The sequence below is a fragment of the Amblyomma maculatum genome, chromosome 11, assembly GCF_055883805.1.
Source record: "Amblyomma maculatum isolate TAMU_Amacu chromosome 11, ASM5588380v1, whole genome shotgun sequence".
Taxonomy (NCBI): domain Eukaryota; kingdom Metazoa; phylum Arthropoda; class Arachnida; order Ixodida; family Ixodidae; genus Amblyomma; species Amblyomma maculatum.
Genome location: NC_139354.1, coordinates 46,243,015 through 46,303,962, shown reverse-complemented (window position 1 = coordinate 46,303,962; position 60,948 = coordinate 46,243,015). Strand labels below are relative to the sequence as shown.

Below are 60,948 nucleotides of genomic sequence, written 5' to 3'. Positions count from 1 at the left end.
ACTTTATCTCACTACAAATTAAACAAGCGTGTGCTTAGCAAAATACCTTGGTGATCTTTTATTGATAATGTTTTATTGATTTTTAGGCTTCCGACATCTGGCTGCAAGTTAGTGGATTAAATGCCAATCGGTATTGTTCCTCCACATTCTTCTCCTATATGTTATTTTACCAAGGTAAACTTCTTAGGACCGTTTCTATACGTTATAATGCTAATCCCCTTTTCATGTCTATGTGGTACCTGACAAATGTTTTCACTGAATGTCTTCAGGATATGGTCTCTACTGACACGGATTTAGCAAAAAAATGTCTAGTTGGACGAACTTTCTTACGTTACACCTACTATGATGTTCGTAGCACTTAGTCTTGCAAAACATAATGTTTATGATTTTTCGTCTCATAAAATGTATTCCCGCATTATTACTGGATATAATGCGGGTCTCCGATTGTATTTAAGAACGCATTCAAAACCTTTTTACGATCAGAGAACATGTGGTTAGACAAAACCGCAGCTCTTGCCTTGCGGCTTCCCAGTTCCGCTTGACTTCAATTAGGTAGTAAATTCCACATTTTCAAAATGATTTTCAACCTCGGGTCTAAATTCAAACAATTCATTTTGTTCGAACAACGCAGGCCGTCACTGTAGCATTATCGTTGATGTTGCATGGAATGCCTGCTAGTCAGGGCTCAGTTTTGTATTGCCATATCGTCCGCCCATTGCTTTTTGAAGCTGTGAGTGCGAAAAATCATTCACGCTCGCTAGCTAAACCCGGTAAATGCTGGCCAAATGTTTGAGGTCATTTTATCACCTGCAGTTAAAGTTATAGGTGGGTCTCCACTCAGCGACCGAGGCTCAATGCCTTGTACAGGTCATTACCAACGCAGGTTGGTATGACCTGTACAAGGTTGGTATGGTACAGGTTGGTATGACCTGTACAATATGGCTGTGTTCCGGGCATTGTTCCTAACAATTTTCTCAACGCGGGGATTTTCCAATGCGCATATCCCTGTTATTAGTCTTCTCGGTAGGAGCACTCAATAAGTGCCAGTGAACAAACTAGGAATACTATAATCAAAGCTTTACCTTTTCGATATGCCTCAAAGCCACCAAGGCATTTCAGCTCGATAGGCCATATCCAAACTGGTGACTTTCTCGTGTCTATTGGAGATGCCGACAGCTACTAAGCACTTAGATGTCAGTGCAGCATTTACTCTCTTTCGGCCTTTTCCCCGAGAGAGCTATAAACACTATAGAGCACACATTAGAAACAAGTCTCTCTCTCTGTCTGGACCGCCTCGTGCCAGATGGAAACGATGTTCTTCTGGCTTCTTGTTGGCTGCACCCTAACTCGTAATTATTTGTTTAAATTGTATGCTTTATTTGTGGAGGCTATAATGAATGTCTAGCTTCTATAACCGAAAGTATTTATGAAAACGGACATATCTTGGTGAAGCAAAAAGAATCATGAGTGAATTTGACCTTTTGTTAATTATGTTCGCAATAGCTTGAGCGGAGACAGGAGGACGCGAAATAATACATGACCTCAAAGGAGCATATATTTAGGGCTACCGCATAATTTCCCGTTGGGTTCTTTTCAGTGTCTTCTCTAGACGTTTCACTGTATTCATTATTCTGGATATATCTATCTTCATAGACAACTATATTTTCTCTTTCGTGGTTTCGCTTGAGCGTGAGTCTAGTTTTGCGCGGCTGTACGTACTACCGGCTTTTTGTGTTTCTTTCTGCCACTCTCTTTCCATCCGCATACCAGTATTGCAAACGAAAGCAGCTTTGGATGCGTGCACTTACTACTTTGACAAAACTAAAAGCTATGGGCATCTAACTTATTTAAATGATTTCGCTGTTTGTACGGAACGAAAAGTTATTTTAAAATTTTGTCAGCAGAAATAATTCATTGTTGCTGAGGTATTCAAACACTACTTTCCATTTTCAGCACCTTCCACCATGTTATTTCTGTTTCCTTCCATTGGCAGCCAGTGCGTCTTTGCTGAATATAGCGTTACTGTTTACCCAGAAGTTTACGAAGAGCGACAAAACAAATATCAAAAGCTTCTCGTCATTCATGACGGTTACTCGTTAAATTTGAAGAGAGCTTCGGTGCTCGCAGATACCGTTCTACTCAGAGATACAACGAACGATGGCATCGTTGATAAATACGTGAGTGGAAGCTACATATTTCAATTAGTGTGAAAAAAGTCTTAGATGATATTGCTCACTGCGTTTCAAATATTGCCGTCGATGATGAAAATAAAAGAAATAACGGGGCTTTTCAGCCTCAGTGCGCCATATATTTAACCGGAAGTCTTGATATCTTCCAGCAAAGCGTTGATATCATACAAACGCCGGTAGGAAGTACTGCTCAACAGCTTTAACTGCTAATAAGTTCGGGCTGAATTCTCCTACGATTTCCTAAACATCGACCGAATAAACTTCATAATTGCCAACATCTAATCATCACCACCTGTACCACACTTCTGCAGATCTGTTCGAGGCATCGTGACTACGTTCACCGAAACGAGAAACATCTCATCGCAGGCGTTATCAATATTAACCTTTTTCACACCGGAGCCTTAGAAAGCCTCAAATCCCCTACGCGGTTAAAAACTTGTGATTGTGAATCCCTGTTTACGTTCCTTCACGCTGTGTTGGTGGCGGCGGAAGTTCCTTAATTTGCAATATGTGCTCTCCAACGTAATAATTCCACCAGGTACAGTTATTCTGGACGCAGATATAACTAGCCACTATTCAGTTTTCAGCGCATAATCCCAAACCAGCATCCTACGCTATTCCGTATTTCGAAGTTGTGCTAAAGAAAAGTTCATTAATGACGTTACTACCGCAGATTGGTTTCCGATGAACCCAACAAACGTTCAACAAGAAGCCCCTTTGCGTTTCTTAAAATTCCTGATATCTTTAATTCGTGCTCATGCCGAGAAATGTGAATGCAATGACGTTATCGTGTATGCGCGTACAAAGTAGTTTAAAAACAAAAACATAACAACCGTTTAATATCATGTTGCGTGCACACTGCAAAATGTTGTGCAACTGCCTATCAATGCAACTGAAGAATGCGAAAAGTTCTTGCTTCGAACAGCGAATTCTTGAGTGTGGTAACCGCACTAAATGTAAATGTAAAGTATCTCATGTTTAAACAAAGATACGCAGCAAGCACCGACTACAAGCTGAATTCATGACAATGTTGTTTATTCTAATCTTCAAGAGATTGCTCGTGCTTTGTGAAATTACTTTTCTATCACATTACGATTTTAGGCAATGGCTGATTGGCAATGGCTGCTTCGCAACAATCACAACAGCCTACAAGATGACGTTGCCTTCACAAATAGGAAGTTCCAGGTTTACTCGGGCTCTCAACAAATTCTCCTCTCGTTCGTGTTCCGGAGCATAAGCGCCGGGCATTGCCCACTCCGGCAATATTCCTAAAGAACCCGGAAGCATTTACACACGTTGAACGTAATGAATAATTTTTAAAAAATTGCGGAGTATTTGCCGAGCTTTAAACTGAAGCTTTCTTTACTGTGTTGTGATGTAGACATATTTTTCAAAAGAGAAATAATTGTAACCTTTCGACTTAAGTACAAATCTAAAATGCGATCAGCCTGCATGTACGCGAAATTTCCCAGTGCAGCTAATGTAGAACGCAATACTGCCAAAGAATAGCACTTCCGTAAAGCAGACCAAAATGAGCTTTTAAACATGACTTTTTTGGTTTTCAAGGTGAGTGGAGCTCATTACGAGAGACATTCATATACTGATGAAATCAGCCTGGCCTCACTCTTCGTTACACCTCATTCGGAAGGCCACTACCAAATAGTACGTATTATATAATGATGTTTCATTTCTTTATCAGTTGTGAGCTATGATACCTAGACTAAAAATTATTCGTTCACACATAGATTGGCGTCCTAAATTCTACACATCGAATTGAGCCCCTTATATACAGTGGAAGGTCATCAGAAGGAAGGATCCTTCACCGAATATCAAGGATTGGCAAGGAAGATGGATTTTATGCTGCCGCGAAAAGTGCCAGTGAGTTTCTTACGGGTAATTTTCAATTCCTAGGTGAAGTAAAATGATGATACGCACAGTGTTCAGCTGCACACTTAGAACGAATCATGAATTACGACCATCTGAGTGAAAATGAGAAATTATGATTTGCTTTTTAATGCCATTCGAGGGACAGTAATTTCTAACACTCTGACTAGCGCGAATGTTCTGGAAATTTGAAGGATGTCAGGAAAGAGACATTTGTCGCCGTAGGTAACATGACATAGCAGAAACACCACAAGCTACTAAAATATCTATAAAAGAAATCTTTGAAACGTTAAATATTAAATCCAGCATATTGAAAACACGATTGAAGGCATAAATGTGTGCGTAAATAAAGGGTATTGCGTACATTCAAACATGGACGAGGGGTGTACATTGCAAGCTCAGTTTATCCTTATTTACCCAGTCACCCAGCAACGTACCCTCTTTATATATACGCACATCATCTCTCAGCCGGCTCGCAGGCAATCTTGCCCTACACGTGCTTAGTGCGTGTAGCACGTGTAGGGCAAGATTTGAGATGACAAAGATTCTAGGCAGGAGTACCAATGTGAAAGCCCGGCTTGTCTTAGAGGCGTTCCATGTCAAAAAACTATCTGATCGCTGCGTAAGTGATGCTTCATTGCAGATCTATGATGCTGAAGTTTCATGTCTTGATTCGTTTGTGTAAAATTGCGGTGTTTGTGATGTGTGTGCCTGCTCTACCTTTACGCATGCTCCGCTTTTATGTATATATGCTGTTGTTGCTTCACCGCATTAAACAGTTGGTAGTTGCCCTCATGAACTGTTGTATGTGTTTTTTACTGTGTTCTGTCTAAGTTGTTGCGCATTTCTCTTATATATTATGCAGAACCAACTAGCCCGACAACACGCTCTTCTGAAATAAGAGAATGTTGCGGTATACAACAGAAAACAAAAGAGTAGAATGAGGAAAGAAAGAAAGAAGGGAAGAAATGATGGAAGAAAGAAATAAACAGAAAAGATAACACAGGACAACGTCCTGGTTTCCGGTAAAGAATTTTGCCGTATATGAGTTGAATGTAGGTGCAACTATGCCAATGACGCTTACAGAGTATTAGGAAAGTTTTTCAGCGCCGCTACCGACGCTTGAAGTAATCTGGAGCTCGTGGATTCCGTTCTTGTTGACTGTAGGTAGACATTATGACCTTTCTTTGACTGAATTCAGCGGCAAAATGAAGCAGGCTGTGTCTCATCAATTTACAGTTGTGATAAAGGATGTAGAAGTTATACTTGATGAGTTTCTAAAATATTCTGATCGGATTATCGTTTACTTCCTTGTAGAGCCTATCCATCTCATTTCCGAGCCTATCTGATACCTCTCGACATCTCACTATATTCCCTCTAATTATGATAACAGTTCGCATATCTTTTAATATCTGTTTGAATGTTTTTATAGCGCTGGCTAGATAAACCTTCTGATGCTCAGCATCCATTAAGGAAGTCATTACATGGTGAAATAGGTATTGATGTTTATAAGCCTGAAACACATATTGAAGTACCTTCGCGATGCACATGTCAAGGTGTTTGTCAAACGCGCGTAGTAATGTTCAGTGTATGCCAGTTTTAAATGCAGTGTTATTTTTTTTACTTGTGCTCACGTATTGAACGCTCTTTGATTCCTTTAGGAAATAAACTTGAAGAACGAATAAGCGCCAAGTCGAGTCGTACGTAGATTTCAGCTTCTTTCTTATTTGCATGAAATTGACAAGGAGCGAAATGATGAGAACATTTGCTTTTTTACAGAAGCAGGGACTTTACCAAAAAATTTTACAGTGGAACTATACTTCGTCAGTGATTCAGAGCACACCAAGAAGTTTGAAAACAGCGCTGCTCGTATCCAATACGTGATACTGTTTATGCTTTCGGCAAGTACAAAATGCCATTATTGATGTATATTAAAGTCTGATTCTTGAGCGTGCACATTAGTGGGCTCTAGCGAAATCGCGCTGTAGTCTACGCGATGTCATGTAATATGCCTTCTCACTGTACCTTTGTCCGTGTTTTGAAATCCTACAATACATTTGATCACTCAGAAATCTATGGTCGTGAAATCTATTCTATTCCAAGGGCAAATTTTTCAATCTATTGCCTTTTAAGGAGAATGTCTTCTCGTTCGTATTCCCAGTGGTGAGGCACGAAAAATTTTCAAAAATTATTTTTTACGTAAACTTTGCTCAGTCTGTAAAATTTCTTCAGAAATGGCCAAAGGGTGCCGTTGTTGTACCACGCAACGTTGTATGCAACTGGTTTGGATGACATTCGGTGTGCGTCGACTATGCTGGTCTATCGCGCTGACGACTATGCCTCTTCATTTCTATTATCCCTCTGCATGAATTTGCCTCAATTTAGAGCTGCAGCTGTGTGCTCGAGAGCTATTTGCATGCTAATAGCGCCTAAAATATTTTTTGCTTCTTTATTTGCGTATCACTATTATTCGAACTACAAGTGTATATTGAGAACGTGGCTCTCTGTACATCGCTGATACAGCCTTTGTGGACCACGTGTACGTTTTTTAGTATTTAAAGCAAGTTAGTTCAAACTCCCTGCAACATAGCTATAATTAAAGCAATGAGCATATATTCAAAAAGTTAAGAGGCTTGAATATAGCACCTCGACATCTATCGCGCTAATCTAAAGGAAGAGATTCACGAAAAGATCTTAACTGCTCTTGTTTCTGTCACTGAAGGCAAAGAAGTAAAGAGCTATTTTGAATATTCTTTTAAAGCATTATCTCTCGTGCTAATGTTTCTTAAGATCGCGTTTATCCGCAATATGTGAACAATGGCACCATGCAACGGCGCAAATTCATCGCGTAAAGAAACAACGCGTATCACGTGACCGCCATCGTAACAAAACTGTGAGAAAATATTTGTGGAACAACATTGCCGTGGCTGCGTCTTTAACCCGGATCAGGCCGAACAACTGAGCTTCCTTTGTCCAGGCACGAAAACACTGCGTTGTCGCTTTTTTTTTTTTTTTTGCAGCCCATCATGCCTCGTGTAAAGCTGCAAAACACTCTCGCGCTGTGCGGCAAGAACGATCGTCTTCATCAATTTCCAACTGCAAAACACTCTCGAGCTTTGCTGTGAACATTATCTTCACGAAGCTTCATTTGCGCCGCTCTGTAAATACGCCATCTGGGCGAGTGTGGGTGAGACCGTTACTCAAGCGTAGTTTCGGTCGAATCCGCATCTCAGCGTGAAAATAAAAAGAGCGGCGTAGCATAGAGGAAGCCAATCTTGCTAAAGACAGAGACCGCAGCCGTTGCAGACAGGTTACCGATACCATCTCGTCGTTGCCGAGAAGCTAACCAAGCGCGGAATCGAACCAAGAGTTAAGGGACGGTAGCGAATGCGGTGCTACTCGATGGCTAAAGCTCTTGACTTGGTTCCTAGATAGTTGACTTTCTACATTTTTGTTTGTTTTCACCTCTACGGAGACCCTCTGCGTAACCTGCAGCTGTGGCCTTTTTCTCTTATCTTGCTCGTCGAAGGAATCAACTTGAGGCCAGCATTTCAACACATACATTTTCTTTTCTGTCATTAAGAACATTCCTATGCAGTAATCGAATATCCGCTATTTTTAGTAATTGGCAGAAAATATATCGTCTGAGATGAGTAAATCATCACAAAACACTATAAACGGGGTTAAGAGATGGTTACAAAATGAGCGTCATTCTCTTTAAAGGATGATAGATGTCAACTTTTGTCGGAGTAAGTTTTTGGAAGTTTTTAAAAAAAACGTCCGTATACTTTCATACTCCAATAATCACCTGCGACAGCGAAAAATATACAGTACATTTTATCTTAGTGTTTTTCTTTCAAAAGCTGAATGTAGACGCCGAGGCAAAAATTTAGCATACACTCACAGCCTTACTGCGACAAAATAGCTGCTTTCTTATACAATTTAGCCCTGGCCATTAGACCGATATGCTTAACGCGGAAGAGAATCGACGTAACGGAAAAAAAGTTAGATCACTGCAGAATCTGCATTGGAGTAATGCGAAAACACTGAGGCTGCTGTTGGTTGCTTCTGCTTGCTTCTAAGCCTAATTCACTTCGTTTACCCATTTTAGTCTTTCGTACTTTCAAATTGCCAGCCAATCTCTTCCTATGCCCTTTTTCGGCTCTAATTCCAGTTGCGTGACGTCACATCTTTGACGTCTCCACTACGGTAGCCCTTTCTCTCTTTTCGCTTTCACTCCAACCTTCCTCCCTTGTCTCACGGCGTGAGTCAGGTGTCCACAGAACAATTGTGACAGATACTGCGCCTTTCCTTTCATGTGAACCAATTATTCGAATTAATTACCTAATTACCTTTAGGCATAAATATTTTTCGGATACAACTTTACGTCACCCTCTATCGATTGCGACCACTCATTAACCTGTACCACTTCTCAATTACTCACAACTGCTGCAGACACGATTTTGCGGAGACGTTCTGCACACACGTTCTGCAGACACGGTCTGCGGACACAGTATGCAGACACGGTGTGCGGACGCGGTGTGCGGACAGAAATCTGGGAACATAGCGAAGTAATGCTTTCGCATTAAAACTACTGAATATGGCTTGTCGCGCGTTTCCTCAGTTCAGTTCAGTCGTTCAGTCGTGTCCGACTCTTCGTGACCCTATGGACCATGTCACGCCAAGCTTTCCGGTCTCTCAATATCTTCCTAACATCACATAACTTCATCTGCAGTGCTTCGAGGATGCCATCTAACCATCGCGTTCGCTGCCTACCCCTTCTCCGGCGACCCTCAACCTTTCCCAACATCAAATCTTTCTCCAACGGCTCCTCTCTTCTCATCAGATGACCAAAGTAGCTGAGCTTTAACTTTAGAATTTGACCCTCCAATGAGCAGTCAGGGTTTATGGTCGACAATATCGACTGATTTGATCTTCTGGCAGTCCAAGGAACTCTCAAGAGTCTACGCTAGCACCACAATTCAAACGCGTCAATTCTTCGGCGGTCAGCCTTTTTCACAGTCCAACTCTCGCATCCATACATCACAACTGGAAAGACCATGACGTTTCTATAGCCATCTTCAAAAATCGGTGCTGATTAGGAGCTTTCAAAAAAGCCGCATATATATAACATAAACCACCAACGAACTAGCCGATGCTGTAGTACTACAGCAACAGGTATACCCCCTTGAACGTAATAGGTATACTCGTCAAAGACTGTGGGGTCTCAAATTACTAGCCCATTGCGGCGAATACGTTAGAATCTGCGTCAACATACCACTGTATTGCTAGTCGCTGCTTGCTCATAGACGTAGGTAGCAAGTCAAACTGGAAATAAAATCGCGGGCGTCCGGCAAGAAGGACTCTGCTTCCCCAAGCTCCGTGTTTGAATCCGCTTAATATTTTGAATAGAACTGCTAGCTATGATTTGCGCCAGCCATCTGTCTCCGCCTGAATTGTAAACAAACGCATGAAAGGTTGTGCATGAAAACGAACCACAATGTGGGTTTGTAAGGCATGGATGTCTGCAGGTAGCGGCGATGTTGTTTCCGTGTAACAGATCGGTGATTAAGTTTTGCCCCGTTCGAGATAAATTTTCGTTTATTACTGTTTTTTTCCTTCTGCTCACAATTTTCGAAGCCCTTTTTTCACAGGTGAGTCTCCAACTGCAACAGTTAAAACCTCCTGGCTCTATTATGTTAAAAGAAATTCAAGGTACTTCTCGAGTAAGTATGACAATGTAGTTCTAAGAGAGTGTTGTCGCATTTACTTCTCATTTAGATGCACTTTACTGCCTGACATCGAGATTTCAGCTTTTTTGCTATGTTCTGCAATGCTTTCACTGATGAGCAAGGGAGACATCTTTTTGCACAAGAAATCCTAGCAGGCTGACGTACAACATACGAAAAAAAAAAATGCCACGAATGTCGATTCACGTTGAATATGCTCTAACAAACCTAAACAACCAAGTTTGTTTAAAAGCAAGCTTCCTGTTTCTGATAATTCTGAAACCCTTAAATATTTTCAATCTTTTTTCTCCAGCAGTTTGATTTTTAGATAATAGCGCATCTTTTAGAATTCAGCAAAATAGAGGCCACAAAAAGCGCAAAGCCAAATATTTCAATTGTACCACCAACGTTTCCATTGCCCAGACACATAAATGTTCATATTTCAATATAATGACGCCTTAAATAAATTAGCAGTCTATTAATCAAGTATTCTCATTCTCAGAGCGAGCAACCGTACATAGTCCTTACTGACGACAATAAAATCCTAGCCCATGATACCCTAAAGGAATTGCCAAAGCATACCTGGCGTATAGCCGCATTCAGACGGTCCGACGCCCTCTACATTGCGACAAGGTGAGTAGAAATAGGCAGAAGATATATGCAGGTAATAAGACATAACCAATACGATAGTGATTTTAAAGACGGTTCTGCTGAGAGCAGCAACTACATTTTCTGCACTAAAGCTCAGGACGCCCTAAACCTCGCGCCAGCAGGCTTCAATGTTCTTTTCAACAGGCGCGTGCTCTTCAAAAGATTAATTTGGAATACCTGTAGGAAATGGGGCGGCCATTAAATGCAGGTTTTTAAACGATCAATATACTGATTTTATTGATTAATAGCAACGTTAAATGGCTGGCTATTGCTATTAGAACGATTATAAGGCTAGGAAATGAATAGGAAGTGATTCAGAACTTGAAATAGAAAAACCAGATATCTATTTTTTATTTTTCAACTCGTCCAATTTACCTGTTTAATGTGCTGCTCAGCAATCTGAAACTCTGTGCATTGCTCCAGTATTTTATTTTTATTTAGAGAAGTTAACAGATTATTCGGCTGCCAAAGGCTGAAAAACAAACTTTAGGTGATTTAGCGCACACACTGCCCTGATTCACAGTTGGTGAATGCAAACCTGTTTATATACTCTGATTATTCATGGCGTAGCTAATAACTGCTGCTACGTGAAATGTCGATAAGTTTCTTTGCGATTTAATGGATAAGAATGACAGGAGGCCACACGGCACAGCGAAAAGGGAAACACAGTACAACGTGGAACCTGTATGACACCTAAGAGCTTGTTCGTATAGGAGTCTTCCGTCACGGCTTATCAATCTGCGCTTCCAATAATGTCCTTACACACCATTAACCACTCATTAAAAGAGGCAAATTGCGTGTTGTTGGTGATGTTCATATAACGTGTTATAGCTCAGATAACCATGTCGCATTTAAACTGTCCGACATCGCTTCCATGATGAATACCATCGCATCTCTGAAGGCCTTGAGCTTTTCTATTACTCTCACGTATTCTCGCCTTGACCCATTAACGCTCTATCATTCATGATGCCATCCTTCAATGCTTTAATATATTAGATCAAGTGATGCAAAACGTGCTAATTTCCAAATGTCTGCATCAGATTTAGATGGATAATGTAACAAGGAATGTAGAACACTTTATCTTGAAGTCATTCAACTGTCAGTGGATCTAGAAGCTCCAATATTTGTCATGCTTTCATTTTCTATCGGAAACAGTTCACTGAGGCATTCCACGAACATACCACCTGTAACTGCGTCTCAATGTATCGGACGCATGACACCAAGGGTGGGGCCCGCCCCACTCTTGGTGTATGTATGGCGGGGAGACTGTGGACTAGAATACGTAGTGTGCAGGACGGAGGCATCCACGTGTCATCAAAACTGTGGCCTGTTTCGGGCTAATTAAAAGACAAAGGAAAGCTGGCCAAGTTGGTTTCGACTCTCATTAGCGCAAAGAACAAGGACACATCAATGAATAGACAACACGAGCGTTGACTTTCAATTAAAATTTTACTACACATTTTCGCACATTGATGCCCCTTCTGCAAAGACAAAGAGAAATACCTAACTGGTACGGGTTCAAATCTTCCTATTCATTGTCGCGAAGAAAATCAGATGTGCGACCCACTGTTGGATTGCGCTTCAGTAATTTTTATACACAGAGACCAGACTGTAAGAGAGATTGTGGAGGATTACCATATTGCTAATGGTGGTTGTTCTTGCGTAAGCTAGCCACCGTTATCACTTGACAACCGTGAATTGGGGTTTTTGGAGGGTGTGTGTGTGTGCAAACATACGTAATAATTTGTGTTGATGAGATAGCTGTTTTACCTTTTTTCAAGGCAGAAGGGGTATAAATGTGTGCAAATGTGCATTAACAATTTCGTTCAACGTCAGCGCTCGTGCTGTCTTTTCTTTGTTGTGTGCTCGTTTTTTTGCGTAATTTTAATACGAGCTTCAAAAGACTGTGATCATATTGCCGCCAGAGAACTATGAATGACAATGCTCTCTAAGTGTTTCTGTGTTGCGCTCAAAATACTGTCAGAATACTGGCTGGGCATCCATAAAGAAATCTTTTGCTATTTTTTAACCTGGGCACGCGCCAAAACATAAGTTATCGATTATAATTTCAGGATAACTAAGCAACGCTATAGCAACGCATTCAAATGTGTTTAAGAGTGACCTACAGGTGCGCTGCCGCTTTGTTCACTATTTGCGAGAAAAGGCGCACTAAAGAAAATCCCTCAGGGCAGCTACACGGCATATTCTGGTTCACTGTAGCAGAGACATGGCCATGAAAATGGCACATGGAAGGGAAAGGGGTACCAGCTCCAATGACTGTCGCTATCGTCGCCAAGCCGAACACCGAAACTTCGTGCGCCGGCAAAGGCATACAAAATTAAATGTACCAGTGGACGTTCTTCTGAACATGATGGTGACAGGCGTAGAAGGCAATCCAAGCGTCGTCCCCGCTTGCTACTGAATTCTTTGAGAGGTTACACGCATACGGGAAATCGACGAACGCGTGCTGGTTGAGCAGTACGCTGAAGCCTGCGTTAGAGCATCACCGTGCTTAATGTGAAACAGTGTGATCTGTTCCAATGAGCATAAAATACGCGAAGACACATTTGGCCACGTGCGCTCTATCTGCGAGAGGCCGAGGTTAAATGTAATTCTGTGCCCCCTAACAGAATTTTTATAGAAGATACAGTCGGCGATTGCTTGCTCCAGGAAATACTTAGCGCGCACTAAAAAGAATAAACTATCTCACTAATAAAAATGAAGCCACCCACTCGCGCCTACTCCCTCCCTACAATATGGATGTAAGTAACTTGCCATCAATTATTAGTTTTATCTAGAAATTATCAGGCGACGAGTTTCATTGTTGTGCGCAAGTGTGTGAGAGAGAGAATAATTGTTTATCTGAACGTTCTTGAACAATGTATTCCTGAAACTGGTATTAGAATCGTTCTTTAAGCAGGAATTAATTCCACTCCTCTTAGTGAAAATTTAAATGGGCAACATACCAACCTCAAAGTCAATAACAGGCTCGAAGTGGAATGGCTAAAGGGGTGGGTGCAAGACATTTGGATTTTCTTTGGCACTGGATTGTTTTATTTACCAGTTGGCTTCAGAAGATACATTTTTGCTTCTGAACGGGCGCTCGAGTGCTGAAAAAAGAAACGTTTACCTGAGGAAGCCGTAGGGGCCCTTTCTCAACGGTAACCTATATGGTATTGCTCGGAGTATTATGCTCGCTGAGCCATGGTATTTCACTGTGAAGCATAGTAGCCGAACTAATTATTCATAATATTTTGAACCGTAATGAGGGAAAAGCACGCAATGAAGGAGGACATGCACTTTTAGCACTGTGGTTGAGCAGCTCGGTGGTTCAAACCACACTCATCGCGGCATCGCAGACGCCGTAGTGGAAGCCTCACAAAATTTCGAGCGCCTGGGGTTCTTAAACGCGTACTAATATCGCATAGAACACGTGCGCCTTCATTTCAATAAGCGAAAAAAAGGGGTCATCTTCTTTGTGTTCTTCCCAGTGACCTCACTGAAACGGGTGAATAATATAGTCAAAATATTTCGGTGCAGGCTTAATCACTTCTTGGGCCACAGCAGTGATGACCGCGAGGTACCCGCATAGAATTCAGCATCTGCTATCAATTTGCGAAGGGGCTGGTACTGGTGGACTATGCTTTACAGTGTGTGCAACAGTTGCGCGTCCAACTTTACTTTGTGCGGGCGTCGAATACGCGACAGGTATGAGCGACTGACTCATCAAAGCTCTTTTTATAAAATGATGTTGTAGGCTCAGCGATAAATTCATTTTGTAGCGCATAATTCGCAAACACATCGTGTGGGAAGTGATAAAGGAGTGAGTAAAGTACTCCTGTGGTGGCCTCCAGGTTATTTTTAACTAGGTAACCTTCGGAAAGGAAATACACATATCGCAATCGCGTGCCAATTACCCTCAAAACTTCCCAGCCACAACACGTAGACAATCGTTGGCGTACGATGTTCTTTTCCATACCTGCGTGAGCATATAACAATATTTAAAGTAGGAATTAATACTAGCAGTCAAAGGACACGGGATTCATGAAAATTCTGCATTAAAATCCGCAACGCAGGAGCTAGAATACGCTCTCTACTTATAGTTGTTGTTTCATTTTTGTTTTTAAAACAACCCGCCAGTTACTTATTATTTATCTTGAGGTGTTTATTTTAAGCCGTTTTGCATTGTCTGATTCATTTTAAGTACAATCGCTCTTTAAAGCACTACTTCCAGCCAAGTTCTTTCTTCTTTATTGCCGCCTAGTCATCTGCATACATAAAGCTGACCTTGGAAACTGGACAGCCTTTAAGGTCCTTTTTGCGGCTTTTTTGCAGGACATTAGTCGAAAAAAAAACGAGGCGGGAGAAAAGACGAAAATTGGTGACGTGATACGTTATTTAAAGAATGGTGCATCAATGAACGAAGGAGCACAGCGAGAGTTTTGGGTGAATCTAGAAGGCTAAGCATATCGTCACTATTTCGGTGCGATGTTTAATTTTTTTTTCAGCTCAGACACCGACGGTGCAAACGCAGGAGAAAACAAGCATTTAGGTGCTATTTACATAGAAATGCAACATCTTTTTCTGCCGGGCAAAATGTATTGTTAATAAAAACAGCGCAAACAGGAAAACGGTGGACATTATAAAAGGATAAAGTGACTTTTTGACTAGCATATGAACACAGAGATTTTTCATGTGAAAGGGCTTCGTTTTTGTCACAATAGTGTTTTGAGGGCCTTAAAGTAATGGCTGAGACTGAGTTGTGTGTCAGCGCTTTTCCTGTAGCTTCCTTTGATCTCTTCCTTTCTCTGTTTGCGCTGTTTTTATTAAAAATTTGGTGTTTAGCAACTCGCCCAACTAAGTATCTTGCTACGGGGAAGTGCTAATTTACTCAGATTAAGCAACATAATCATTTTCGGAGAAAATTAGATTGTACGCATAAACCAGATTGTACGTGGAGCGCTCACCGGCACAACCCAGTGCACACGTGTATTATATACTTCAGTTGCACAGACTTGCCATCGCCACTGCAAATAAATGATACCGTGTCTTTGGTGTGCAGTGTCGAGGTCCCTGACCACTGTGCCAGTGAGGTGGTTGGCACAAAAAAATTATTTTGACTAAGTGAATGCAAACTGCGTGAAAAGCCTGCGAAGGCCTCAAGAGATTCGAAAAGTTCTTCCGCCAGTTTCTAGATATACAGCAAGCTCACGTGGCAACACGTAAATCAACGTAATGAGCCATTTGAAAAACACTGGTGATGTTCCTATAATAACTGGAGATCGCTCCAGCATGTCGTGCATTGCGTGAACCCGCTTTATTCTTCCTTGACTTTGCATAATTTATGGCTGTAGCGCCGACATAGCGGTCGAAGAAGGCTGCCCAGTGCGCTCTCAAAAGCTACTAAAAACATGTAATTGTGACAGAGGCTCCTCAACATTCGAGTACATCTACCGGCATTTATAACTCGCCCTAAACCGCATGACGCCTTTTCCCCTGTACACTTTATCCTTGCATCGACTCTTTACTATGCCAATTTTCACATCTAAATTTTCAGTCAAATTTTAAAAATTACTGCTTGAGTTTCGTTTTCGAAAATGTCATGCCAGCTCTAATCCTGTGCTTGCCGTAATATCTACATGCATGGTGTCCAAGCTAACTTTACCAAAGGTATAAGAAAACAACATTTGAGGTAGGCCAGAAAAACCACTTGTATACACTTCCAGCCACCGGGTGCATCACCGGCATATTTTATTTTGCAATGAACAAATAAGTAATTAAGATAATTTTAGTAATTGTATTATTTCCTTTAGAGGATAAATGCAATATAAAAAGTTTAAGAACACCTTTTGAAACCCCCATTCCTTTTATTTCGAATAAAGACAGCCTCACCTGTATCTTTTTTCCACGCGCTAAAAAGCCGTGAAATGCAAAACCTCTCACGTGAATAACGCAATCGGGGGTCACGATTGTGGTGCTTTGAATCGTGGTTCAAGTGAACGAAATTAGCTGCGGACGTGAGACAACAGCCCAGTTCCACTGGTAGGGTGATATGTTGGCGTTAGTTGCAGCGTGCGCTGTAAGCTCGCTGGAATTTGCACTGTCGCGTGCCCCGACTGCCAGAAACGGATGAATAAACCATCGCAGACTTATCGGCCTGCTGCTGCTGCTGCTGGCCATGAAGCCACGGCTGCAGCTAATTTCACGCGCTCAAAGCACGCTTGAAATCATCAGCGAATGCGCCAGACACGTGATATATTTTTGTATTTCGTGGGCTTTCATTGAAGCTTGGAAGAAAAGATGCGCGCGATGATTTGTTTATCTTAAATAAATGAAATGGAGGTTTCAAAAGCTGCTCTCTACCTTTCGCAATTTGCATTATTGTCTAAAGGTACTAGTTATTAAATTATAAAAATTAGCCTAATTACTAAGTAGTTAAATGCAAAATAGAAATTGCTTTTGATGCACCAGATTGCTGGCAGCTGTACACAAGTGGTTTCTTTGGCCTAGCTAAAATGTTTTCTTTTTTAACCTTTCGCTAAAGTTAGCTTGAACACCCTGTATATGGACGATGTAGGTAATAGTAATATCGGTGATGTAGAGGTTCTCGTGCAAAAGCCTCGTTATTTACTCTTCATGCCAAAATTAATTTCGCAACCAAGGACGCTTGGGCTACTTCGATGGCAATAGACATATTATCCGTTGACATAAATGATAGAATAATTATTAGCGTTCACTTCAGTGGCAGCTATGCAACGACGAAGAAACGCTCCTATAGCTTTCGGAGTGCACAGGTGCATAGCTATGATTCGAGGACAACGCCATGGAACATGTAGCAAATAATTTATTCCTTATTAAAAATTTCTCGATCTTGGCAAACATCTCTAAACATTTTGGCGGAGCAGTAATTGTTCAACATGCACGGAAAAAAAGAGCGATAATTCACGCCGTGCAGCAAATTACGAGCACTATAAAAATTAAGCCACATTCCGCTGTTTTGCGATGCATTCAGAGCTTCTGTTTCTGTATACTTCCAGTCGAGATGCTGCATATCATCACAATGGGAGCATATCGTCGGCGCTACTAGGTATGAAAAAATGTTTATTTATAGAGGACAATGATCGCATACACAGTGTAATTTCCACACCTTTCGCACACACCTTCTTCTATATCAGATCAAATATTTAAGACTATATATAGGTGTATTCTTTTCACAATTTGCAAATACAAGGGCGAGTCAGATAAAAGGACACTTGCTCCTTGAAGTGGCACCAGAACTTCCCTCCTCCCATAAATCTCATTTTCCGGTTCTCATACAGCTCATTGCTTCAGGACATCGAAAATAGATAAATGCGATATCGCCAACATCAAGTTACTAAACCGGTCAAGCCTACCAGCACATTCTTCAAAAGCGCGCCCAGAATGGTAGCGAACTTTTCGCATTCTTCTGGTAGAGGTTCACTGCTGCGTATTGACCATTTCCAAAAGCGAGCTGTGCCGCAAAATACCTTCATTGAAGCACAGATCACGTTTCCTGTTTTTTGCTATTGTTGGAAAATGTAAACTGTATACATAAAGATCCAATGCTGCTATTTTGTATAGAATAACAGGTCCACTTACTGAGCCTGGCCATTTTATACTAATCAAAATGTAAAATATGACAGCACTGCTGAGGCCGGTCAAGGTAAAGACCTATAGGCACAAAAATTGGCCGAAATCATTAACCTTATTCTAAAAGCTCAGACACTTCCTGAGAGAACATCTGCTTAACAGGACAAAATATCTGACTGAGAACAGAATTGAGGCTCCATTCTGTAGTTATACCTTATTTCCTGAAAGACATGCTGTAAGGAAGAAGACCAGGCGACCGCGAGCCGGCACGAGACGCGAGCACCAGTTGTTCGAGCCAGCTCCTACCTGCAAGCCTCTACCAAGCGCTAGCAAACTAGCTCGCCTTGCAATAAAGCTCGTTACAATACATTTTGTATGGGGCATGATGAGCATGGAAGGTATTGAGCCAAAACTTCCAAAAATGACTTAACAAACCAAGGACATCTGCTTTTGAAACTTGCCTGCAGGAATGGCGAGTTTGAATTTTGCACTAGATAATTCATTCGCAGTAGTTACTGAGGGAATAAATCTCTGCTTTTTTAGTGCGGATTTCGAATGCGCAATGGAATATAATTGTGATCAAATAAGCTGCCACATGCTACGAACCTAATAAAAAACTCCATGTTCGAAGCTTGGATATACACTAACTTCACTGAGCTTAGCATATTCAATGCATCCACGTGAAATGAAGGGTGATCTAATTTACAGACTATTGTCAATCAACTAATACGACGAATGCGGCATGGTGTGTTGGCCAGTGAGCCAACTCCGAGGTGATAAAGTAAGTCCAAGACACGCGCTCGGAAATTCGATCTATTTTTTCTGGTGGTGGGATTTATAAGCTAAGATATATAATATGGGGTTGGACGCCCTGGAGGGCTTCGTTAGATAGGACTACCTGGTTTTCAATAGCATGTGCTGCTGTCTTGAAATACATTAGCTCCGTAGCGGTCCAGCTCTATCGAAACTAAACATGCGCCTGCAGAGTCGCGTTTGCGAAGTCAGGCTATATAACCTATCATCCTGACTACAGAGGCACCACAGAGGGCCCTGCACGCATGGTATGAATCGGGTTTTGCAAGGCATTGGCCCATATAATGCCATACAATCAGATATAGTATGAGACATCTCACTGCTGGCGCCAATTGCGCTTAGAGTATTCTAAACGTATAGCTTGAAATAGGTCTATTCAATGTAAGTTCATATTTTAAATGACAATTCGCTCCCCTTTATTTTTCATGTGCCAGTAAGCACCTCTGAGACTAATATAAAATGTTTTTCAAATAATTATTTCCATTGCTCTACAATATTGCCTACAGCATCTTTCACTGATGGTAAATCTCCGCACAAGTACTTGAGCTGACTGGTGTCTTTTCCAGCTCTTGCTATAAAAAGTTCGATGTTTTGAGAACGCACTTCTGATATACTAGAAATAGAAACTTCTTGTTGATTTCGAGTACTTTCTCACAGTGCGCTCTTTGTATTTTTTTTTTCAATGTAAACACTCGTGACATTGCTCTGACCCTGCACACTTTTCGCATTGTTATTCGATGTTTCCCCTTGAAATAAATTACAACTATTCGCAATATGTCTAGGTAAGCATGTCTAACCATAGGTTTTGCTCTTTAGAATTGGGTATGTTGGCTAGATGCCTGGAGGAAGACGACGTTACTTATCGGTTTCAGGATAATGAGTACGCTTGAGACGAACATGAAGAGCTCTTGCCGTCGTCCGATTTTCGAAAGCGAAAAAATCAGGCAGCGACGCAAATGGAACTTGAGTTGTCACAGAACCGGATAATATACAGCAGCATAGCCGGAAGAAATACATGTTAAATTACTGAAAAACAATATTTCCATACTTGGAATAAGTCTGCTGTATCTGTCTAATCACTCATTGGCCCGTGGAGTGTATCCTGCAAAAGTTAACGTAACAAGGTTTGTACCAGATTTTAATGAAGGTGAAACCCATCTGTAGACCAAACTTTAGACCAATTCACTGCGAAATGCAGTAACACAGTGTTTGTGGCGATACATTTGTGTGCATATAGTGTCATTTTAACAAGTAGAATGTCATTTGTCTTAGCAAACATGGTTTAATGCCACCAAGTGTTAAAAAATACAGCAGCTCTTGTTCTGTCAGAATATATAAATGCTACACTACTAAATACCACACTAGCCCGAATTGTATACTTAAATATATTGAAACAGTTTTGTGCCGTAAAACGGACACTATGGTTCTGGAAGCTGCAAAGTTGTGGTCTAAAAGGGAAGATTCAAGAATTAAAAGTTACTTTTCAGAGCGACAATTTCTCACAATAAATATTCCAGTCTCAACGTTAACAAGCATTATATTAGAAGGCCTTGCAATTCTCTGTTCTTGGACCGCTGTTTTTTTTTAACAATAACCTTTCATGAGGGCTGAATAATTCCCGAGCAATAACTACGGTGATGACACATTACTTCTCCCTAGTCAATAATTGTGAGGAGCTAAGCTGTGCAATAAAAATGAAGAGGGCAAATGTTTTGATGGTCTGTAATTAGTAGACTCTCTCTTAACGCTGTTAAAGCCACCTCTAGCGTAAATAATTTAGGAAGAAGTTTGATAAATTATGATAATTTTGCACTAACCGTGAACAATATAAATCAGGATGTCTCAGTGCAAATATCTCGAGGTCTTTTTTAATGATAGCACAAATTTAAAAGGCCTGCTCTAAATTATCATATGGCTATTATGTAATGAACAGGGCTAAGGAATGTTTTGATATTCCGTCTTTACGCATTATGTGTGTTGCTTTAATGCTCAGTCAACTCTGCTTGTGTCAAGAATCATGAGACGGATTTATAAAACCTACTTAGATTCGATTTTTTCGCCTTCAGAGGTGTGTTATTATTATAATAAATTATTCAAGCATCACCCATCCCAGCATGCCGCTTTTTCAGCAACTTCGCATATTGCCTCTCTCAATGGCCTTTAAATTTGGTTGGTTGGTTTGTGGGGTTCAACGTCCCAATGCGACTCAGGGTATGAGAGACGCCGTAATGGAGGGCTCCGGATATTTCGACCACCTGGACTTCTTTACAGTGCACTGGCATTGCACAGTACACGGCCACATTGCTTTTCGCCTCCATCGAAAAGCGGCCACCAAGGACGGGATTCGATCCCGCGTTTTTGGGAACAGTAGTCGAGCGCCGTAACCACTGCGCCACACCGACGGGCAACCATTTTAAACTGCTGTATAAATAACTTATATAATAAACAGATTTACCAATGACTTGCCTCATGTATTGTGCAGACTTCGAATGAATCGAACAAGAGCGGCCACAAGCAACGTAGTTATTTACCACCCTCTCGTATTGCGCATGGCTCAGCGAACAAGAGTAAATGTCACCCATGTATAGAACGAAGTGCCGAATGATATAAAACAACACAATAATCTTCCACTATCATTAAAACATATCTATCACGCGTCTCTTAGAACGTGGTCAACCCCGACGGGGTGGCGCAGTGGTTACGGCGCTCGACTACTGCTCCCAAGGATGCGGGATCGAATCCCGGCATCGGCGGCCGCTTTTCGATGGAGGCGAATAGCAAAGGCGCCCGTGTGCTGTGCGATGTCAGTGCACCGGTAAAGAACCCCAGGTGGTCGAAATTTCCGGAGTCCTCCCCTACGGCGTCTCCATAGCTTGAGTTGCTTTGAGACCTTAAACCCAACAAACCAAACTAGAACGTGATCATGACGTTATTTGTTTGCATGTACCTAAAATATCTAGTTGTATTGTGACTGATACTGCTATCAATCAACTTCTTAACATTTACCAAGATACTTTGTTGGCCGAGTTGGTACTTATTCATTATTGAGTCAGCGCATGTACTGTGGCTTTCTTGTTTCTTGTCCCTTGTTTTCGTGTTCGCGCTGTTTATATCAATAATTCTTAACATTTATATAGCTCAAACGTCTTTTGTTTTTATCTGATAAGAAAATTGCTGCCGCTATTTATGTGCACATATCGGCCATCGGGCCAACCAATTTTGTGTTATGAGTGTACTCTGATCTAGCTGAATGAATCGAAGGAACATTCTAAACTAAGAACAGTTTAAGCGTACGTTCAAAAGCTGGCTTGGCGTTGCGCTTTCTGATTCTGCTACCTTTCGCATGCAAAAAATGACTTCACTGCCGTCATTCCTTGCATTATATTGCATTGTTTTGTTTTCTGTCACATAATCTGGTTCATGGCTGTGCACATTCGTAGGGCTGGCATATGTGAAAGGTGCTTGTAGCGATGATAGGAAGTTCGCCATCGGAGAAGACAACGTTAAGGGCGGATTGTTTTCCGGTGTGCATACTGCAACCCATGAATTAGGACATTTGTGAGTACCACCCTCACCTGCTCTCCTACTGTGAAGAAAACTCATCCGAGTTTATAAATTTCTGAAATGATTTGAAGCCCCCACTCTTGGCGTGCCACTGACGTAGTTCTCGAAAGCAATGATAGGGGAGTCTGCCTGCTTACTCTCAATGCCTAAGGGCCGTATGTGATTTTACCTATACATATGTTGTATATATATATATATTGATACGTTGCGTGTTCAGAGGCAGTGGAAGGAAGAAGAAGAGGTATAGAAGAGCGAAGGCACGCGGGCTGAGTAACTAACTGTACCCTGAGCGCCGTTACGTGACGTCCCCATAGGGCTCCTAACCTCAATTCGAGGCACGACAGCAGCGCCACATAGGTGCGAAGAGAAATTGCCTGGGGCCGGGCGGCAGCGGAGTCTCGGAGTGCAGCTGGCGCGGTAACACCTTGAGCATTACAAAACGTGCGCCGGCCGTAATATTCAAAGAATCCCAATCACACATCTCACCTCGTCTTCGCAAAAAGCAGGAAGCCATTTCTTTTGTGTTGGGCACTGTCATAACAGTCTGCGCAACAAAACCGTGATCCGCCGGTGAGATTTTACCGCTTCCCTGGCAAGTGGTATGAGTAGCACGAATCTTGGGCCCAGTGTTGGTACGGTGTTGGCAATGTCCAGGCCAATGTACGACTAGTCGTTACCGACGTTGTTGTATAATATATATATATATTGTAGTGTGGTAATCTTCATCGATATAACCACTGACATGCGTCGCGTGCTGCCGCTCTCAAGGACGAAGAAGTTGTTCGCTGCCTTGCTCTTTCGCCACGCCTGACGCTTCGCTGCGAGTCTCCCCTGAGCGGCTGGAATCATCTGGGTTCACCGAATAAACACACCCCTACAATTGGTGCAGGTGCTGCTGGGTACGTTCCCGTCCACCCTGGAACTAAGAAGCCGCACGTTACCCTCTGCTTCCAGCATGCCGGATGACACTGCCACGACATCGTCGCCCCTCCCAACCACCGTGCTGTGTTCTGGAGCTCTACGGCAGCGTGATCCGTGCTTCTTCAGTGGCACAGCCGACCAGGACGTCGACGATTGGTTGGCGGCATATGAGCGCGTCAGTAGCTACAACAGATGGGACGACGCTATCAAGCTAAGCAATGTAATCTTTTATCTGACTGACGTGGCGAACCTCTGGTTTCGCAACCATGAGGCAGACCTGCCATCTTGGTCTGCATTTAAAAAGAATTTTGCAGAAGTGTTCGGCCGCCCTGCAGTTCGCAAGCTCCGGGCAGAACAACGCTTGCGTGAGCGCACTCAGCAAGTCGATGAGTCGTTCACTAGTTATATAGAGGACATCGTGGACCTATGCAAGCGTGTCGATCCGCTAATGACTGAAGCGGATAAGATCGAGAACATCATGAAAGGCATCTCTGACGACGCGTGCCAAATGCTCTGGGTAAAAAATCCTGCCACGGTGAGTGACGTGATCAAGCTTTGCCAGAGCTACGACGTGCTTCGTAAGAAGCGCGCTTCTACCCGGCGGTCCGGTGTTAGAGACGACGCCATCTCTACACTTGCGCTGGGCGGTTCTACCCCATCAGAGGACAGCCCTTTACTTCAGCAAATCAAAGCCTTCGTTCGAGAAGAGGTCGCCCGCCAGCTATCGCTGGTCCCTCAGTTACAGGATAGTGGCCGCCTTGTTCCTGACATGGCTCCGTCTTTGGCCCCTACCATACGGCGTGCCGTTCAAGATCACATCGCTGACGTTCTTCCTCCCAGCTCCATGCTCCCGCCCAGCCCTGTGCTGCCGCCCAGCCCCGTGCCAGCGCAAGTAACGGCACCACTGACTTACGCCCAAGTTGCGGCCAGGCCGCTCATGCCATCAGCATCTCTTTCCTACCAAGCCGCTCCTTCCAACCTTCCTTCGCCTTTGCCTGGGTCTGCATTCCATGTCCCTATTCCAAGGGTACGCCAACGCCCTACGAACCCTTGGCGTACCGCGGACAACCGACCAATCTGCTACTCTTGCGGGCTGCCGGGCCATGTCGCACGCCTTTGCCGCCAACGCCTTCCACCTTCTCGACCTGAACTATGGAACTACTCCTACAATACAGACCAGCCCTCGCCGAGAAATCCGCCCAGTTCCGAATTTGTATCTCGTGACAATCAAACGTACACAGCTCGCCGATCACCTTCCCCTCGTCGCCGTTCCCCGTCCCCACTCCGACGTTCTACCGGCACCGTTGAGGGAAACTAACAGTCGCAGTTCCCGGGGCAAGAACTGCGCTTGGTTCGAACTCTTCAAGTCCTCGGTGTTCTCCCACTAACGTAATTCAAGTGTTTGTCGACGGCGTCGCAGTACTCGCTCTAGTCGACACGGGCGCTGCCGTATCAGTCATCAGTGAAGCTCTTTGCCGTCGTCTTCGTAAGGTGACCACCACACTTTCCGACTTTTCGCTTCGCACCGCCTCATCACAGCGCATTCATCCCTCAGCGGCGTGCACGGCCCGTGTTCTCATCGAAGACGTCTTATACACCATCGAGTTTATTGTACTGTCTCGCTGCTCACACGACATCATCCTGGGCTACGATTTCCTTTCCACTCATCATGCCGTTATTGACTGCGCCCGCGCGGAAGTTTCCTTTTTACCTCTTTGTGATACCGTCTTGTGTGACGTCCCTACCCGGCCTGCAAAACTCCTCGTCGCCAGTGACACAGACATTCCTCCATTTTCTGCTGCCCTCGTTCCACTCTCCTGTGAAAGCGTTATTAGTTCGACTGTCTTCTTCACACCTTCCGACGCCGCTTCACGCCATCCCTGCCTCCTGCTTCCATTTGCGGTCCTCAAGTTCGAAGATGGCCTTAGTGCAATGTACATCTCAAATCCATTTTCGTGCCCGTCCGTCCTGCTACGCGGCGAGTGTCTCGGTCGTATTGAAGAACTTGATCCCGCGCTTGTAAATACTCTTCCTGCAACGCCTACTTCATTAGACGTTAATGTGCTCAGCTCTTGCGATACAGCGACCGCTTCGACACCACCCGATGTTCTTCAACAAGCTATTGACGCAGATCTCCCACCCGCACAACGCGATCAACTCGCTGCCCTTCTACAGAACTTCACTTCTGCCTTCGACCTTCCTCACACTGCTCTGGGTCGCACGTCTGTCGTTACGCACGCAATCGACACTGGTACAAACGCACCTTTACGACAGCGTCCTTATCGCGTGTCGGCCTCTGAGCGCCAAGTCATTGCTGACAACGTGGACGACATGCTTCGCCGGGGCGTCATACAGCCATCTAACAGTCCATGGGCTTCTCCGGTTGTTTTGGTCACCAAGAAAGATGGTTCCATCCGGTTTTGCGTCGATTACCGTAGGCTTAACAAAATCACGCGCAAAGATGTCTATCCTTTGCCGCGAATCGACGACGCCTTGGACTGTTTACAGGGAGCCGAGTATTTCTCCTCTTTGGATTTGCGCTCCGGCTACTGGCAGGTACCGATGGCTGATAATGACCGCTCGAAAACTGCCTTTATAACACCGGATGGATTATACGAGTTCAACGTTATGCCCTTTGGCCTCTGCAATGCCCCGGCTACTTTCGAGTGCCTGATGGACACTGTTCTTCGTGGACTCAAGTGGCAGACCTGTCTTTGTTATCTGGACGACATCGTAGTTTTTTCTGCCGACTTTTCTTCTCACCTTCTCCGCCTAAAGGATGTCCTCACGTGTCTCGCCGGCGCTGGGCTTCAGTTGAATTTGAAGAAGTGCCACTTTGCCGCTCGAAAACTCACAATTTTAGGCCACGTAGTTTCTAAGGACGGCATTCTTCCCGACCCCACCAAACTTCGCGCAGTTGCAGAGTTCCCGAAGCCAACCTCCCTGAAGCAGCTTCGGAGCTTTATCGGCCTCTGCTCCTACTTTCGACGTTTCATCTTGAACTTCGCCTCTATCATCGCTCCTCTGACCCAGCTCCTTGCCGGCAGCTCCGACCTTTCCGCCTGGACTCCAGCCTGCGATAAAGCCTTTGACACTTTACGCCGCCTTTTGGTTTCGCCGCCCATTCTACGCCACTTTGATCCGGCTGCGCCTACGGAGATCCACACTGATGCCAGCGGTATTGGGCTTGGTGCCGTCCTTACCCAACGTAAGCCTGGTTACAGCGAGTATGTTGTGGCATACGCCAGCCGAACATTGACAAAGGCAGAATCTAATTATTCAGTCACAGAAAGGGAATGTTTGGCCATTATTTGGGCTATCGGAAAATTTCGTCCTTATGTGTATGGTCGACCGTTTTACGTTGTGACCGATCACCACGCTTTGTGCTGGCTTGCCTCTCTGAAAGACCCATCCGGTCGCCTTGCTCGCTGGGCTCTTCGTCTCCAGGAGTTTGACATTCATGTCATTTATCGATCAGGCCTGAAGCATACGGACGCGGATGCTCTTTCCCGCTCGCCATTGCCTAGAGATAATTCGTCTGACCACGTCTGTGCCTACGATATGTCGACTCTTACAACTATCGACATGGCTACCGAGCAGCGGAATGACCCCTGGATCAATGCACTTTTGAATTTTCTCTCAAGTCCTACTCCTGGTCATTCCTCCAAAGCGCTCGTCCGCCAAGCACACCACTTCTCCATTCGTGACGGTCTTCTCTATCGCCGCAATTATTTGCTTGATGGACGGAAGTGGCTTCTAGTCATCCCGCGTCATCTCCGCGCCGACATTTGTGCTGCGTACCATGGTGACCCACAATGTGCTCACGGTGGCGTATTGAAAACCTACACACGCCTACGTCTGCGATTTTACTGGCGTGGAATGTACCGCTTCGTAAGACATTTCGTGCGCGCTTGCGAATCTTGTCAACGCCGAAAAACTCCTCAGAAGTCCTCTGTTTCGTTGCAGCCGTTACCCTGCCCTGCTCGTCCGTTTGACCGCGTTGGCATAGATCTCTATGGCCCTCTTCCGACTACTCCTGCTGGAAACCGGTGGATTATTGTGGCAGTAGACCATCTGACTCGCTACACTGAAACATCACCGTTACCCTCTGCCTCTGCAAGAGACGTTGCTTTGTTCATTCTCAACAACTTGATTCTTCGCCACGGGACTCCGAAGGAACTGCTCAGTGACCGCGGACGCGTTTTCTTGTGCGACGCTCTCGAGGCCCTACTGAAAGAATGTCGCATCATTCATCGCACCGCTACTTCTTACCACCCTCAGACGAATGGCCTGACAGAACGCTTCAACCGTACTCTGAGTGACATGCTGGCCATGTACGTCAACGACGCTCATTCCAACTGGGACCACGTTCTTCCCTTCGTAACCTACGCGTACAACACTGCGATACAGACCACCACTGGATTCTCTCCCTTTTTTCTTCTTTACGGGCGCGAGCCAACCTGCACAATGGACGCGCTTTTTCCCTACCGCCCTGATGTTTCTGAATCGACGCCACTCTCGGACGCCGCCCAGTATGCAGAAGAATGCCGTCAGCTCGCTCGTTCGCTCACAAAGGAAAATCAATGGCAACAAAAACACCATCGTGACACTGGTGAGGCGCCTTCATATGCGCCCAACTCCCTGGTGTGGCTCTGGGTTCCTGCCACAACCGCCGGCCTGTCAAAGAAGCTTCTTGCTCGGTATCACGGTCCATACCGAGTCCTTCAAAAAACATCTCCTGTGAACTACGTAGTTGAGCCCGTTACGCCATCTGCGGACTTGCGTCGCCGTGGACGCGAAATAGTTCATGTGGACCGAATCAAGCCCTACTACGATCCGTCTGTCCTTTCGGCACCATGAGTCGCCAGGATGGCTCCTTCTCTGCCCGGGGGGAAACTGTAGTGTGGTAATCTTCATCGATATAACCACTGACATGCGTCGCGTGCTGCCGCTCTCAAGGACGAAGAAGTTGTTCGCTGCCTTGCTCTTTCGCCACGCCTGACGCTTCGCTGCGAGTCTCCCCTGAGCGGCTGGAATCATCTGGGTTCACCGAATAAACACACCCCTACAATATATATATATATATATATATATATATATATATATATATATATATATATATATATATATATATATATATATATATATATAGGATGCGAGAACATTTAACGTACTTGGCCGCTTAAAAAATTATAGAGCGAAGGGTACGCTTCATTTAAAGAAACATTTTATTAGACTCGACGTTTCGACCAGAGGCTGGCCTTCATCAGGGGTGTGAATGCAAGCAATGAGAGTAGGTTTTAAATGCAAAGAGTGGAAAGAGAGACAGGTGCGCAGAGTACAATGGCATTGTGGGGTAAAAAGCAGGTGCAGGCGGGGAGTGGAAGAAAGTGCAGGTGGGAAAAAAAAAAAAGACGGCACATGGAAGGAAGCACAGAATACAGTAATAGGTATGACCCCAGGCGACAAAAGCAGGAATTGTGTGACCTTCATTGTGTGTATGGTGGGGGAGGCTGACATTTCTTTGGGCCACCTGCAGTAAGCTTGACTTGGCCATTTTGGGTGTGTTTGAGGAAGGAATTTACGGGGTAACTGAACTTTGAAGTGGAGAAAGAATACCAGGGCTCTCATTAATACCGGCATGCAGAGCATTAAATTTAAATATAAAGTACGATTCTCGCTGTTCCCGTTCGCGGTTGCTATGGAAGCCGCTCTGGAGCAGGAAAACTTTAAGTTTGTCGAATTTGTGACTTTTCTGTTGCAGGTGTTTGGACAGGGGAAGGTGGGGGAGAGATTTGCTGTGTGCGCGATGGTTGTTGAAACGAATTCGGAAGGGGTTCTCGGTCTGCCCTATGTATTGCATTTGACACTCGCCACACTCGAGCATATATACCACGTTCCTGGAGTCACAATTCAAATTTCCGCGGATGGAGTGTTTAAAATCAGAGTGTGTGCTCTGTGCCGTGGTCGTTGTTTGCATGTGTTTGCAAACTTGACACCTATTTTTTTCCGCACGGCATACAACCCACAATATCTGCTTTATCGATAGTAGAGTGTACTACATAATTTTGTAAATTTTTTGGTCGTCTGTATGTAACCCGCGGAACCACAGAAAAAATTTTGGAGAGGCGATCACTTTGTTCGATGATGTTAAAGTGTTTTTTTAGTATTTTGTTGATGTTCGGAAGGTTGTTTGCGAAAGTTAAGACCAGGTTTGAGCGGTGTTCATTTTGTGCTGCCGGCCGGTCTTCCCCAAATGTTTCATTGCGATCAATTAATCCCGCTTTTTGGATGACATCATCATTAATAGTTGGCGGATACTGCTGGTGTTTCAGAACCTCCCGCATACGGTTGGAATTTTCCTCGAAATCTTTTGAGCGTGAGCAGATTCGTTTGAATCTTATTGCCTGAGAGTATGGAATTGATGTTTTGCAGTGGCGCGGGTGGCAGCTTTTAAAATGAAGGTATTGTTGTCTGTCCGTGGGTTTTCTGTAGACATTGGTGATTAGTGCCCCGTCTTCAAATTGAATTAATACGTCCAGGAAGTTAATTTGAGTGGAGGAGTAGGTATGTGTGAATGAGATGTTGGGATGTATGTTGTTAAATGAGGTAATGAATTGGATGAGTTCATGCTCGTTTTCTGTCCATATGATAAATATATCATCTAGGAAGCGTTTATAAAAAGCTGGTTTTTTTGGGTACGAGCGTAGGAAGTCAGATTCAATGTGATCCATGAATATGTTAGCATAGTTTGGCGCCATTTTCGTTCCCATGGCTGTACCACTGATTTGTAGGTAATACGAGTTGTTGAATTCGAAGGAATTGAGTTTTAGAACCAGATTAGCGAGTGATGCGATGGCGGTTGGGCTAGGGGAGTTTGGGGCTTTGTGTTTTTCATATGATGTGATCAGAGCTTGGATCCCGTCCTCGTGCGGAATGTTCGTGTAAAGGGACACCACGTCAAGGGTCACTAAAAGGGCTCCTTTGGGGACAGTAAATTTAGATAACTCTTTCAGGAAGTGATTAGTGTCGCGTATGTAAGATGTATGTTTGGGAGGGATATGTTTGATGAGGGAATCGATGTAGTTAGATATTGGTTCTGTGAGGGTGCCAATGCCGGATGCGATTGGTCGACCGGGATGATTTTCTTTGTGCACTTTCGGGAGCGTGTAGAAACGCCCTGGGGACGGATCTATTGCCTCTAGTGCCTTTCTTACTCGTGGTAGTATTTCCCCTTTCTCGGTGAGTTGCTTTAGAGTTTGTGTTATAATTTCCTGGTGTTCGGCAGTGGGATCTGATGGGAGTAATTCATAAAAATTTGAGTTGTGGAGTTGGCGATATCCCTCGTTAATGTAATCGTCTTTGTTTAAAATTACTATACCCCCTCCTTTATCGGCAGGTTTGATGACGATTTCCGTTCGCTGCCTAAGGCATGTTAAGGCGTTACGTTCTTTTTTTGAAATGTTAGAGGGTCCGGGCCTGTAGGTCTCGAAAGCGCGAAGGATGTCCCGCTGTACAGCTTTTATGTACAAATCCAGATGTTTTTCCCACCCAGATCTAGGGGTCCACTGTTCCTGAGACCGGGGAAGTGAGGCAGAATTACTGTTAGGTTTTTCGAAAAAATATTCCTGTAGTCTTAGGGTTCGTGAAAAATTGTCTAGATCCTTAAGTAATTTGTATTCGTCATATATATATATATATATATATATATATATATATATATATATATATATATATATATATATATATATATATATATATGAAGGAAAGAAGCCAACAGTCGGCATCGGCACGTTGTTTTTTCTTCTACTTTGAGTCTAATTATCTTCCCCTTAACAGATTACATTACTAATTTCTGTGATTATCCAAGTTAAAAAAAAGAAAGACAAAGTATCATCCCCAACGCTTTTCTTGGCCTCGCCGACTGTTGGCTTCTTTCCTTCAGGTATTATAACGAGCACCCTCATTTCCCCTTGATTGATCTGCTTGTAGCTTACGGGGGTCTCGGTTCTGGCAGTCTTGAAGCCATAGGTAGCGTAAGAGGGTTCTAGCACAGCTTTCGCCCTTGCTCTTGATCACGTTCTACGTGACGCAGGCGGTAACAAAGGACGTCCCACGTCCGCCGCTATGGCTGAGGGTGGCGCTGGTGAACATTCTCAAGGTTCGTATACAGACAACATAAATACCCAAGAAAGTAGCAGGGGGGACAGCGGCCGATGTAGCTCAGTTGGAAGAGCACCGGACGCGTTATTCGGAGGTCGTGGGTTCGGATCCCACCATCGGCACGTTGTTTTTTCTTCTACTTTGAGTCTAACTATCTTCCCCTTAACAGATTACATTACTAATTTCTGTAATTATCCAAGTAAAAAAAAAAAAGACAAAGTATCATCCCCAACGCTTTCCTTGGCCTCGCCGACTGTTGGCTTCTTTCCTTCATGTATTATAACGAGCACCCTCATTTCCCCTTGATTGATCTGCTTATATATATATATATATATATATATATATATATATATATATATATATATATATATATATATATATATATATATATATATATATATATATATATATAGATATATACATATATATGCGCGAAGCATGGATAGTTGCAGTTCGCAGAATAAAGTAAATGTCTCATTTGCTGTAGTGCCAGTTTAATTCGCATGTAGTAGCAGTACTAGTAATCGCAGTCATGCCTCAGACTCATTTGAAAACTAGCTTCCTTAGACCAAGGCTTGCATGCCCTAACTAAAGCTGACTCGCTTGCTGCTTTTCACGTGTTACAAGGCAGCGCGCCTTTGCCTTCAATGTGAAATGAATTTGACAGTGCCACATGCAATTAGCACGGAGGGATTTGATCTAATTTGTTTTGACCCATTCCGAATTACCAACACAAGAACACGAAACACAAATAGACTACCGGTACGCTTCCGGCGCTTGATTGCATCGCTTCTCGTGTTTTTCACTATACGTTTCAATTTACTGACACTTGGCGACAGATTTCGGCTGTAGTTAGAGTTCGTAACAGAGACCAGCGATTTCAGCGGGGTCAGCTGAATTACATAGGTACGTGCTTGCAGCCGCTTTTAATGACATCTTAATAACAGCAATCCTTTATTATTAATTTTTTAGGCTTTTTTGATAAGCTTCTTTTTTTTTAGGGCTGCTGTGATATCCTTGATTTAAGGCTTATTTTGTTACAGATTTATAAAGCTAATATGCTTTTATGTATTATGCCACGGTCACAGTTACCACGTGAAAGGTACCTCAATTTGTGACATTTAATGTGGACTCTAAACGAATTAAATGCGCTTAGAAATTCCAACAGTTTCCCACTAGAAGTGCGAATACCTTTAAGCGTCAAAAATGATGACAAATTGTCTACTTTCCTCGACATGCACGTTTTAGGTGATGTCGCTCACATTTGAAGCTTACTTCGTTTCCACAGAAACATCACTGTCTTGTAGAACCTGTTCCACATTGTACACGTTAGGAAGTCGTCTTTCCCCTTTTCTAAGATTTTTACACCAAACATATTCCTCAAGTTTTCATATTTTTCAAAATCTCACTTTGGCCTGTACATTTCGAAATAAGGCGCCCCTGCCGCCTGCCTCCCGCGTTATGAAGATCCCGCCGAAGAGGGGCTGATTTCTTGCTCGTGAAGCGCCGCCTGACCCAGGTCGGGAATCTTATACTCAGGAAATAAGTTAGTTTTGCCGATCCCTACTTCGCAAAAATTGGTGGCAGGTGGTCGGTATCGTTCCTGGATCCATCAGTCGTTCGAACGAGCCGACTACTGGCCAAGCTACCGCCACTAAGACCACCCAAGGAGGAAGTGAGCAGTTTTCGGGGACGTCTGGTACGAGTCAACATCTACGGGACTGCCCTGAACATATAAGGTACTGGCCGCATCAACGCGAGCCGCATACGGTTTCTGGAATGTCGGAGGAAGATGTCGAAGAGTGGCTTACGCGTTACGGACGAGCAAGCATGTAAAACTGCTAAGACTCGACCATGCGACTGGCCAATATCGCTCTATTTTTTGCGAGCACTGCATCCTTGTGGTTTCAGAACCACATAGCTGTTCTAATCACTTGGGACAGTTTCAAGAGAAACTCAAAAATTGCTTCGGGGACTCCTTTTTGCGCAAGAAAAAGGCCGCCCGAACACTTGTTCAATGAGTCTAGCGGCCAGGTGAGACAAGCACATTGTGCATAGAAATGCTAAAGCTTTGCAGCACGGGTCACCGTTCCATGACAGAAAAGGATAAAGTTGGCCACCTTCTGAAAGGAAATCGTGACGATGTCTACAATTTCAATATTACGAAAGAAAACCTCGCCTCTTTGTACGGCATCGTCCCTAATTGCAGGACGTTTGATGTGTCAAAGACTCGGCGTATCGCTCCCAACTTCGGTCGTCTTTCCAACTTCGCACCCGCTGCCAGTGTCGAAGGTTACAATGGTGATGGCATGGCGTCCTTCATCCGGCAAATCGTCTACGATTTTGCCGCGAAATTCTAGCATACTAACAACCAGACTGTCTGCGATGAATGCTGGAATTAAATTTTGTCATACTACTGCATCTAAACGCCGCTTTTAAAACGAAAGCTTCACTACACCAGGTAGTTTGAGCCGCCGGGTATGCACGGTTTTCACATTGAGGGAGATTTAGAGGTTACACTTATCTGTTAGGCCTGGTTGTCGCCATATGAATTTAGGGCACCATTACGGAAGCCACCGATTCGCCCGTTACCACGGCCAAGGTCAACGTCAAATAAGGTCACGTGACCTGGTCCGTGACCACTGTCAAGGTCAAGGTCCAGGTCATGCGACCTGGTAGTCGCGTTGTGACTTTGAAGTATAGTCAAGAAGGCCACCAAGAGGCCCGTGAACACTGTCAAGGTCAGTGGGACATGAGGTGTTATCAGTGTGATGAGAATGTAGAAGGCGTAGAGGGGTGATAAGTGTATAAATAAGAGCCCCCGTGTTTTTGCTTGGTTACAACAGTGCGCTAGATGGAGGAGACTCGAAGGCACGTTGGAATGAGGCCCTGAATAGGCTGCGCTCAGAAGAGATCCATGAAGAACGGGCTGTACGTTTGGGGAAACGCACAATATGTTCAAGTTAAGCTTGGCAGTGGGCATAGCCATGTATATACACGAAGTATTCGCTTCCGTTCAGGCGTAAACAAAAATGAACCACCAGCTAATGTTTTTTTTGAATTAGCAACCTCCTGAGCCGAACTAAACTACAATCGGTTGCGACGTAGTACCGGTAGCGATGTGGCAGATACCACCTACAGGTCGTGTTTTCAAGGCACTGCGTGGAAGACCAATTACTTGAGCTGCGAAGTTACCACCCTTCGAACGAGTTAGCTGTTCCCGCGCCTCGCCGCGCTGCATCCCTGCAATAACTTCCCGGTCGACCAACTCATTGTACGGGCCCGATGTGTTAATGTTGTTGTCGTTGTGGGCATATTCCCGGTTCTGCCAGCGTCGGGAGAAACATGGCCAACATCCACGTCCCTATACAAGTCCCTGTGATCAATCTTTCGTGGCATTGCACGACTACCAGTCCTGGAACTCACCTCTTTCCCGGCCACTGCGACAATTAACATCTCAAGGAACACTCCGAATTAACCCACTCGCTTCCGATCACAGTTCCGCACCGCCTATTAAGCGACGCCGTTCACCGTCGCCCAGCTGCCGCTCTCTATCGCCACTTCCGGAAGTGGCGATACAGCTTGCAATGTACAGCCGTGCTGACTTGCATAATACTGGCCAGTAGAATTGATGCCGAGTTCGGTAGTATGTACAGGCGAAGTCCAAAACGACCGAATGCAATATCGTGCATGGCGTGGAGGACAGCGCCATGATGGATTGCAGAGACGATCATAAGCAGGCGGGCGCCCTCAACTGAAGAGTTCTTAAAAAGCAATCCTTCATGAATAATGAACGTATTTCTATGTGCAGACAAGCGGGCTTGGTGGAAGAATTGTCGAAGAGCAGGATCTGTCCACTGTTCTTGCTTAATTGTATCTATACAAGGAAGCTCTACGGAGAGGGGAGATTGACAGTCATCGAGGTCGTCATTGCTGCTTGCTCTATTGTGTCGAGAGAAGCGGTACAAATACTCCGCGTATGCGTGTCGGCGGCCGCTTTCTCAGGACAGTGAATTCGTATTCCTCCAGGCCCAATGCCAACGACCGAGTGAAAAGGATGGATTGCGAAGGCCAACAAGCCAAAACAAGGAGTGGTTATCCGGGACGATGTTGAAATGACGTCCATATATATAGATATGGTTGAAACTTCTGGACAGCAGAGAACTACCGGGCACTCTAAATCCGTTACTGTGTAGTTCCCTTCCGATTTGGTCACAGTACGGCTTGGATACGCAACAACATGGTAGAGGACGCTATGAAGTTCAATAACAAACACACCGTCGCCGATGCCGCCGGCAGCCGTGTGAACTTGGAGGCATGGTTTTCACCTTGAGCGATTTAGAGATAAAACTTCTGGGTCACTCCTGGTGGTCGCCATATGACTTTGGGGCATAGTCACGAGGCCATCTAGTGGCCCGTGACCACTGTCATGGTCAAGGTCGCACGACTTTGTGGTCGCCATGTGACTTTGGGGCATAGCCGCATATCCCAGCAAGTGGCCCGTGACCACTGTTAAGGTCAAGGTCACCTGAGCTGACATCTGGTATGCACAGTTTTTACCGTGTAGGAGATTTCGAGGTCAAACTTCTGTGTTAAGTCTCGTGGTCGTCATGTGTTCGGGGCACTGTCTAGTAGGCCACCAATTGACCCGTGACTACTGTCAAGGTGAAGGCCAAAGTCACGTAACCTGATGTGACTTTAAGGCATAGTCATGCAGGCCACCGAGTGAACCGGGAACACTGTCAAAGAAACGGTCATGTGAAGTGACTTCAGTGCGACGTGAAAGCATAGGGCGCTGGAGGGACTACAGTGTACAAATAGGAGCCCCCGGGCTCCTGCCGAGGTTACAAATGGAGGAGGACGAACACGCTGCTACAATAGCGCTTGGGAAAGTGAAGAAGGCACGTCAGAATGTGGCCTTGAAAAGTTGGCGTGCCAAAAAGACCAATGAAGAACCGGCTTTACGTTTGGAGAAACGCACAAGGTGTTTATTGCAATGAGCGTAGCCATGTACATGATGCTTTCGCTTCCCTTCAGTGTTAACCAAAGTTAAACCACCAAGTAATGTTTTGAATCACAAAATATCGCAATGTCTGCATTTTTCCATTTTCTTTTAGTATTGAAGAATATATTTCGGACAGTTTCATTTTTCGTCATTATTCATTGTAAATGTTTGTTTTCATTGTCCTTGCCCTTTGTCCACAGTGTTCATTTTGCAGGTACTTTACGGCTGTTAACAATTTTCAGGTCCACAAATTGAATTTTAGCTTCAGAAAAGGCAAGCAATGCATATCGCACCTACCTACAACTGTCCTCACCTGTTTCTATGTACTTCATTCAGTTCCATACATCACAGTTTTCTTTAATCCGGCCCTCAGTTTCTGAAGTAAATGAGAACAGGTCAAGCGTATCTAACACCATTTTTTTTTTAATCGCTTTAATCCAAAATGCATGAAAATGTTGTAGAGTGCAGTGTGGTTCCTATGTTTTCACGTTTTTGTGCCCTATGTTGAGCCTGCCACTTGCAGTTACTGATCTCATTGCACTACGTATGTCGCAGATTGGGAGCCCACCACGACGGTTATAAGGAGTCAATAAAATGCGAGGCTAAGTATGGTTACGCAATGAACCCCTACGCTGGTGGCATTCGCAGCTACCTCTTTTCAAAATGCAGTGAAATTGCTATTAGAGACTTTATAAGGTAAGATTTTTGTCGATAATATTAGGTGATCAGTGATTCTCGTTGATGGCTAGTTAATATTTGCTCTACTCCCCGCTTTTAAATACAGCTGCTGTTAACAATTCTGATATAGCCTACGGTGGTGTCCAAATAATTTTATCTAGATTATTTCCAAGGGAAATATATGCGTTTGAAATTCATCCTAGAGCTGTCGCTTAAGTATGACCTAAGAGAATGAATGTCCACTATGTAGTCACGAGAACATTTTTCCTGACGCAGTCTTGTAGAAAGCAATCCTTATTTTGACTAGAAATATGAACTTGAAGTATATATATTATTAATAATAGTAATTGGTTCACAGGGAGGGAAAGGCGAAGTATCTCTCACACTTGTTGCTTTGGACACCTGAACCGCGCAGTAAGGGAAGGAAGGAAGGTGGGAATGAAAGCGGATAGAGAGAACGAGGAGCCGTAGTGGAGGGCTACGGAGTAATTTCGACCACATTGGGATCTTTAACGTGCGTTGAAATCGCACAGCACACGAACGCATCTTCGTTTCGCCTCCATCGAAACACAGCCGCCATGGTCGGGATCGAAGCTGGGTACTACGGCACAGTAATCGGGCGTCTTACCACTGCACCAACCCGGAGGGGCGAAATATTTAGGCAATGCTGACATTCTGCACAGAAGTATACTGTGGAAATCGCATTGCTGTGTCATCAAAGATACTAACAGCACCCAAGAGTGCAAGCTCAGCAATGGCAGCTGAAATTACAACGCGAATTTTCGAAACAATGAGAGTTTCTTTGGTATGCAGGAAACAGCTGGCCAACAGCTTGCTTGATCCCTGTAGGGGGTTTAACATTTTTTAGCATAACACTAGGCATTTAGTGTATACTTACGAGGGCAAGAAAATGCTATAAGCTCTATCAACCAAAGATTATACCATAATCACATTCCGCTTATATGTGTTGCCAGTACGGGTCTTCTAACGCTCCTGCAAACATCTTATTTGGTTCTCAGCACAAGTATTCAACGGACACTGATGAATGTTTTGAATAGACTCTACAATCCACTGGATGCGTTTGTCACTACGTTTAAGAAAATCTCGTGTTTCTGTCAACTTCGATGATAACCACCCGCTTGACGGCTTTCGCGAATCGGCGCAATACGTACAGATTTAATAACATATTACTGTTCTTCCCTTTGTTCAAATCGTAACCTCTGCGTGTTATCCGCTAATGATACAGATCACTACAAAGAAAACAGTAGCCTACTTTGAAATGTATTGTTGAGATACAGAAACCGTCTGCTGCTTCGCCCGGTATAGCGCGCACAATTTTTTTTTTGTTTTCGACCATATGAAAAAAATGCCAGAAAAGGAAAGGAGAGGAATGGCAAAAATACAACAAATTCCCTTTCGCAAATTTTTTCAAAGCAAAGCTCCACGGCACCAAAACTGTAACGAGTTAGGAGCTAGAAAAATTTGATTCAGGCCGGTTTTCTGTATACCATGTTTTTTTATTAACGCAGAAAGCAGTATCAGCCCTCCACTAGAGCTAAACAGCGTTAAGTGTGCTGTTCCCAAGATGCACCATTACATTATTCGCACAGACCGCTTGAATACCAAGCACGTCAACGGTGGTATATTTGGAACATAGCAGATATTCTGTATGTCTGCAACATTAATCAAGTTTCTGGCGTTAAGAGACAGCCACCACCGTGGAGACAGCTTCCGGAGAAATCTTTATGTACTGTTTTTATCTGCGTGACCCCCATTTTCTCCTAAGTCATTCGTTAGTATTGCTGCAGGCAAACATGTTCATGTAAGAGGTGTGCGATACAACCTGTGTTCCACATTTAGCTTCCCCGTCTTACTCTTCGCTAGCATGTCCTCGTGACTGCCGAAGAGACAGTTATTCTGATGTAATTCCTTCCTCAAAGCACTTTATTTAATAATACTGAAATGTTTAGAAGGGCATACATTACGTTTTTTATTTACTTGTACTAGGAATTACGCGTGAAAAAATAGGGACAAAGTGATGGATAAGCGTAATAAGCTTTAAAGCCTACTGGTCTGGAAGAGACTTGATTTAATGATCTTCGGCGTCGCAGAAGCAGCTGGAGAGAGAAAGACGAGCCGTCAGCCACGCACTTTAAGAATAAACCGAAGACGCAGCCACACCCACAATGCTAATCGGGAAATGCACAATACTATAGGATGGGCTACATCTAATGGTGTGATTTGGGTACAATGGGGAATGGCGCTGAATGGTACAATGGTGCTATTTAGGTCATCAACATTGAAACTGCCATCCTCTGCTTTTGATAAACGTTTGGTTCTGTTATGAACAATTCTGTGCAGGTCGAAACAGGGTAACTGTCTGAAGGAGGTCATAAGCTTTTCCTGGAAACAATACTTACCACAGGATCATATGCCGCAGCGAGGTGGGGCCTGGAATGGAACTAAGTACTGCGAACTATACTTCCCTAATCGCAATGCGTCGTATGTTCCGGTTAGTGCTCTATTTTTGTAATATTTACTACCTCTCTATAGTTACATGGAATTGGTACACCCACAGTAGGGAATATTTGTACGGCAGCAAATAAGTCACCCAGGGACAATAACCATGTTTTTGCATGCTGGTTTACTACGGAAGTCGAGCCATGAACCTGCCCGGTTATAAGTGCATGAATCGGTATCTGTATTCGCGATTGGAGCCGAGAGGTATCATTTTTCCCCCGTAATAACATCAACGCTTTTTGCTACACCAATAATATGTAACCGTATATTCTATGCCAATATAGAGATAGTGCCGAAACATCTGAACCCCTTCCGTACAAGTGTCAGGCAGTTGACGCAAAAAAGGCCAGGGAGTAACCAGCTTGGAGATTAGCTCAAGAAAAACATTGGACCTGCTCTTCCTTTTTATCTTTCGATCGCCATGCGTCCTGCGGTATCGTCAAGTCAGAAAATATATGTAAATGGCTAGACTGGTCTGCAGTCATAATTAATAGAACTGATTGTGAGTTTGCATGCTAAATATTGGGAAGCAGTACACGATTTAAGTATCGCCTAAATATAGCATGAAGCGGTGATTTCGCAGAATAATAATTGAACATAGAGCATGTCATTGACCGTTTCGTCTAGAACGGGATCTTTAGAACGGAACCATATCTGGAGCGCAGCTGCTCTTGAGCACTGTATTATGCACGATCTTCCTTCATGTGGCGAAAGCATATATCCCTCGATTTCAGTAATTTCAACAGTTCTCAAAAGCATGGCGTGCGCTCTACTAATCTTTAAGGTGCATAACAACGCTGACACTGGTGCTAGACTTCGTAGAAATCATGTGCGACCTCGGGGGTCATTCAGAACTTGACCTGTCACTCCAGTGCAATACCGCTCACAGTGAACAATATGTAATATGAGAGGCACAATGCTGTCTCAAATAGAGAGCCCTGCAAGCTGTACTTGATCAGTAGACCAGATTCTCACAATACATTGATGCTGCTGTTAAATTGGGCCAACTGGCAGATATGCGCACGCTCGCCTCAAGTAACCCACCTGCATAGTCGAGGTCTGCGCTAAAAGAATACTTGCACTCGCCCGCAAACCCTTCGAGCTGTCGTGGCTTATAAAGAGAATAAGAGGGCGTGTCTTCCTGCAGTGCCTGTAGCAAAATTAAAGTAGCTTGACTTATGAAAATGACAGTAATTATGTGATAAGGATGTATTGCGAAAATGTATAAAAATTATACCACTTTACGAAAAAACATATTCCATAAGCGTTGTAGTACTCACATATATATGCCGATGTTTTCGTTATTTCGCATGAGTCAGATATCCCTATTTTTCAGACAAACGGAGAGGACAACTGCAGCTTTCGTTGTTCTATCCCCATGAAAACAAATCGCTGGGAGAAGGCACTCGTAATGGCTCCAGACGGGTCCCCTTGTCACAAGACGGATTCAAAAGGGGTAAGGCATATTCGTCTTCTCAAGTGCCAATGAGTGTCAAATGTCGCAATCGCCGACGCGCCCTAAGTTGTACACAGCACCGCCCCCTTGCTATCCGAATACTGCAGAAGCACTCAACAGCATTATATTGCTTCTCTAAATTAAATGAACTTTAAGCAACAAAGTTATAAATGAATCATTGGAGCGAGTGAGTGGATCTAATTAGCTTGACAGCTATATGCTTAAGAGAGCAATGTACTTGGCCTTTTATGAAAACGTTAAGCTTACTAGCATAAAAAAGTGTCCATAAAATGCATAAAGACGTGGCCGACATGAGTTGCAGTGAGAATAAATTATTTTTCTCTGGCTTTTTCCGGTGCAGTTTTGTGCTTACTTAGCGCTCGACTGCAACGTTCCGGCAATCACCATGCGCGCAAATGATCATTATATGGCTTCTGCTCTTCTGTAAATGTGTAAAATTTTATTACACTTTCACTTAAGGTTGATAAAGGGCAGTAAGTCACTAAGCAAAGCTGCATTGAAAATTTTAATTTTGTGAGTGCTTTAGTTCTGGCCTTAACTTTGGCAATGTATTTCAAGACATTCTTTAAGGTACTGCAACAAAGAAGTCATTTATAATGAAAATTTCTTTTCTTATCAGTGACGTTACTAGAGTGCGTCAACAGAGTTCGCCAAAAAGTGTGTTGCAGAGGTGTCATCAGAACAAGTTTCGCATGTCTGTACCAGATGACACTAAGAGAAAAAACCGCTGCAACAAGGTTTCGAAACCACGCCAGGGATCCCGCACGAAACTTTTGATCGGCTCACTGTTGTAGACACACTAAAAAAATGAATTTAGCTTAAACATTTTATTTCCTTCCTCTTCTTGTTCCTATCAAATCAAACATTATGGTTACGAAGCGTTTTTTTACTGCATCTATTACTGACATATGTATTAAATATATGTAGAGAACTAGCTCTACATGGAAGTAAGATGCATGGTATAAGAATGTACAATCGTAGTCGTTCTTCAAAATTCATAAACTTGCGCGGACAATGTCTGACCTTCGTTTCTTTACTGCTCACGCATTTCCACTCTTCTCCTCACTGGTCCGCATGCTTTTTTGCTGCCGCACGTTGCCCATGCATCCCAGCAACGTATAGCTCTTACGGAAATGGCAGTTTTGTCTTTCATTTAGGAGGCTAAGTGAAGCTTCCAGTGCATCGGCCTCTTGTGGTTGGTTCTTATATCACTCTCAGCACACGAACACAAAAGTAATAAAAATGATTGAGAATTACGCTCCGCTATTTTGCGGCCGAGATTATTCGACGTGTTCAGTATTGTAGGTGAGGGTTATCTTATTTGTAGTAAGATATTGGCGAAAAGTGAGGTTACTCTCCGTCCATTCACAACGTAAGTGGAGACTTGAGATTACTTGGGGACATTTTAAATTAGCTTCACGGCTGCCTGCTACTACGCAATAGTTTTATTTTAGGAACATTGTATTGAAGCGGTTGCAGCAGCAGCTGCGTTAGTTTGTACAACATAAATCTGGGGTAGCCTTTAGTGAGAGCTTCGCACAACAGCGATGTTATGCCAACTTGCTTTGTTTTAGTTGTGATTATTGAGAAATGTTCCAAAGACATCGCGGCACATGGCTGAATATTCAACCCTCCCGTATATTCTCGCATGGTGAGCAGAGGATGTGCAAGTGAATAACCCATCTCCTAATATCCTGTCATAAAGAAAACAATTTGCGAGAATGTGCAGAAGTGGTTAATGATCAAACGATGAAAACGCGCAGGTAGTGTTCCCGTCTCCCAGGAGTCAATATGGCGTTAACTCTTTCCTCAGGTGTTTGCCATCTTCCCATTACCAACCTGGGCTTTAGCGCAAGTATTTTGAAAATTCTTGAAGCGGCACAGATGGGAATAGAAAGTTGATTTTCTACAACTTATGGCATGACGCCCCAAGCAGACTGAAACACCTTGTTATCGAAAAGCCCTACCGAAGGATGACCTGGAAATTTAAAACAATGCACTCATGGTCATAGCTCTGCGCGTGTAATGGGCAGCTTCCGATGTCGAGTATGACATACATGTGACAAGGATGCTAACAAACTACTTCTTGTCTACGCTGTTAACGAACTTCATGAACTGCACTTTTTGAGCGGGGGCGCCGACAGCTTTTTGCAGCATTGTCACCGCTGACATGCAACTCCTGAGAATTGAATTGACAGAGGACCTTCAATGCACAGCTCTGAACATACTGCCCTATCTTGTCACTTCATTCCTTCCAGACCACCTATATATACATAAAGACCTCATGACGGCAGAGCGTCTCATGTAGCAGCACCTCTCCGGGCATGTCGTGGACGCATGCGTCCTTATTTCATGTGGCTTTATGGGAACCTCCTGCTAAATCGCCGCCTCGCTTTCCTGGCGACACCCTGGACACTAATCGGTGCATGCTCTTTCTGTGGACTGCAGCTAGGACACACGGCCACCCATTCTCAATATCATTATTCTGCCAGATTCACTGTTAGAACGCTTGAGGGATTTTTTCAAGCTGCCAGGCATACTATATTGCGTATCCAAGTTCCTCAACCCAGTGCTATCGAAGGGCAGGAGCAATTTGAGCTGACGCTTGCTAGAATGATAAAATTTCAACAGTACCGTGCAGCGCAGTGCCTTCTCGAGGTCAAGAACAAGATTTTCAAGGAGATTTAGGTTAAATTACAGAGAAGTTTCTGGAAGACTGGAACCGCCCCGTGACCAGTTTGCAAGTATGTTGAGGGAGAAAATATTTGAAAATCTAAAAGCTCTGCTCGCGTTACGCATTAACCCGCTAACTTGTGTGTCCTTCCCATAAGGAATACCCGAGTGGCAGCCGAATCAGTAAGAAAAGGAAATGATTGGTAGTGTGATGAAAATTAAAAAAACTGGCGGCTACTGTGAAAAACTTCTAACTTCTTCTAACAAACTGGCACACATTATAAATGAATCCTCCAGCGCCAAAGCGTTAGCGTTATACTGCAGAGAAAACAAACGCTGCACTACCAAGCATGTCTTTGTAAAAATGCCAAACTGAGATAGATTTTGCTGACTTCGGGAAATGTTCACATAGGACAGACGAGTGACTGTGAATGAGCGGCCGTGAAAGCACCGAACAAAAGTTAGCGCAGCAGAGAACGGGAGTCTTGCGTGCCATTGTAGCAGACATGTCATGAAATGATTTCCAATATTTTGAGAAATTACATCATTTGCCATAAAAAAGATTGAAGGCACGTACAAATATAGAGGAAACTTAGGCTCCATCATTAAGCGTTTAGCGTCATAGTGCGGGCATGAGATATAAAGCCCCGCTTTAACAAAACCGTATCAACGCGCCACTATGGCCTAGTGGTGACGTGCCTGATTGAGAATTCAAGTGCCCTGGCAGGCTGATACTGATATTACCCACTTATATTGCCACACCGCTGACCATCTTCTGGCGCCACCAAGTGGCCGAATGGCTTGGCACGTGGCTAAGCTTCATCCTCGTCTCTCTCGAGTTTTTTCGCTTGATTAAAAAGGGCCAGCTCGGTTGTTGTGCTGCTTGCTACGTGTGTTGGTGACATTTGGTGGAGGTGCTGGGTAAGATCCCATGTACGTTGCCCCCGAAGACGTCAGTGACGCTGCTCATCAACGCGTGGACGCGACTCCTGTCCATAAAGCCAGCCGTCGCCTGCGAGGCCTACAACCTGAGTTTGAACCGCTGTCCACCCCGCTACGAACCATGACATCCACGACGAGCAGCCAGACAAGCCAGCCTTCCAGCAACGCCCCACCGTTCGTCCTTCTCGCACCGCGATCACCGCCATCATTTCATGGTGACCGGTTAGAGGATGTGGAAGACTGGTTGGCCAGTTTTGACCGTGTGGCTGCATTTAACCAATGGGACGACGAGCGGAAGCTAATGAATGTGTACTTCGCGCTGCAAGACTCGGCCAAGACGTGGTTCGAGAACCACGAGGCATCCTTTGTCAACTGGGCAGCCTTTCGCCGTGAGTTACTTACAACATTCAGCTCGAGTGCACGCAAAGAAAATGCAGAGATTGCAATTCGTTCAAGGTCTCAACAGTCAAATGAGAGTGTGGCCATGTTTGTCGAGGACATGATGCGGCTTTTCAATCGGGCCGACCCTACCATGCCTGAGGCAACGAAGGTACGGCACCTCATGCGCGGGGTGAAGGAGCAGTTGTTCGCTGGCCTCATTCGCGACCCCCCAAGAACTGTCGCAGATTTCGCGAGAGAAGCTACCAGCATGGAACGTTCCCTGCAGGAACGAAGTACCCAATACGGCCGCCAGGCAAGCGTAGCGGCCACACCCTGCTGTGCGTCCGTGCCAGCAGCCAGCGACGAGGCATTGCGGGAGCTTGTGAGGAGCATTGTCCGCGAAGAGCTAAAAAACCTCCACTTGAATGCTCCCTCTGCAAATAATTATTCTACCGTCGACGTCATCCGTGATGAAATTCGGCGAGCGGTGCAGCCACCACCACCACCAGCACCACAACCGGAGCCATGCATCATGACTTATAGTGATGTCTTACGTCGACCTGCTCCCGAGCCAAATCCATTCCGTCCCGTTGTCGGACCACCGCCTCGCTACATGCGCCCCGTCGAGCAGCAACAAGATCTGCGCCCCGTCGAGCCACAGCAATACCAGCGTCCCGCTATCAGCAAGGCGCACTTGTGGCGCACGCCCAACAGACGACCGCTCTGTTATCACTGCGGCGAACCTGGTCACATTCTTCGCAATTGCCCATACCGGAGAATAGGCTTGAGAGGATTTCCACCAAACGCGCCTCGACCCCGCTATGGCGAAAGACCACAGGAGATTGAGGAGTACCTGGCTGCTAACGAGATGCAGCCAACGTCACCACAACGGCGGTCGCGATCGACATCTCCGAAGCGTTTTGCTTCGCCCACTCGGTACTCTTCCTCTGGGCAATTCAGAGGCACGTCCCCTCACCGGGAAAACTAAACACGGCGACCTCCGGGGGTGGGGCCGCCGCTACGTTTCAGATTAAACAGCCTCCACCCGACGATTTGACGCGACGGCCCGAGCGGCGACGACCCGATCCGATGAACTTACCGACGTGCTGCGAACGCATTGTTTCCGGGGAAATTTTTGTAACCGCTGACAGTTGTGATGTGACCGCACTTGTGGATACCGGCGCCGATTTCTCCGTCATGAGCAGCCAGCTAGCCACGGCACTCCGTAAGGTTCTGACGCCTTGGTCTGGGCCAATGATGCGTACCGCCGGTGGTCATGTAATGACGCCGATTGGCATGTGCACTTGCCGCATAGAGATCGGCGGTTTTACTTTCACTGGCACATTTGCCGTATTACAAGAGTGCTGCAAAGATCTGATTCTCGGCATGGATTTTCTTCAAGAGTATGGTGCGGTTATAGACCTTCGGGAGCAGCTCATGGTATCGTTTTCAACGAAGCGAGCCGTTGATAGCAACACGGACTTTCGGAAAACAATGTTGCGTGTCTGTGACGACCACATAACGATCCCTCCGCGTGCGAGCAAGTTCGTCACAGTCGAATGTGATCATAGCACTGGCACGAGTGGCATTGCTGAAGCTAACATGTCACTGCTTCTAACTCGACAAGTTTGTGTAGCTCGGGGCCTTGTCGAACTTGTCCGTGGCCAAGCCAACGTGCTAGTGACAAACTTCACGTGTGAACCCCAACATTTGACGGCGAACACGGCGGTCGCTTATTTTGAAGAACTTGGAGAATGTACAGGCCAGTACGCTTTAACCAACACGTCAGACCCCGACAATGCGACGCCTACAGCCATTCAGACTGATGTGAACCCGCACCTCTCGCCCAGTGAGAAACGCTGCATAGATAATCTTGTCAATTCGTTCCGAGATTGTTTTGCATCAACCTCCAAGGTCCGACAGACGCCACTAACGAAGCACCGAATTATAGTTGCCGATGACCAACGTCCACTATGTCAGCGTCCTTACCGGGTGTCTTCAAAAGAACGTGATGCCATCCGCCGCCAAGTAACAGAAATGCTCCAGGACGACGTTATCCAACCGTCGACGAGCCCCTGGTCTTCGCCTGTTGTCCTCGTGGCAAAGAAGGATGGAACCTTGAGGTTTTGCGTGGATTACAGACGCCTCAACAACGTCACGAAAAAGGATGTGTACCCCCTGCCACGCATAGACGATTCCCTCGATCGCCTTCGCCATGCCACTTACTTTTCGTCCCTTGACCTCCGCAGTGGATATTGGCAAATAGAGGTTGACGAGCGAGACCGTGAGAAGACCGCTTTTATTACGCCAGACGGTTTGTATGAATTTAAAGTGCTCCCGTTTGGCCTGTGTTCGGCCCCTGCCACATTTCAGCGAATGATGGACACTGTACTCTCTGGTCTGAAGTGGCAGTCATGCCTCGTATATCTCGACGACGTTGTGATTTTCTCGGACACGTTCGACGAGCACCTGAAACGTTTGCGCGCTGTCTTCGAGGCCATCCGATCTGCCGGTCTCTCTCTAAAACCCGAAAAATGCCACTTTGCTTTTAACGAGTTGAAATTTCTCGGCCACATTGTCAGTGCTCGAGGTGTTAGCCCAGACCCAGAGAAGACGGCCGCTGTCTCTTCATTCCCCAGACCAGCGGATAAACGAAGCTTGCGTCGATTTCTCGGCCTCTGCGCGTACTATCGTCGGTTTGTTAACAATTTCTCCAAGATCGCTGAGCCTCTGACCCGCCTGACAAAAGACTCCGAGCCGTTCTTTTGGGGCCCCGACCAGGAAAACGCTTTCACGGAACTCAAGTCCCGTCTCCAATGTACGCCAATACTTGGCCACTTCGACGAAGAGGCCGACACGGAACTGCACACGGATGCCAGTAACGTTGGCCTCGGTGCGGTCCTTGTTCAGTGGCAGGACGGTGCAGAACGTGTCATCGCTTACGCCAGTCGCACTTTGTCCCGTTCCGAAGTTAATTATTCAACTACCGAAAAGGAGTGCCTCGCTGTTGTGTGGGCAGTCATGAAATTTCGTCCGTATTTGTACGGTCGTCCGTTTCGTGTCGTGAGCGACCATCACTCTCTGTGTTGGCTGGCAAACCTGAAAGATCCATCGGGTCGGCTTGCTCGATGGAGCCTTCGGTTGCAAGAATTTGACATTACAATCGTGCACAAGTCCGGCAAAAAACACAGTGATGCTGACTGTCTGTCCCGCGCCCCTACTCCCTGCCACGCGGACGGCTCCGACGACGATTCCGTTTTCCTTGGTGTTATCGCGACGTCCACCTTATCCCGAAAGCAGCGGGCTGACTCTGAACTTTTACCCCTAATTGAATACCTCGAAGGAACCGTGTCATCTCCTCCTCAGCTCTTCAGGCGCGGACTGTCGTCATTTTGCCTGCGTGATGGTGTGCTCTACAAGAAGAAGCCGTGAGTGCCAGCGGCGGAAAACACCACCCATTAAACCAGCTGGGCTCTTACAGCCTATCGATCCCCCGAAATTCCCATTTCAACAGGTCGGCATGGACTTACTGGGCCCATTTCCGAAGTCCTCCATGGGTAACAGGTATATAGCGGTTGCCACTGACTACCTTAGCCGCTACTGTGAGACCAAGGCCATTCCACGTGGTACCGCAGATGAAGTTGCGCATTTCTTCATTCACAGCATTGTACTCCGTCATGGTGCGCCATCAGTCGTCTTAACTGACAGAGGAACCTCGTTTACGTCGGCGCTCACGAGTGAGGTACTTCGACTCAGTGGCACCACCCACCGCAAGACAACAGCCTATCATCCTCAAACTAATGGACTGACTGAGCGGCTTAACAAGACAATTGCCGATATGATTTCTATGTATGTAGACGATGATCATGGGAACTGGGACCGGATTCTGCCGTACATCACGTTCGCATACAACACTGCACTCCAGGAAACAACACGCTTCACTCCATTTCATTTGGTTCATGGACGCGAACCCTTGACTATGCTGGATGCCATGCTTCTTCCAGATTCTGCTCCCTCCACTGTCGTGGGTGCTGACCAATTTATTCGTGACGCAGAAGCTGCACGCCAGCTTGCCCGACAGCGAATTCGGCACCAACAAGTACACGACGCCCAGCGCTACAACCTGCGACACCGAGAGGTGAATTACACGCCAGGCGACCAAGTCTGGGTATGGAGCCCAATACGGTTGCGAGGGCGCTCTGAAAAGCTTCTGCGGCGATACTTTGGACCTTACGAGGTGCTCCGCCGCCTCAGCGCGGTGAACTACGAGGTGCTACCACAAGGCACTGTACGCTCCTCTCGGCAGCCGAAATCTGAAATAGTTCACGTTGCCAGAATGAAGCCCTATTACAATCGGTAAACCAATTCAGGATCCAAACCAGAGCCAGAGACTTTCCCGTATTACTTGCCCCGCTTTTCGACTATTCCCCTACGCTTGCGGCATCGGGTCGATGCCCCTTGGAAGGGGGGCAATGCCACACCGCTGACCATCTTCTGGCGCCACCAAGTGGCCGAATGGCTTGGCACGTGGCTAAGCTTCATCCTCGTCTCTCTCGAGTTTTTTCGCTTGATTAAAAAGGGCCAGCTCGGTTGTTGTGCTGCTTGCTACGTGTGTTGGTGACAATATTAAAGTAGATGTCCGAGTTGGCAGCTCGTGTCAAGCGTAACGTCACACAACCCTACTTCCAATCACCGAGCAGCCATTTTAGCTGTGAGCTTCCAACTGTCAGCACCAAGCTCATCATTTTCGCTCACAACACAGGTACCAACACCAACGAATTTTCTGCTGTTTCCGCCTCAAATATTTTACTGTTATCGCTCAAGTTCATTTTATGCCGAAATAAACATTTAACATTAAAATATTTTGAAGCTATAGCGTTAAATACCTGCGGCCTTTCATATAGCGAATTTTTGACATGCGTGTATATGTTCCCCATCTCTAGCGATCACATCTAAGGAATTTGATTTTAGTGACCGGTCGTAGCTCGGCGCATGTGTTGCTGTGACTGAGCGGCATGTGTTCTATAAATGTAGTTCCTAGTCCAGCGACTATCCTGTCAAATTGTTTTTGCGTGCGCGTTTGGTTTTCGTTCTTTTTTTGCCTGCAAAAATGCTTTCTAAAGCGCGCAGCTAATAAATACCCTAGTAGAAATGGCGGACAGTCAAGAGTGACTAATCGAATAAAGTGCATATTAAATTTAGTTGTTTCACTTCGGTCCGCAAAGTCGTTCTAACTCGCGTCTTATTTAATCATTAGTACCGAATCTAAATCTTTATTCAGTCTTTAAAGCATACCTCTTTCATGGTGTCAACGAAGCGACATATAATAAAAGCCCCGTGTATTACTCAATCATTCTTATATCTGACCTAAACGGGTGAACGAAAGCGAATCACTCTGACTCGAGCTGCTCGCGCTTCGCCACCCAACAACCCCATCTTTTCGAAAAGTCTAGGCTTGAATGGCGATGTGGGAATGGTACGAGCCTTTCCGTAGTTTCTTAATTTATAACGGTAAGTGGACAGCTATTCTGTCAACTGCTGCCAACGACTACTCATATTTGATTGCAAATGCTGCCTAGCGACCTTGACAATATGATTTTCATAAGCCTCGTGGGGACAGCACCTGCCTCCTGGACGGCCTGAAAAAGTGTAGGCTTTTTTGTAATATGTCATTAGCTGATAGTGCATCCATAAAGGCGCACACGGCAACGCCGAAAGAAAGATATTTGTAGATGAGCTATGCAATACAATTCCTGATATGAAAAAAAAAATCCTCTCTTTGAAGGCATTAGCGTGACGAGATAGGAGGCAGTACACAGGCAAACCCTATTGAAAAAATGGTATTTTCTCACACAATCTCACTGAATTCACATAAGAAATCACATACAAGTCGCATATAATTGCGTAATATCTCATAGTTTCTCGTACATTATCATAACTTATGTAAGATATTTTATGATAAGTATGCGCACCGTAGGAGAATCTATGCAATTAGATGAGATTTTATGAGGTTATTGCCCCGTAGAACTTTTGGCTTTTCTGTAGGGAACACAGGACGTAATTCGACAGACCTAACTAGCTGTACAATGTTCCTTTGCAACATTCTGGATGAAGAAGCGGCACTGTGTCCATCACGAGGCACAAAGTACTGATTTTTTAATATAGCACTCGACAATCAATTTTCATTTCAGCAATATTGCATTGCGCTTAAGTAACACATTTCTCATCTAAACCTACCAGGACTTCTTTGATACGAAGCCGACTCCATAGTTTCTGCCAAAAAAGACATTTAGAGTCATGGCGGTAATAGCTTTTACAGTTGGGATTAACGTCCTGTAGCGAGACATAGCTTCCGAGGCACGTCGTGTAAGGAAGCTGAGTAACAGTCGAAATCACATAGGGTATGTCATGTGAACTGACAGCACCGGATAGAATGTTTTATATTGCCCCGCTGGAAATACAGCTGCAGTCGGTAGGGCTGAGTTTCAGTCCTCATGCACAAAAAAAAAGGTTGATTTTCCAGCAAAAGTGCTACACAGCCAAAATAGTTAAGGTTGTACGCTTAAATTTATCTTGCTCCCACAGTTAGCCTTCAATTCGGACGTCTAAGATAAGCTACGCGCATTTTGCACACACCTTTTGTAATACAGGAATACGGCATGCCTGGTTATTATAAATCCCCAGTGAGTATACTAAGACGTATGAATTCATATCTGCCAGCGTGCAGCAGCTTTTATAACCTCGCCGGATGTTTCATTGACTACCAGATACTTCAGAGTGGAAAAAGCTGTCAGATACCTCCCTTTGGAACGACAGCCTCCCTTAGCCTTCTCAGATTTCCATTCTTCGTAATGGTGGCGCAAGAGAGAAGCTTCATAGAAACAGAAAGGCAAAATTACCCGTCTGCTTCATTATTAATTTGACATAGGTCCTAAAATAGACGTAAAACCTTCCATGGCTATTTCCGACTTAAGGAATCGATAAAAATTTACCGAGTTTTATATATGCGGCGTCGCAAAGTGTACTCAAATGAGACTAACAGATGATATTTTGCTTTTGATCTTTTCAGAAATGCATAAACGGCTTTTGTATGTGATGAAAACTGCGAATGTTGCTCTGCAAATGGAGACATTTGAGCATCTCACTTTTTTTTTCCTTTTATTACATGTACTAAGAGCAAGCGAATAATAAAGCGATATATTTGTGTACCAGACTTCGCAAGAGGCCTAGTCAAGTGAGCTGGTCTCAATATCATGCGTTAAGAATTATGGTTCCAAGGTCACTTATACATAAAAGTGGCTCTCTCATAAAGCAGCCTATAGGTATAAGCACTCACATGGCAGGCAATGACAGACAGCTCATGATTAGTGGCATTAATGTAAGAAACAATATTTGCCCGGGCTTTCTCCAAATTTAAAGTAAAAGATCCTACCTAGTAGGCTGGTGAAATGTATACTGGAATGATTGAAAAATGCACATTTTCGCGATTGTTGCATTTTTGCCATACGGGTTAAAATGAGCGCTGGAAGGTCCGGAAAAAAAAAAACGTGTGGGCACTTACTGGGAGCTCTCGTTCAGCGCGCTTGTGCTCCTAAAAACGACGTCCTGCATCAATTATATAGTTGCACCTATATTTGTCCACGCAACTCAATTGAAAGGTAAGAGGTTTGCAGTAAAGTACTCGTGTTTGGTACAAAATGGAGGAAATCGCACTGGCTGCTTTTCAAATAAAATAAAATGAGCTTTTATCTCTTCCATATGTGCATGTAAAGAACCTGCATAAAAAGTATTGCGAAACGAATGTAGGAGAACGAACTTTGAAACCTTAATACAATGATTCGCAAAAGATAAAACAACGGAAGTGTTGATCACATGTAGTGCCAGCAGCCCCTTCGTTTCATCAACCGGCTTGAAATCAGGCTCTTGTGAGCCTTCAATATCCCTGCGGCTTAAGGGATTCCCCCGCATATATTGTAGGCTTACACAAGGGAGCGGAGCACGCTTTCCCGTCAAAATTACAATCACGCCTTTCATATTGACGATGTTATTTGTCCAAGTGGAAGCGCAGTAGTGTCTACTACTGGTCTGTACATGCCAGGATATCCAGTTGCATTTACAGAAGGCATAGAAAATTGTAAAGAGAAATTGCGTGCGTCGTTTACCTTCGTCCGCACCGATACATTCTCCGCTTTCCGTCACCCGGGTAGAAGAGCTGGCCTCCGCTATATACCTCTTGAAGCCTCGTTTACTTAGGTATAGCATTCGCTGTACAGTGGAAATTGTCTGCTGACATGAAATGTTGGTTCTGCAGCACGACGGCAGCGAGATATGACATGACATACGAGTATAGCGATAACTGAAAAACAAGAATTAGCAAGGTTCACACTGTAAGGTTAAACTGAGTTAGACATGCGAAAGCACGGTTAAGTTCGGTTTAGCTGCTGGTCGGTATTTGTGTTTTTTGCTCTAAGTTTCGATTTGGTTACATTCTAGGTTATACACACATTAGACAACGTGTTCTGGTTTACGGCGTCTGCTCTCCATTTCCAAGTCAGTCCGCCGGACGCAGCGAGCTTCTTCGGCCGAGACAGGTCCCATTTGCTCGGCCGAATAAACACACCTGCTTACTTGCCATCCTGTCGTGATCTGACATGCCTTAGGAATTGCGCGGCTTCGCTCATAGGCAAATGATTTGGTAACGTCTGGACACTCCCACAGGCCTAGAGGTCGAATTGACCTTGGCGCGTCAAGCGGAAATATAAAACTTCCACTCTCGGCTTAAAACGCGCGGTTTGAATGCCGGTATGCGCTGAGCCTTGACGCAGTTTGAATGCTAGCAAACGCTGTCATCCTGCCACGCCCTGTTGGCGCATTATTTGCGTTCTGTACAGTGTGTTATAGTTTTTCTGTTTATTTTCAGCGTTAGAAAATTTCAATCCGATTGCTGCACCGGCCATTAACGCCGCTGTGTCATAGTCTTTGACAAACCGCAGTATTGGAAAAAGTTTTGCCAGGTGATTTGTGATAAGGACATTTATTTTGCATACTATAAGAAACAAAACTGATAAAACGGTACCACAATTTGGTTCATAAAAAGCAAAATGGAAGACAAACTTAAGGTAGGGTACATGAGACGACGCATACATTAGGAAAAAGGGGCAAAAATATTACACAATTGGCAAGAAACATTAGATAGGTAGAGGAATGATCATGACAGATTAACAAAGTATGGCAAATGATGCGTAAGAAAACAGACATTCCACATTACAATGAGCACAATGAACTCATGACTCGTTCGGAAAGAGTACTTTGTATTTTATTAGGAAAATACGTTTCAAGCAAATAATCTACAAGTCAATACTACAGTAGAAAGTCGAGCTAGTTCGCCAGACGACATGATGCACCACGCAGCAGAGAGAGGGAGATATCTTTAGCTGGTGATGATTGCGTCACACGCCTTCTGTTGTCCTGTCGAAGAAAGAGAAATACTTTTTAAATCACTAGGAAGACCGTCAAAAACGAAGTGGTGTGTCTGCTTAGAAGTGGAGAAGGAAGATGATGTTGATGTTCAATTACTTAGTTGTCAGTGCAGCATCGTCTTGGTTTATGTGTTGTTTATGTGTGTGAGTGTGTGTGGTTGTGTGCCTCTCCTCTGTATCGTCACCTACTCTCCTGCGTGGCGCATCAAATCTACAAGACGTCTTGGGCATTATTTCGGAGGGGACAACAATGCTTTGAGCTTAGAAGCAGACGCCCTCCCCACATCGCTACGTGGGGTTTGGTACGATATTTCCAGCACATGTCTAGCACATGGTTACTTTGTCCTCATCAGAACAACCGTCTTCAGAAATTTTGAAAGGGTTCTCAGCCCAAAGATGCTGTAAGCCCGAAATAAACTCAAAAACATTCAGACTCACAGAAACGAGCTTGCAATGATTTGAAATGAAAATTTAACTTGCACTCGTTAAAGAACTCATAACCACAATTCCCAGTGTGAATATAAAAATTGTTCTTTTGTTATGTGCGTCCTTATAGTCTGGCTTTCTTTGGGACTCTAAAGTATTACACCGTTCAAGCTTAGCATGCAATGTGTAAATTTGTTGGAAAGTGAACATGTGGACTGATATTAATATATCTCCAGAAACATCTGGCACATTTATTTGATGTATCTTAACACATTATTTAGGTTGATTACCGTTATATTTCGGTTGAAATACATAATCTGCACATTAAGTCGTGAGATGGCAAGCGAGACGTGAAAGCTAAACAAATATGTTGACTCATGGGATGCCGAAATTGCTGCGAGCCTGTTACACATATCCTGCAAATAAAATATTCAAACTGTTAAATTGCTGTTCACTCCGAAATACAAAATGAAAAGAAGTCGCATATATATATACATACATATATATATATATATATATATATATATATATATATATATATATATATATATATATATATATATATATATATATATATATATATATGCTTCTCTCATATTTTGCTACTCTTAAGCTACGCATAATTTTATTCCTTGTACTGAGTCTTCGTTTTTTCCTACTTCCCTGTGCTTTTTCCGCCCCTATGAAAGATAAAGAGGAGGTGTAGAGGCGAAGACATTACCTACCCCAGGGGAGGTAGGAATGATTCCCGTAGTTCTGCTGCAATCGCCCGAGTGTTACCCGAGTTTGCAATAAAAGATTTATTAATCATTGGCATCCACCCAAGTATAGCCATACGGCTACAACGGAAAACTAAACAGCTTTTGCAGAAAATTGGTGAAGAAAAAATTGTCCTTCTGACAACGTAGCTATGCATTTCTGCTTATTCAGAGGTCAACGTTAGCGGCTGGAGTCAACGCGTCTGAAAAGGAACACTCTCAGAAGCTGCTGGCGCTCATCTTTTGTCCAGCAGCCAAGCCAAGGTATGTCAACATCACCGCGGCAAGCGCGAGACTGGGAGTCATAAAGCCGCAAATCACGTTGCCGTAACTCTCCGACGACATCCGGCGCTGCATGCTTATACACAAAAACATAAACAATACACACACAAGAGAATTAAACCAAGACGTTAACACAGATGATGCGCTCGCTACCAAAGCAGGTGCCGTAAGTCACATGCTTTCAGGCGAATATGGTGCATGCTGCCACGTGAGATTTTTTTAAAGCGTTAAATCTCCTGCTTTCATTTGCGAGCTTCGAGCTATTCCAGGGGCTAGTGCATCATTCTTTCCATAGATGGCGACACCAGCCCGTGCGCCACGTGCTCTTTCATCTCGCACTTTGCTGAAAACGCCATTGTGTCATCTCGGGCTGTGCAGCAAGCAAAGCTGTCCTGATTGTCGTGCCCAGAAATTAGAGCGCTATGCTATCGCCACTGCCTAGGACGCGTCGTGTAAAAATGCAACACATTATCGCGCTGTGCACTAAGCATCGTACACTTCTTGAAGTTCCATCAGCACCACTTTTTTATTTAACCTAGATAAGAAGGCCATACACAGAGGCCATCTCGCTAAAGCCAGAAATTGCAGCCGTGCCAGACTGGAGACCATCGAACAATGAGAAGCCAGGCTAGCTAACCCGTTGCCGAGAAGCTCACCAAGCGCGGAGGTGAGCCAAATTCGACGCCGCAGAATTGACTCTGACTTCGGCTGATGACTAACGCTCGTGAAACTTGTTTCAAGGATAGTTGAATCTTTTAATATTTTTTTTTTATTTCAGGCTTTCTCTTAGTCTACAAAGGCTATCTTACGACTCCCTGGTCGGTAACACTTAGAATGGTCCATCTCCATGACATTAGATAACTTTCGTGTTTGGAACAAAGCTTTTAAGCCGCATTTAAATTTTCATAAGTAATGCTGAGTATTTAAGTAAATGGAACAAAAATATTGTCTAGTGCTTTAACAAAATCGTGACAATACACTCTTAGTTTCTGTTTAGAAGCATCATTTGTCCTATTTAAGATAGTCTGTATAAGAAGTACGAAGTAGCACAAAAAAGAGAAAAAAAAAGATGCAGCTGCATGACATGAGTACACAAAGGAACAATCGCTAACATCAACCAACGCTTTAGCATTTTGAGCAAAAGCTAACGATAGGGAAGAAACGATCAGACAAATTTGGTAAAATCGTTCATTAGCACACACACAATCGTAGTAATTACATTCTGGTGTAAATACTAATCAAATTACTCTAAGTGGTTAAAAAACTGCTCCAAACAGCCAAAGCATTCTTTAGTTGGCATATTCATTACAGGCCACATGCAGCATCTGTTCGCCCGCAATCATCCATCTCAGGGGGTAAGTCATGATGGTTTGCATAAGCTGCTTTATGGTGGGTTACACCTCCCTGAATCCATGTTAATTTTTGTTAAGCTGTCTATTTTCTTCTATGTAAGTTACAATTTGCTTAAGTATGATATGCCCAAAAATTTCGGATGCTGTGTTAATAACAAAAATTGGGCGCTAGCTTGTCGGGACGCAAGTGCCTGCAGAATTATTTTAGCAATTTCCATTTTCGTTTGGCTGGCGGACTTTATTTTTTAATGCCACCTTGTCGTGTTTCGCACCCTCGACGAAAAGTCTTCACCGATGTCCTGGAAACTTTCAATTTTGAGTAGTTTTTTTGTCATTTGGCTTTATGTCTCTAGCTTTGCAACTGGAAGATTTTTTTATTTCATTCTCTTAAGCGAAAAAAACTTTGTATTTTGTATACAGCTGGGATAGTCAAACTTACCTTTGTATTTATTAAGTCACCCACACTTTCCTTTTCAAGATCTGTCATTTCATTTTCAGCCTCGCCAGGCCATATACTGCTTGATTGCTTACTCATGTTCTCATCGTCCTCTACCTTGCGTGCCACATCACACATCGAGCGTTCCATAATCGCCAATCTTCCGTTATGGATACTTTTCGAACTGAATTTACGTCAGAAGCAACCTTCTGATTTTCATCTCACAGGTCTTCCATGTTAGCTCCAGTATTGTATTCCACGTCGTCGGCAAGCAACCAGAGATGTTTCAAGAAAACTAAAAAGTTATTCAACGCTGGACGAACCTGCGATGGGCACGGCAACAACATAAGGCATAGGTCATAGCTGTGGCACGATTGGACAAAGCGTTTGCTTCGTGAAGCAAAAGAACGAAAGGATTTGTGATTTTAATGCTCATGGCTGTGTCGCACTGCCCATTACCCGAATCTGATCCGCCTCTCACTTTAAACGCGCATGTCATCGATACGGTTGCGGATGCAGATGGTTAGCCGAGCTGTCCATGAACTAGTTATGTTAGCAGCTCAGTGTGAGGCTCGAGGCGCTTGAAATCCGGAGCGACAACACAGCAGTCAATGCTTTATTCGCCCGCGGAGGGCAAAGTGATGTCCATAAGCCCGTTGTCGCCAGATGCTCTCTTCCGTGCAGTCAAAAGGGAGGAAATAGGGTCTGAGGCAACAGAGCGAAAGGACTCACGATAATCATGCTCGTTGCGAGGAACGAAGTTACCATGAGCATACGTTACCAAACACTGCTAATATATGTCATGTTCGTTCTTCCCTGTGCTTTTTTTTAAATAAAATTAATAAAAGGCTTCAATAAATGAAAAATGAACCTCGGTACATTTTTTCCATCTGCGCTAACAGACAGTTCTGGCTTTTCCATTACGTCAGTCCTTTTTTTACCCATACCACAAATTATTTATATTGTGCCACTCCGGGCTTGGCGTTCTATTTAAAGTAACTCATAGGTTTAAATTTTGACAATTATTAGACCGGACTGAGTTGCGATAAACTGATGCCTAGAGCGTCCCGATCGACTACACAATAATTAAAATGTCCAAGTCTTCCTGGCTATCTCCAAGCAGTATAGCTTCTTTTGCCTACATTATCCTCCATCCGCTGCTCTACGACCATTCCACCATATATTTCCGACAGATTAAAACCTAGTTTACTGTTTTGTAACTACTTCTATATTTATCATACAAATCATCAGAGCTGTGGTGCTAGAGGACAACCTTGTCATAATCCTCTGCATACTTCCGCAGTTTTTGTGCATATTATCCCATCCCATGTAATTTCTGCTTTTATTATCGCTGTATATCTTCATCGGAAAGTATCTTCCCTCGTGCCCTAAACATTCCTCTCTTAGTAGCTTCCACAGTAGCTACCTTTGCACGCTGTCGTATGTCCTTTTATCTTTAGGACAATGTAATGATCTGTTTTCCGCCCTAGCTATTTCAGTGCATATGGTAAGCACGAATAGGGTAGGTGTCCTCCTAGCGCCGACAATTCTGAACTCATTGTGAAGTTCTCGGAGTAGCTTAAAGCTTTCTACCCATGATTACCTTTTATATTTCCCCGCTTGCATTGCCAGCCTACATAACAGATGTTATCATAATCGGCTAGTAGGATTTTGTTTACATCCTGTCTTCTTTCATCGTATAAATAAAAATGGTTTTTCCCTGCCGCCAGCTGTCCCGAAATTTAATTCGCTCTGACCGTCTCCAAAGCTTTGAACAACGTTTGCTTCTTTCGTCGAGCAAGTTCATTAATCAGTAGGTTTGTAATTAGGCTCTTCCCGCGGATGTGCGTAAAGAATATCTGTGTCCGCTTTTTTCTAGATCACATTCGTTATTTCTAGGTTGCTTTCTATCTCGCTGCCTTGAGTTCAGAAGGAAACAATAGTGAAAAGTTGATTACGATTCATGATAGCGCCAAAAAACGAGGAGGAAGCGAAGAAAATATGACACGAGCACTCATTTTCAACTACATTTTAATGCTCATATGCATAGATTTACACCCGCTACAGCTGAGACAAAGTTAAAAAGAACCAAACTTATCAATACCGATTTCAATTACCTTCCGCAAAGGCACACTCCAAAATCCACATTTCGCAGCTGCCAAGTGATAATGACAGTCAGCAGACGCACGAGGAATCACCCTTGCAATATGATAAACCTGCACCCCCTCACCACATCCCTCACAGTCTGAACCTATGTGTGAAAATGACGTGCGGTTGAACAGCGGGTTGTACGTCTGTCACGAAATCGGCGCACATTTTCATCAAGCCGGTATGGCGCGAGGCCCGCGCGGCGTCGCGTGGAAAGCATGGAGAGAGAAGCCCCCTTCCCCGCGCGGGAGAGCGCGTAGCTTTGTACACGTTGCCGTCTCCCTCTTTCCCATTGCCCGGGGAGGACGGTGGTTCATCGGCCTGGAATACGCCAGAAAATTCCAGAATCTTCTATGGGACCTAGCCAATGACGACGCGCGGCTCGACGGGAGGAGAAGGGAGCGCTATAACCAGCGAAGCTAAGCGAGGGGCTTGTCGGAACGTCCAGCAAGGGTGGACTGGTCCCCTAGCTTACCGCATATACCAAAATTGCAGTAGAGATTCGGATCCCGCGTACCGATCTCTCGTTTGGGCTCCAGGTCACCAAGGTCTCCAAGGGAATGAGGCAGCCGATGCCGCCACCCGCGCGCTTTCTCTCCGGGCATTTCCCACGGGACCCGACGCGGACAAGGATTTTGATTTCAGCTCAGCTTACAAATTTAAAGAAATATGTGAATATTACAGATCTACGCACCAAACTCTTCCCACCCCGTGCAAAGGGCTGGGGAAGGCTAACGAGCGGGTGCTCCTGCGCCTGCGCCAATGGAGTGCCTGTCTAGGCATCCCACCTAGTGTATATACCTCTATGTATTATAATAAATGTTTTCACCACCACCACCATCGTGCGTCAACCAAACGTCATTGTA

General features: G+C 44.4%; 1 protein-coding gene across 5 annotated transcripts; it reads left to right on the top strand.

The window, feature by feature from the left end:
- The first annotated feature begins 1,949 nt into the window (after window positions 1–1,949).
- On the top strand, window positions 1,950–52,422 carry LOC146173728 (venom metalloproteinase BumaMPs1-like). 5 transcript variants are annotated; one of them, XM_084584306.1, is made up of 13 exons: window positions 1,950–2,177; window positions 3,756–3,851; window positions 3,935–4,067; window positions 5,735–5,773; window positions 5,853–5,974; window positions 9,728–9,799; window positions 10,305–10,435; window positions 17,491–17,540; window positions 22,318–22,435; window positions 37,086–37,226; window positions 39,570–39,720; window positions 41,065–41,184; window positions 52,271–52,422. In XM_084584306.1, exons 1-13 carry the CDS (start codon window positions 1,965–1,967, stop codon window positions 52,295–52,297), a joined length of 1,413 nt encoding a protein of 470 aa, XP_084440432.1. In that variant the 5' UTR covers window positions 1,950–1,964; the 3' UTR covers window positions 52,298–52,422. The 5 variants fall into 5 exon arrangements, with proteins under 5 accessions (XP_084440432.1, XP_084440431.1, XP_084440434.1 ...); XM_084584305.1 differs by having other exon boundaries at window positions 3,935–4,082; XM_084584308.1 differs by lacking the exon at window positions 37,086–37,226 and having other exon boundaries at window positions 3,935–4,082.
- Window positions 52,423–60,948: the final 8,526 nt, after the last annotated feature.

Coding starts and splice junctions, on each gene's coding strand:
- LOC146173728 (XM_084584305.1), top strand. CDS start 1,965: ATGTTATTTCTGTTTCCTTCCATTGGCAGCCAGTGCGTCTTTGCTGAA. Junction 9,800..10,304: donor AAATTCAAGGTACTTCTCGA/GTAAGTATGACA, acceptor TCTCATTCTCAG/AGCGAGCAACCGTACATAGT. Junction 22,436..37,085: donor ACCCATGAATTAGGACATTT/GTGAGTACCACC, acceptor CGTATGTCGCAG/ATTGGGAGCCCACCACGACG.